This window comes from Schistocerca cancellata, chromosome 1 (assembly GCF_023864275.1).
Source record: "Schistocerca cancellata isolate TAMUIC-IGC-003103 chromosome 1, iqSchCanc2.1, whole genome shotgun sequence".
Lineage (NCBI taxonomy): Eukaryota > Metazoa > Arthropoda > Insecta > Orthoptera > Acrididae > Schistocerca > Schistocerca cancellata.
In genome coordinates this window covers 1,123,874,880-1,123,946,968 of record NC_064626.1, presented here as the reverse complement: position 1 = coordinate 1,123,946,968, position 72,089 = coordinate 1,123,874,880, and the positions used below count along the sequence as shown (strand labels likewise).

General features: G+C 40.9%; 1 protein-coding gene across 1 annotated transcript; it reads right to left on the bottom strand.

Moving 5' to 3' along the window:
• Window positions 1-32,227: 32,227 nt before the first annotated feature.
• Window positions 32,228-39,726, bottom strand: LOC126133271 (autotransporter adhesin BpaC-like). Its single transcript, XM_049915186.1, has 3 exons — window positions 39,646-39,726; window positions 33,233-34,211; window positions 32,228-33,132 (listed from the first exon to the last, which is right to left on the bottom strand). Exons 1-3 carry the CDS (start codon window positions 39,724-39,726, stop codon window positions 32,228-32,230), a joined length of 1,965 nt encoding a protein of 654 aa, XP_049771143.1.
• Window positions 39,727-72,089: the final 32,363 nt, after the last annotated feature.

The following is a 72,089-nucleotide window of genomic DNA, read 5'->3' as shown; positions in this document are numbered from 1 at the left end:
TACAACAGTAGATGTGCTACTACTCCAAGTGAACAATTTTTTAGTAAAAGGCAACAAGAGGCAGAAATCCAAAAGATAAGCCTTGTAAAAGGTTTGAAAACCAATCACCATAGTGTTCAGTGTGTAAGCAATAAGAGGGTGGATCTTTAAATATGTTACCTTAACATTCAAGGACTGAAAGATAAAGAACTTATCATAAATGAGTTTGGTCTTGATAACCAGTTTGATATTTTTTTGTCTGTGTGAACACTGGGCTAATGAGAATAAACTTGCAGTTGCCAAATTTGACAATTTTAGTATAGTAAATAGCTACTGTAGGAAAGAGCACATTAGAGGCGGTGTGGAAATTTATTCCAACCAGTCACTCAATTGTACAATAACCAAACTAGACCTAAATTCCTTGTGTGATGAACAGCACTTTGAAGTTATGGGCGTAATCATTAATAGTCATAAGCTAATAGTAGTATCCATGTAAAGATCACCAAAAGGAAGCATTAACATATTTTTAGAAAAAATGGACATGCTACTGAGTGAATTAAGTAATATTAAATGGCTACACTATGGTATTGCAATAGGAGATGATTTGAATGCTGATTTTGATGTTACTACATGTAAGGGTAGTGTTGCAGATCTGGAAAACTTACTAAGACAATACCATTTTTATCATGTCAATAACAGGCCTACAAGAAACAAAGCGTGTTTAGATCACATCTTTGTAAACTTCAAGACCACTGAAAACGCAAGCGAAGTTGTAGTGTTCCCATTCTCTGACCATGACTCCGTATCTCTAAATTATGCAAGTAAAACTCCCCTCAATAGGAGCAATGCAAACAGAACTGTCCCAACAGTTGTGATTACCAGACCTGTAACTGAGGATAAAATTAACACATTTCATAATTCCCTTACTGACAGAGACTGGTTTGGCCATTGTAGTGTTGATGGACATTACACATCAAGTAATGACCTGCCAGGCAAAATAATATTTGATAGATTTTTTAATGCATTCTTGACCCTATTTAACCATAGTATCCCCATAAAGAAAATCAAAATAATGGACAACAGCCACAAATCCAGATCTGAAGACAGACAAAATATATGGTACACTAAACAGCTGACAGATCTAAAGAAACAAGTTACACATACAATAGTATGAATTCTGACTATGCCAAATCAGCCTATGTGGAATTAAGGAATGAATACAAAAAAGCCATCCTGCAAGCCAAAAAAACCTACAATGCCAACAGCATACATAATTCCACCAATAAATGCAAAACCGCTTGGAAAGAAATTAACAGTGCTGCCACAGATACTAAAAAAGACAAAATTAATATCCCATCTCAAACACTCAATGAGTTTTTTATTAATTCAGTGAAAGAAATAGGAGATGCAATTATCAAACCAGACATTAGTCCATCAGAGTTACTCTCCCAAAACTGGGGTAGACAGTCACTAAATACAAGCATGCTAACCTTCTCCGAAGTATCGCCTAGATTTGTACAAGGGGTCATAAAACAACTGAAATCATCTGATAGCTTAGATATATATGGCGTATCATGCAACCTGCTAAAAAAAGTGTGTGATTGCATTCTGTACCCTTTAACCCATTGCATAAAAAAGAGCTTACTTGAGGGATATTTTCCTGATGAGTTAAAACTGTCTAGGGTAGTCCCAGTATACAAAAAGGGAGATAAAGACTCTTCATCTAGTTACAGACCTATTTCAATAGTATCCACATTCTCCAAGGTAATAGAATGCATCATGTACCAACAATATCATCTCACTTTGAGAATCTAGGAATAATTAATGCTACACAATATGGGTTTAGGAAGAATCTGTCGACCATTGATGCAATCAACACGGTAGTCAGTTACATCCTCAAAGTTTTTGAGAACAAAGTCTTTGCTCAGGTCTCATTCTGTGACCTAAGCAAGGCCTTTGACTGTGCTGAGCACACGCCACTACCAGAGAAACTAGAGTTCTACAGCATCAAAGGAAACAGTCTCAGACTATTACAAGCTTATCTCAACAACCGTAAACAGGTTGTTTGTGTTGGTAAGGAAATGTCAAACATAGAAAATGTTAAAGTAGGTGTGCTTCAGGGATCTGTACTGGGCCCCTTCCTTTTTCTGATAATGATCAATGACCTTCCCTCGTTTATTAGATCCACCACTGTATTGTATGCAGATGATACGAATTTTCTTCATAGCAATAACAATCTTAATGATCTTAAAACCTGTGCTGAAAATACACTCACTCACGCAGCATATTGGTTCAGAGAAAATGGTTTCCTGCTAAATGAAAATAAAATGCAGCAGATAATCTTAACTCTAAGAGACAAGCCACTATCTGATGACCCTAGTTCTGTTAAATTCCTGGGAGTTTATTTAGACGAAAAGTTATCCTGGGGCCAAAATGTAAGCTATATTAGTAGTAAGCTATCTAGAGTAATTTATTTATTAAGACAACTCAGAAATTGTGTACCTGAGACATACATCAGATCATTTTACTTTGCATTTTTCCAAAGTATAATATCCTATGGCATTATCTTGTGGGGTAGCTGTAGTCATGTACATGACATCCCATTATTGCAGAAGAAAGCCATTAGGATAATTACAAATTCTTCACATAAGGCTCACTGCAAACCCTTATTTATTAAACAAAAAATTATGACAGTAATAAACCTCCATATATACAATGTCTTAATCTTTACAAAGAAGAACCTACAAGATGTGAAACGTAGAGAAAATGCACATTGTTACAACACAGGAAGCATCAAACACATGTACATGCCTTACCACAGATTATCAAAATCAATCAATAGCTATGAAGTCTCAGGGCACAAACTATTTAATAAGCTGCCACATGCTATACAGGATCTTCCTGAACATACATTCAAAGAAAGACTGCATGAATGGTTTATTGCCCACCCATTCTATGATATCAATGAATTTTTTAACTGTAAAATGCAGTAATCCAACAGCTGACCCACTGTACATTTATTGTAATATAAGGTAAAATATTTCAGTAGTCAATACCTTATCACACTGTATTATAAATTGTATCTTCATTTGACGTTGTCAATTGCTGTAATGGCTTAAAGACAATAAAATCTTTATTACTATTATTATTATTATTATTATTATTATTGAAAAGACAGCTGTTACAACACATTTCGACCCTTTCCAGAACTGGTTCATGTCCTTCGGCCTCCGCAATGCTGCACAAACTTGGCAGAGATTCATAAACAAGGTGTGGTTTCATCTGAATTTTTGTTTCGTTTACTTGGACGACATTCTTATTTTGAGTCCTACTTTGCAAAAGAACAAGGAACATTTGCAGATTTTTAAAGACACTCTTTCCACTGCCAGTGCTGAACTGAATAATAAGAAGCTCCAGTTACACCAGACTTTGGTAAGATTCTTAGGCTACATCATGTCAGCTAAGGGCCTCACTCCTCCTGAGGATAAAATCAAACCTGTTCTAGATTTGTCACACCCTCACTCATTTAAGGAGCTGTGCAGGCTCATCGAAACAGTTAGCTATTATAGCAAGCACTTCCCTGCCGCAGCCGAGATTCAGGCTCCCCTAACAGACACCCTTGCTGGCAAAAATACGACCGGTACCCACCCGGTCCCCTGGACCCCTGCCATGGAACAAGCTTTCGACAAACTGAAACAACTACTAGCAAATGCAGTGACTGTTGCCCACCCGCATCTGGACGCTACATTTTTTATTACCGCGGATCCCAGTGATACCGCAGTAGGTTCTGTCCTCAGCCAAACCGTCAAACATACTACCTCTCCTTTGCAGTTCTTTTCTAAGAAGCTAATTGGCACTCAAGAAAAGTACTCAGCCTTTGATAGGGAGCTCTTGGCAGTTTACAAGGCTGTGAAACACTTTCACGCTGAGGTTGAGAGTAGGGACTTCTATATTTTAACCGAACATAAACCTTTGGTTGCTGCTGTAAAGAACACCTCGAGTGACTCTCCACCTAGACGCTTCCGTCATTTGGACTTTGTATTGCAATTTACCTCTGACATACGATACATCAAGGGTGCAGATAATGTGGTTGCAGATTTTTTGGCTCGTGTCAGTGCTCTCACAACTCTGATAGATCTCTCTAACTTGCTTCAGCTGCAGTCTGCTGACATGGACACTATGGACCTTATTTCTCATCACAGCTCGTCACTCAAACCTGTGCGATCCACCTTTCCCGGTGTCATTGGCGAGGTTTGGTGTGACGAATCAACTGGTATGCTGTATCATTTCATACCCAAACCTCTACAGAGACAAGTGTTCGACAAATTACACAACCTAGCTCATCCAGGTGTGAGAGCCTCTACCAAACTTATTTCAGATCGCTTTGTCTGGCGTGACATGCATCATGACTGCCAAGCCTGGGCCTGTGCCTGCATTCTGTGCCAACAAAATAAAGTTTCGTGGCACACATTGCCCCCACTAGACAGCTTCACCGCTCCTCCCGGTCGCTTCCAGCACATTCACATCGACTTGGTGGGCCCCCTCACCCCCTCTGAGGGTTACAGATACTTGCTATCTATTATAGACAGAACCTTTCATTGGGTAGAAGCTGCCCCGCTACCCAATATTACATCTGAATCAGTGCCACGATCCTTCATAGACACTTAGATTTCATGCTTTGGCTGCCCTGTTTGCTTGACGACTGACCAAGACCGTCAATTTGAGTCTGCCTTGTTTTCTGAACTATGTAGGCATCAAGAAAATTCATTCAACAACATACCACCCCCAAAGCAATGGCCTTGTGGAATGTTGGCATATGACGCTTAAGACGGCCCTACATTGCCATGGCCTCCTTTGGACGGAAGCACTGCCATTCGTCTTACTCGGTTTGCGGACCACTTTCAAGGAAGACCTTAAAGGCTCAGTGGCCGAGTTCGTCTACGGCCAGTCCCTTACACTGCCAGGTGAACTTGTTGCTCCTACTCCAGTCGCCAAACCGTCCGAACTGCCGTCCTTGGTAGAATGGGTGAGGTTACACTGTAACAAGCTTCAACCCCTGCCCCCTTCCAGCCACACTCCGCTGTACACATATGTTCCCAAGGCGCTCAACACTTGCGAATTTGTGTTCCTTCGTGATGACACCGTAAAAGCCCCGTTACAGCCCCCTTACACAGGCCCGTACAGAGTTTTCAAATGAATCAGTTACACAATGGACATCGTAATTAAGGGCTCAGTAACTACTGTCTCCCTCAACAGGGTTAAACCCGCTCGCGTCGAGTTTTCCCCTACCTCACCCACCATTGAAGAGACCATGCTCTCTGGCCACCCTTGACCTTCTTCCTCTGCTCATGATTCAAGTAAACTCACGCCTACACTGTCCTCATCAACAAGCCCACACTCATTCTGGGGTTTTCCGCCTCCTGGCTCCCATAGCAGAGGCCCCAGCTCCCAGGGCTCTAATATAACAGTTCCATCTTTGTGCGACAGCACACCGTGCCGCTCTTCTAACTGGTGCAGCCTGCAGGTTCCTACCACGCCCACTTAGACCTCACCGTCTGACACTCACCTGTCTACTCGCAGCACACCGCCCTCACTGTGCTATGGTTTCCCACCCCACCAGCTCAGCATACCTCTCCATTAGCAGGCACCACTTAAGAGATCTCTATCCACATTCATCCTAATAACATTTGTGGTTTACCTGTCATCGTTAGTGGTGATACCACATTAGTGCTGCTTGCGTGTGACAATTTGTGTGACTCATTAGGTGGTGTGTCAGGGCGTGTAGTGAAGTGTTTCAAAATCTCTTGAAGTGCTACGTGTGGCAACATACATGCTTACGTTAGGCCAAGTGGAAAGGTGATCATTAGGTTCCCTGCCGACGACACCCTTCCACACCAGCGCTCCTGCACTGGCTGACAACTATGACCGCCGATGTCGCTTCAAGACTTCAGCATCAGCATTCCAGGATTTGCTCCGCATTCTCCTCCCACAAGGCCCACGCAGTTAGACACGGAGGAACTCATTGTAACCCACTTAAACTCTCGCCAACTCCCCCCCCCCCCCCCTCCACCTTCGGGTACGTACTCCATACTGCAGGAGGGGTGGGGGGGTGGGGGGGAAGCTATGTGGTGTCGATCCATGGATCGATAGACCAGAACATCATATGTGTATTATGTCTTCAAGTTGATCTTTGTTTGTATACTTCCAGGACCTGAGTTCCCACCTAGTCTTCGAGTCATCGAGCTGTACGTTTGTCATGTAATAAAAGTATTGACGATTAGAAGAGAGAACCGTAGTCATTACCTTACCACCTTGGCACTTCTTTCAGGCTGATGGACAGATAGTTGTTGAGAATGACTTTTTGGTGGAAATATCTGTTGCTCCTAATATACTCTGCATGAATATGAAAATAATAAATTTTCTTTGGTGTAGTTCTGTGTATCATTATTATTATTGTTGTTGTTGTTGTTGTTTTTGCTATAATGATATGTCAATGGCCTCCAACTGTAAGAAAAATACATGTGAGCAGAAGCTTGTTTCAGCATTTTATGATGTTGGGTCATATTGAACTGAACAGTACATATGTATAGTAAAAGTGAACAGACCAGCAGGTTAACTTTGGTGCTGGGTACACATTTTTCTTTGTCTAGATTACATTTCGTGCTTTGTTTATGATCTCTTCTTCACTGCTGTTTTGCAGTGAGTTCATCCCTACGTGGACGAAAACACCTTGATAGTTTTCATTGCGATTTACCAGTGGGAATGCATTTTCTTTTGTTGTCTGCAAGTGATTATTTAACTGATTTATACTTATCCCTGGGTGGATGTCAGTTTTAATAGTCAGTACTTTCTTTGTTACTTTCTTGATGCTTTCTTTCTTTGTTTTGTACATTTCTGCAATCCACCTATATTTATTTCTAGGTTCGACATATTTTGTATTTCTTTCTACATTACCTTTGTCATTAGTATTGCTTATTTGGATTGCATATCACTTTTAACACTTCGAATCTGACTGATTTTTTGCCCATTTTCCATAATTGATTCACTGTTTCCATGAATCCTTAAATGTTTTTCATTTAATAGTTTTGTGTTTTCTCTCTTCAAGATTACTAATTTTTTTAGTCTCAATGTCACTCTGCAGTAACTTGATAATTTCATCTTTTGAATGTATCGTATTGAGAAAATCTTCATGTTCATCACTAACACAGTTATGACATGACCATTTAATATCGTCATTTATAAACCTGAGATTCACATTCACACACTTTTCACGTAACCAGAAGTTACATTTCACACAGAGGGGGTAGTGAAGTGAAATGGAAAGAAGACAAGGATTCTGGTCAGATGACTAAAGGGTAATAACAGAAAATAGTATAATGGGAGTAGGTTTTGTTATGAATAGGAAGGTACGTCAGAGAGTGTGTTACTGTGAACATTGCAGTGGTAGGGTTGTTAACAGAATCAACAGCAAACCAACATTGACAATGATAGTTCAGGTATATATGTTGACATCGCAAGCTGAAGGTGAAGAGATAGATAAAGTATATGAGGATTCTGAAAGGGTAATACAGTACATAAAGAGAGATGAAACTCTTACAGTTGCAGGGGACTGGAATTCATTTGTAGGGAAAGGAGTACAAGAAACAGTTACTGCAGAATATGGGCTTGGGACAAAAAATGAGAGAGGAGGAAGACGAATTGATTTCTGTAATAAATTTCAGCTAGTGCTTGGATTAAAAAGGGTGTAAGACAAGGATGTATGGTAGTCTTTCACCTCTACTGTTCATCCTGTACATAAAAGAAGCAATGGTGGACATAAAAGAAAGATTCAGGAGTGGGATTAAACTTCAAAGTGAAAGTATATCAACGATACAATTCACTGATGACATTGCTATCCTGAGTGAAAGTGAAGAAGACTTACATGCTATACAGAATGGAATGAACAGTCTAATGAGTACGTAATATGGATTGAGAGTAAATCGAAGAAAGATGAAAGAAATGAGAAGTAATAGAAATGGGAACAGCAAGAAACTTAACATCAGAATTGGTGGATACACAGTAGATCAAGATAAGGAATCTGCTACCTAGGCAGCAAAGAAACCAATGATGGACAGAACAAGAAGGACTTCAAAAGCAGATTAGCACTGGTAAAAAGGACATTCCTGACAAAGATAAGTTTACCAATTTCAAACATATGTCTTAATTTGAGAGAGAAATTTCTGAGAATGTACATTTGGAGCACAGCATTGTATGGTAGTGAAACATGGACTGTGAGAAACCTGGAACAGAAGAGAATCAAAGCTTTTGAGTTGTGGTGCTACAGATGAATGTTGAATATTTGGTGGACTGATAAGGTAAGGAATCAGGAGGTACTGCACAGAATCAGAGAGAAAAGGAATACATGGAAAAAATTAACAAGAAGAATGGGCAGAACAATAGGACATCTGTTAAGACATCCAGGAATAACTGCCATGGTACTAGAGGGAGCCGTAGCGGGGTAAAAATGGTGTAGGAAGACAGAGATTGGATCACATCCAGCAAATAACTGAGAACCGAGGTTGCAAGTGCTACTCTGAGATGAAGAGGTAGGCACAGGAGAAGAATTCATGGTGGGCCACATCAAACCAGTCAGAAGACAAAAGACACAAAAAAAAGGTCAAGTGAGTTGTATGATTCCTGTTGGTTTTTGTGGATGGTGTGTTCTCTAAAACCCCTATTTTCCACAGCTGTCTCATTTGTTTCATTTTATTGTTGGAGTGAGAGGTTATTATGTTGTTTTTATTTTTGTTCATGTTTGCTGACATGTGTATGTAGTGAGACTATAGTCACCATTTTGCATACTTTGGAAGTAGGTGTTTCTGTCATATTGACAAGGTAATTGGGCCAAAGTAGACGGGTGGAATCAGATGGTTCCCTAATGCCACTAAACCTAAACGTTTCAGCAAATGATGAAGGTGTTTCTTCTGGTTCAATTTCTCAGGATGAGGCTATCGTTGCTACCATCCCTCATCGAAATGGTTTAATGTACAACTTGTGTGTTAACAAAGAGATAAGAAAAACAAATGCAAGAATAAAATTGTTATGTTCAACTTATGAAAAATGTTTAATTTTAGATATAGCCACATTACATAAGACCATGAACACTAAAAATGGACTATTTCTGAACTATGTGGATAAGAGTTTTCTGTTTGAAAACCTAAGAAAATTGATTAGAGGAAAGATCAAACTCAGACGCTTAATATAGGAAAACAGTTTGTTATAGAGTCAAACTGTCATCCCTTCTTTTAGTGCAAACAGACTTCATTGTGCAAGCATGAAGGCAAAGGACTTACTGATAGCATCAAGATACACAAAAAATGTTCCAAAATGTCCAGTACATCATTAACTAAATAGAACAAGTTGATGAAATTCTAGGAGAAAGTAAACCACATTTATATATTATGAATGAACTAGGATGCAAGAATGAAAAGGCTTGTAGTTTTAAGTTAAATAATTACAAAATTATGAGTGAATATTACAGAAAGATACACAAGGGTTGGTGTTTATGTTATAAATAAAATTCAATGTGAAGACACTGATTGGATTGATAATCTTGTAATGGAGATAGCCTTTGAAGTAGCAGCAGTTAAAATTAAGATAGGCAAAAACAGTGTAATAATTATTGGCCTGAATAGGTCTACAATAAAAAAACAGCTTATAGGAATAGGAGATGTAGATGTAGACTCTTTAAGCTGTAATATAAATTATCTCAGATATTCTGACCTCTTGCATTGCTATAAGCACATGAAAATAAATGAGGAACCAACCTGAATAACACATAACTTGCAATCCTGTACTGACCTTGTTTTACAAATCTAGATACACTACTGACCATTAAAATTGCTACACCAAGAAGAAATGCAGATGACAAACGGGTATTCATTGGACAAATATATTATACTAGAACTGTCATGTGATTACATTTTCATGCAATTTGGGTGCATAGATCCTGAGAAATAAGTACCCAGAACAACAACCCCTGGCCGTAACAATGGCCTTGATATGCCTGGGGATTGAGTCAAACAGAGCTTGGATGGCATGTACAGGTACAGCCACCCATGCAGCTTCAACACGATACCACAGTTCATCAAGAGTAGTGACTGGCGTATTGTGATGAGCCAGTTGCTCGGTCACCATTGACCAGACATTTTCAGTTGGTGAGAGATCTGGAGAATTTCCTGGCCAGGGCAGCAGACGAACATTTTCTGTATCCAGAAAGGCCCGTACAGGACCTGCAACATGCGATCGTGCATTATCCTGCTGAAATGTAGGGTTTCGCAGGGATCGAATGAAGGGTAGAGCCACGGATCATAACAAATCTGAAATGTAACGTACACTGTTCAAAGTGCCGTCAATGCAAACAAGAGGTGACAAGTAACCAATGGCACCCCACACCATCACGCCGGATGATATGCCAGTATGGCGATTATGAATACATGCATCCAGTGTGTGTTCACCGCGATGTCACCAAACATGGATGCGGCCATCATGATGCTGCAAACAGAACCTGGATTCATCCGAAAAAATGACGTTTTGTGATTCATGCCCCAGGTTCGTCATTGAGTACACCATCTCAGGCACTCCCGTCTGAGGATGCAGCATCAAGGGTAACCGCGGCCATGGTCTCTGAGCTGATAGTCCATGCTGCTGCAAACGTCATCGAACTGTTTGTGCAGATGGTTGTTGTCTTGCGAACGTCCCCATCTGTTGACTCAGGGATCGAGATGTGGCTGCACGCTCCATTACAGCCATGCGGATAAGATGCCTGTCATCTTGACTGCTAGTGATACGAGGCCATTGGGATCCAGTACGGCTTTCCTCATTACCCTCCTGAACCCACCGATTCCTTATTCTGCTAAGAGTCATTGGATCTCGACCAACGCGAGCAGTAAAGTCGTGATACGATAAATCGCAATCATGATAGGCTACAATCGGACCTTTATCAAAGTCGGAAACGTGATGGCACTCATTTCTCCTCCTTACATCAGACATCACAATGACATTTCTCCAGGCAACGCCAGTCAACTGCTGTTTGTGTATGAGAAATCGGTTGGAAACTTTCCTCATGGCAGCACGTTGTAGGTGTCGCCACTGGCGCCAACCTTGTGTGAATGCTCTGAAAAGCTGATCATTTGCATATCACAGAATCTTCTTCCTGTCCATTAAATTTCGTATCTGTAGCATGTCATCCTTGTGGTGTAGCAATTTTAATGGCCAGTTGTGTGTTAAGGATATGGTGGTAAGAACTATTGAAATGTATCTCTCAGAACATAGGGCTCTATCTATAGAGTTTAATACGGACCACAAGATAGTTCTGCACAGTGACCCACTCACTTATAAAAGGAAAATCAACTGTAATAAAGTTAAGAAGGAACCTGCACAAAGAGACAGGTGGAAGATATACAGACTGTATAATATTAATGGAAAGTGGGGCTTTTTCAATGAAATATTTAATCATAGTTTCAATTGGGTATCTCCAACATAAAAAAAAACTAAGAAATCAGATCACACAAAGAAACTTAAAATTCCACCAGAAATACACAAATCAAAAGAAAATATGAAAGACCTACATATGCTGTTCCAAGATACAAAACTGCAGTACTTCCTAACAAACAACAAAAGGAGCAGGAAAACATACAGAGAATCCCTGAAGAAACTAAAATCAAACCATTATGCTGAACAGATAAGTAAATCCAGTAATCTTAGCAAAACAGACTGGCACATTGTACACAATGAATGGGAACATAGAGAGAATTCAGACTGCACCAATACAGTACTAGGAGAAAATGGAATATTGTGGAATGAGCCAATGACAGTATGTGATGGCTTCATAAAACATTTTAGTAAGACATGCAGAGAAGAAACTGATGAACCAGCACTACAAATAACCTCAGTTAAAATCAGTAACAAATTTTTCCTAAGGAGTGTAACTGAATATGAAGTCATGGAAATAATATCAAAACTCTGATCATCTACATTACTTAAAAAATGCAAAAATGAATTAATAAAACCAATAACATATTTAATAAACAGCTTACTTGGCCAGTGACCTTTCCTGAACTTTTAAAAATTACTGAGATAAGACCAGTGTATAAAAAGTGTGCAACTACTGACATAAATACTTACAGGCCAATCTAATTGATTTCAGCACTTGGAAGGTTGCTTCAAAGAGTAATTCTACACTAAATGAAATCCTTCTTCTGTAAATGAAATGTTTTATACAACTTGCAGCATGGGTTCTCAAAAGGATGATTGACAATAACAGGAGTAGCAACTTTTTCCAGAGCAACTTTTTCCATAGCAAAATTTTTCCCTGAACTGCTGAAGAGACTGGATAAAGGAAAAAAAAGTTATTGGCAATTTTCTAGATTTGTCTAAGGCATCTGATTCTGTGTATAATGCAGTACTATTATCCAAGCTAGAAACTTACGGTATAGGCGAGGTAGCACTAAAATTCTTTAGTGCTTACCTCCAAGACAGAAGACAGTGCACTGACCTAAGTTATAACAATGAAATTAATATCCAAACAGTAAAATCAGCATACAGAACTCTGAAATGTGGAGTCCCACAGGGAAGAATACTTGGACCATTATTGTTTCTTGTGTATATATTTGTAGCAGTAATGATATTACGGCGAAATAATAACATTGAACACCACTTTATCATAGTTATATACTTTATTCGGTTTGTGATCACAAAACCTAACAACACAGAACAAAATTAGAAATGAAGTGAGTTCAAAGATCATCATGAATAGAGTTCACATGGATCATGGTATTGAACACCCACAGAGGCCCCCCCCCTCTCCCCCCTCCCCAGGGAGTGTGGAGCATGGTGTAGGAGCAAAAGGAGAAGGGAATTTCATTAGGGAGGCAAAGGAAGACACAACATAATCTCTCATCCACATCAGCTGACACAGGGGACAACCATGGGAGAGTGGGATCTGAATAGGATGGGAATTGAGGGACTGGGGATGGTCACATAGAATTACAATTGACAGTATGCCATCCTCATCGATAAAAGCTCAAAGGGAGCCATTGACAAAATCTTTGGGTAAGTGAATAGTTTGGATGAGTATGAGGTTAACATCCTTAAATTTATATACATGAGAAGGTGCATAAAAAACTAACAGATAGTGATGATGACATTGCACTGAAAGTCATCCACTGGGAATGCTGAGACGCCAACAGTAAATGTGATCATAGTTGAGTGCAATGTTGGCAGTGAGAAGAAGGGTACAGGAAGTTTATCACATGCATCACTGTCACTAGGAGAGACACAACCACTAACACTGGTTTCACAAGATGTAAAGGAGGATGGGAGGAAAGTGCCTGTTGAACACGCACTGGGAACTGGTTCAAAAATGGCTCTGAGCACTATGGGACTTAACATCTATGGTCATCAGTCACCTAGAACTTAGAACTACTTAAACCTAACTAACCTAAGGACAGCACACAACACCCAGCCATCACGAGGCAGAGAAAATCCCTGACCCCACCGGGAATCGAACCCGGGAACCCGGGTGTGGGAAGCGAGAACGCTACCGCACGACCACGAGATGCGGGCCGAACTGGATCACTTGTTGTGTTGACAGTTGGAGGAAGCTCTGAGGCCCTGTCATTTGAGATGTGTTCAGTGAGTGACTGTTTGTGGTGTGCCATTTAGCAAGATGGCCATAGAGTTTGCAGCGAGGTTGAGAACCCAGTGAGATCGTGAATAGAGTGGAGTAAGAACCAGACGAACAGTGTCATCTTCCAACATAATAAACTCACACTCTGCAATTTCCTTCTGGAAGAAGACTGGTGGACGAGTATGTGCTCTTGGTTGCGGTATGTGTATACACGAGATATGAGAGCAAACTTGCTCGGTTATGGAGGGTAGCTTCTCTTCATGAAGAGAAGTAGTGTCCTTGACAAATTCTGCTGGGAGCACTAGGGGTTTGCCTTAAGGGATCTCTGCCAGAGAGGCCTTTAAATCGTCTTTATATGCTGTGCGAATGCTTAGCAGTACTCCCGTAAGTGCATCTGACCAAGAGTTAGAGTGGCACATTAATACTGCCTTTAGTGTGCGGTGCCAGCCTCCACTAATCCATTACTTTGGGGGTGGTAGCATAGGACACACAATCATTTGAAGAGTATAGATTCGAATTGCCTGCCCTGATCTGTGGTGATGGATGCAGGGCAGCCCAAATGAGAGAGTCAGCAGGTAATGAATGCTTGACCCACAGTGTCCACCAAGATATCATTCAAAGGAACCATCTCTACTCACCAAGTCATACAGTCAATGACTGAGAAAATGTAACAGTGACCATTGGAAGGGGGTATAAGATCCATATGTACATGTTTGAAACCATCCCTTTGGTTTTCAATGTGTCCGAGGGGGATGTTCATGTCAATCAACTTCAGCCTGTTGGCAAGATATGCATGCTTATGCCCACTGATGACAATCATTCTTGATGTGTGGCCAAAAAAAATGTTCAGGTGTACTGTTGCTCTGATGCTCAGATGAGCTAGACCGTGCAGCGGAGAGAAAATGGCCTGTCGAAGGGGACAGGGTATGAGTGGTTGTGGTATGTTATTCAAAGTGTCACAAAGAATCAGTTGTATGACACCAGGGAAAGGGCGTGGTGGAATGTGGAGAGAGGTGGAGTTGTTAGTAACTAGCGACTGATCTCTGGATCAGTAGTTTGCAGTTGCACGAGCTCCATTGGATCGAGCAGGCTCGTAACAGTATTAATGAGTGACATGTAGTCTGCTACAGTGTTATCTGTGCCTCTGATAAAATGTATGTCTGTTGTACATTGGCTGGTGAAATCCATATCCATGGAGCGACGTGAAGGGAGATCACTAGCAGGATAATGCAGCGCATCAATTAGGGGATGGTGATCTGTGTCAGTAGTGATGTCATGTGCGTCAATATGCTCTCAGAAATAGGGTATGATTCATAAATGGCCTGTAGCTCCCTATCAAATGCCGACCACTTAATGTTGAGAGGTGGATAGTTTTTTTGAAAAGAAACATAGCGGTCAAGAGTCTTTGTGAAGGTGTTGCTGCAGCACGGCGCCTATCACAGTGTCACTGGCATCTGTAGTGATTGAGATAGGCGCATCGGCATTGGGATGGGGTTGTGTGACTGCATTAGCTAGGACCATTTTTAGGCCACTGAAGGCATGAAGTCATGTCCTGGGTCCACGTAACCTTGCGATCGCCTGAGGTATGTTTGACTTTCAAGGTATCAATTAGAGGAGACTGCAGGGAGGTGGCATGAGGGATGTGTTGCCTGAAAAAGTCGATCATGCCCAAGAAGCTACATAGGTCACAAAAAGTGACAGATGGCGGTAAGCATGGATTGTGAGCAACATGTTCAGATGTGGGGCTTATGCCTTCAGAGTTCACTGTATGGCCCAGGACTGTAACTTCTGGCTGGTGCAACTGGGATTTGTCCTTGTTTATCTCCATGCCATTATCTGAGAGCACACAGAGTACGTTCATTAGCAGAAGTGGAGAAAACTAATATGTCATGAAGGTAAGCATAACAAAATGGGAACTGGTGAAATAATGAGTCTATATAATGTCGCCATGTCTGAGCTGCATTTTTAAGTCTGTAAGGCATTTAGCAATGTTGGAACAACCCAAATGGGGTTACAACGGCTGTCTTAGGAATGTTGTCTTTGTGCATTTGAATGTGATGATATGCCTTATGACAGCCAATGATGCTAAAATGCCAAGCACCATGTAACTGCAACGCAAAATCTTGGATGTGGAGGGTGGGGAAGTTGCCTAAAACGGTGTGGGGATTGAGCCTACAGTAATTTATGTAAAGTCAGAAGGATGAGTACTTTTTGGGGACGAGATGAACAGGTGATGTCCAATTACTGTCAGAAGGTTGTAAGATTCCTGAATACATTCTTTTGCAGCACGAAGTTTCTTAACAGATAGACGGCGTGCTTTTGCGCGGACAGGGGGTTCTTCCATAGTATGTAGCCTATGACGTATATTGTTCTTAATAACTTTAATGGAGAACCTCGCTGGGCCTACATGAGCAGAAGGCACTCCAGAGCAGGGAACAACATCACACGCAGCACTGTGAAACAGAACTGACCTGTAGAATAGGTGGTGAAGGTGATGAAGGTTCTGTGCCATCAGGTACCATGTTGTATGCAGAGTCAGCACAGTGAGAAGGGCTTAGTCTGCATTGGCAGTGTGCAAGGTGCCACAAGGGTGTGCGGGCTTGACGTGAGCATTTGGGACAGTGTTGTTAGTAGTGGCTGTGTAGCTCATCGGTTTGACAGCTGTAGAGTGAGCATAGTCTGCCGATGTGGAGGAGATGGATTGCTTGCTGTGGGAGCAAGAAGACAGTTCACATTGAACTTGCCCGTAGAGAGCAAGAGCAGAGCAGTAGCTGGCGTTGTAGTGGTGGTAACTGCTAAAAGTGCTGCGATGGTCATTCATGCATGTGCCAGGTCCATGGAAGTGTTGGTGATTGGTGTCTGCAGTGATGCATTGGCCGCATGTAGGGTTGCAATGTCATGTCGTTGATTGAGTAGCTTGCCAATGAATCCACCAGGTCTGAAGTGAGGGATGTGAGTTCAGCCAACTGTCATGAAGGGGCAGCCATTGTTGCTCATGAATGTGTGGTGGTTGTGTTGAAGGAGACCTTGATGTGTGTTTCAGAAGAGTGATGGGGCAGCATTCCCAATGATAAATTTGGAGAGAGGCCATAGTGTCATAAAAAATCAATGCCCAACACTGTCTCATCAGTGTCAGCCACATTGAATGTTCATTGAAAACAAAATTTTGGTTTAAGTTTGAGGTGAAGGTTTGTGGAGCTATAGACGGTGACTGATGGCTTGTTTGCTACTCACAGTGTCATGACGGAAGGTGTCAGTGGTGAAGCTGACAACGCTGGAAATATGACGTTGGTATCTGCACCAGTTTTGATCAGGTAGAATGTGTCACTGATGAGGACACTACATACAGTCTGCCCAGAGGTAGTTGTTTATTGTGTGACAATTGGTGTTGCTGCAGGCACCCTGTAGAAAACAAATAAGATGATGCGCCTAACTCATCCGCAACAGAAGTTTGTGTGCAGGGCACATGCTGGACAACACTTCTGAGCTGCATCTCTGTGATGTGACTGGTACCAACACAGCAGATATACAGGATATGGCTGTAGTTGCAGCTGTAATTGCAGCACCAGAATCAGGTGAGGCAGAGAGGGTGCCTGGGTGAGGAGGTGTGGATGGGGTGGCCAGTTTACCGCTATGGTCACCAGGTAGTGCCTTGACTGAGGTTGTCAATTGGATGGCCTCGTGTGGCCTCGCATGAAAGTAGGTGCTGGGATGTGTGTAGTATTGCCAACTGTCAGTGAAGAACCCTGCAGTGTGGTGATTTGTTCACATCTGATGATTTTATAGGCATCGTCTGCTCTCTGTAGGTGCATCTCTAATGGGTCGATGGCATGTGATAAAAGTTGCAGCTGGAGAGCTTCTGGTATTTTCACTATCCATAGCGACCACAAAGCAGCGTCAGACAGGAAGGAGGGATTGATTGATGCTCAGATCTTTGCCCACAACTGCGATGGCATGAGCTCACTAAGCAATACTTCCTGCAGTATGTGATTAATTGCTTCTTGTGGAGTTCTTAACAAGCACTTGAGAATAATAGATTTTTTGTGTTTAAAGCGGTCTCTCATTGGTGCTGTGAGGATGAGATCAGATGTCAAATCCGTGTGCTTGTGCAGAGCTGCAATCAAAGATACGAACAGCATTTCATTGAATAAGACTCCATGGATGTTGAAGATGCTGTCCACAAGAGCAAACCATGTCTTTGGGCTATCCTAGTTAAGTGGAGACAGTTGTGGTAGACGTCCTGAAAGAACATGCAGGACCAGAGCAGTGAACACAGACGGTGTTGCAGCAGCCTGCAGAATATCTGGACATTCGAATTTACACTATTCTTGATGCTTGTACATATAAACCAATGTGGTAGGTGTGGTTGCAGGGATGACTGGTGGGGTAGAAATGGCCATGGCTGCCAGAGATTTGCTACACATGACACAGTACACTGTGGAGGTTTGTTTACTAGTTCTGATGCACTGGGAATGCTTGCTCTAGGAGCAGTAGAGTCACTTTATTAATAAAAGGTCACTGTTCAAGTACCATTCCTGTTGCACTGAATTGAATACTTATCGTTTATTGTTGTATTCAATGATGTTATGCGAATCTGCCAGTAGTGTGGCACCATGGTGCAGAGCCGACGGCATCATTTGTAGGTTAGAATTTGAAAGGGTAACAAATGGATTTTGTGACACAGCAGCATTATCATGCACTCAGAAACCTGTCGACTGAATGGTGTATTGAGTAAGTTGTCCTTGAAAATGTTTACCGGACATAAGAGAATGTGCAGTGATGCCCATTGTCTGTGAACTTTGTTAAGGAAGTTGTGACGATGCTACTGAAAATTGGTCAAAGTCCTCTATTTTTGCATCATTTAAAGCACTTCTTTTTGAGTTAAAAAAAACCCACATCTTTTTGAGGAAAATTCATTTATACATACTTATGAAACAAGGCACAAACAAGATTACATGTTAACTTGCCACAGGCTAATGTTATTTGAAAATACTCCATATTACATGGCTTTGAAGTTTAGCAATAAAATCTGTTCAAAGTTGAAGAACTGCTAGCTAGAATCCACCTGCACAAACATTGAAAAATATTTAAAAAACAAATGCTACTACAGTGTGGATGATTTTATAAACAAGGAAGACAAGTAGGAGATATTACATTTGTTTTGTTTTCCTGTCTTTTCTACATTACGTTCTATGTGTATGCTTATGTTCCCTTTTAATGGAGGTATATGTTCTTTTTATGTGTGTCCATACTTGCAAACTATGTATCATGAGAACTATGTATTTAAATATTTGGATGTAAACATATATCCTACTTTTATGAAAGTATGTGGTCTTTGAGGTATGTACATATTTATAAACTACAGAAACAAAAATACTTTAAAAGAATGATTTCAAACCATCGTGGAAATTTTAAGAAAACGGAAAGAATCCAACATGTAATTATCTTTTTATTTTGTAATGTGCTTCTGGGAGCATCCTTGTTGTTGTTGCTGTGGTCTTCAGTCCTGAGACTGGTTTGATGCAGCTCTCCATGCTACTCTATCCTGTGCAAGCTTCTTCATCTCCCAGTCCCTACTGCAAGCTACATCCTTTTGAATCTGTTTAGTGTATTCATCTCTTGGTCTCCCTCTATGATTTTTACCCTCCACGCTGCCCTCCAATACTAAATTGGTGATCCCTTGATGCCTCAGAACATGTCCTACCAACCGATTCTTTCTTCTAGTTAAGTTGTGCCACAAACTTCTGTTCTCCCCAAACCTATTCAATACCTCCTCATTAGTTATATGATTTACCCATCTAATCTTCAACGTTCTTCTGTAGCACCACATTTCGAAAGCTTCTATTCTCTTCTTGCCCAAGCTAGTTATTGTCCACGTTTCACTTCCATACATGGCTATGCTCCATATAAATACTTTCAGAAACGACTTCCTGACACTTAAATCAATACTCTTTATGTTAACAAATTTCTCTTCTTCAGAAATGCTTTCCTTGCCATTGCCAGTCTACATTTTATATCCTCTCTACTTCGACCATCATCAGTTATTTTGCTCCCCAAATAGCAAAACTCTTTTACTACTTTAAGTGTCTCATTTCCTAATCTAATTCCCTCAGCATCATCTGACTTAATTCGACTACATTCCATTATCCTCGTTTTGCTTTTGTTGATGTTAATCTTATACCCACCTTTCATGACACTGTCCATTCTGTTCAGGTGTTCTTCCAAGTCCTTTGCTGTCTCTGACAGAATTACAATGTCATCAGCGAACCTCAAAGTTTTTATTTCTTCTCCATGGATTTTAATACCTACTCCAAATTTTTCCTTTGTTTCCTTTACTGCTTGCTCAATATACAGCTTGAATAACATCGGTGAGAGGCTACAACCCTGTCTCACTCCCTTCCCAACCACTGGTTCCCTTTCATGCCCCTCAACTATTATAACTGCCATCTGGTTTCTGTACAAATTGTAAATAGCCTTTTGCTCCCTGCATTTTACCCCTGCCACCTTCAGTATTTGAAAGACAGTATTCCGGTCAACATTGTCAAAAGCTTTCTCTACGTCTACAAATGCCTTTTCTAAATCTAGCTTTTAAGATAAGTCGTAGGGTCAGTATTGCCTCACATTTTCCAACATTTCTATGGAATCCAAACTGATCTTCCCCGAGGTCAGCTTCTACCAGTTTTTCCATTCGTCTGTAAAGAATTCGCGTTAGTATTTTGCAGCTATGACTTATTAAACTGATAGTTCAGTAATTTTCACATCTGTCAACACCTGCTTTCTTTGGGATTGGAATTATTATATTCTTCTTGAAGTCTGAGGGTATTTCGCCTGTCTCATACATCTTGCTCACCAGATGGTAGAGTTTTGTCAGGACTGGCTCTTCCAAGACTGTCAGTAGTTCTAATGGAATGTTGTCTACTCCCGGGGCCTTGTTTTGACTCAGGTCTTTCAGTGCTCTGTCAAACTCTTCACGCAGTATCGTATCTCCCATTTCATCTTCATCTACATCCTCTTCCATTTCCATAATACTGTTCTCAAGTACAGCACCCTCGTATAGACTCTCTATATACTCCTTCCACCTTTCTGCTATCTCCTCTTTGCTTAGAACTGGGTTTCCACCTGAGCTCTTGATATTCATACAAGTGGTTCTCTTTTCTCCAAAGTTCTATTTAATTTTCCTGTAGGCAGTATCTATCTTACCCCTAGTGAGATAAGCCTCTACATCCTTACATTTGTCCTCTAGCCATCCCTGCTTATCCATTTTGCACTTCCTGTTGATCTCATTTTTGAGACGTTTGTATTCCTTTTTGCCTGCTTCATTTACTGCATTTTTATATTTTCTCCTTTCATCAATTAACTTCAATATTTCTTCTGTTACCCAAGGAGTTCTATTAGCCCTCGTCTTTTTACCTACTTGATCCTCTGCTGCCTTCACTGCTTCATCCCTCAGAGCTACCCATTTTCCTTCTACTGTACTTCTTTCCCCCATTCCTTTCAATTGTTCCCTTATGCTCTCCCTGAAACTCTGTACAACCTCTTGTTCTTTCAGTTTATCCAGGTCCCATCTCCTTAAATTCCCACCTTTTTGCAGTTTCTTCAGTTTTAATCTACAGTTCATAACCAATAGATTGTGGTCAGAGTCCACATCTGCCCCTGGAAATGTCTTACAATTTAAAACCTGGTTCCTAAATCTCTGTTTTACCATTATATAATCTATTTGATACCTTCTAGTATCTCCAGGATTCTTCCATGTATACAACCTTCTTTCATGATTCTTGAACCAAGTGTTAGCTATGATTAAGTTATGCTCTGTGCAAAACTCTACCAGGCAGCTTCCTCTTTCATTTCTTAGCCCCAATCCATATTCACCTACTATGTTTCCTTCTTTCCCTTTTCCACTTTCGAATTCCAGTCACCCATGACTATTAAATTTTCGTATCCCTTCACTACGTGAATAATTTCTTTTATCTCATCATACATTTCATCAATTTCTTCATCATCTGCAGCGGTAGTTGGCATATAAACTTGTACTACTGTAGTAAGCGTGGGCTTTGTGTCTATCTTGGCCACAATAATGTGTTCACTATGCTGTTTGCAGTGGCTTACCCGTACTCCTATTTTTTTTGTTCATTATTAAACCTACTTCTGCATTACCCCTATTTGATTTTGTGTTTATAACCCTGTGTTCACCTGACCAAAAGTCTTGTTCCTCCTGCCACCGAACTTCACTAATTCCCACTATATCTAACTTTAACCTATCCATTTCCCTTTTTAAATTTTCTAATCTACCTGCCCGGTTAAGGGATCTGACATTCCACACTCCGATCCGTAGAATGCCAGCTTTCTTTTTCCTGATAACGACATCCTCCTGAGTAGTCCCCGCTCGGAGATCTGAATGGGGGACTATTTTACCTCTGGAATATTTTGCCCAAGAGGATGCCATCATCATTTATCCATACAGTAAAGCTGCATGCCCTCGGAAAAAATTACGGCCGTAGTTTCCCCTTGCTTGCTTGCTCTCTATATCAATCATCTTTTCAGTGGAATGAGATCTGCAGTTGATCAGTAGAGTCTTTGACCAGTATAAAAAATTCCTGGGTCCTGGGTTCAAACCCAACAACTGCTTAAATTTAGAACAAAAATCACCAGTAATGGCGTGCAACCAAAGCCTTCCAGCATGAAGCGTCATCCTCATTCTGCCAACGGCCTTGTCAAAGGGGGCAGAGAAGTAGACAGAGTATGAGGGCACTCTCTTGCCCTTCAGACGGAAAACTGCCCCTAAAATGTGGAAGAATCAGCAATAATCAGTGCCATGAGGATGCAAGAAGACTGAGTTAAAGACATACAACCTGTATCCTCAGGACATGTGGCTTGTAATTGAAAAAGTGTCATGATGATCTCTCCATTGGCAAAAGACTCCACATTAATCCCTCACTCAGATCTCTAGGAAGGGATTGCCAAGGATGAGGTGCCCATGAGGAAAATATGTCATAACCAATGACAAGATAACATTCTATGGTCTGGAGCTTGGAATCTCAGACATTGGAACATAGTTGGAAATCTATAATATCTAAAAAAAGGAAAATGCAAAGGCTACATCTAGTGGGGATCAGTAAAGCAAAATAAAAAGACAGTAAGGATTACTGGTCAGATGAATATAGAGTAATATCAACAGCAGCAGAAATAGCGTTATTTTCATCAAATTCTACAGCAATCCAATACTGAAAACAGTAGTTCGGGTATACATACCAATGTTGCAAGCAGAAGAGGAAGAGACAGAGAAATTACATGAGCATACTGAACAGAAAATTCAGTGTGTAAAGGGGGAATTGAAACATGATTGTAGGGAAAGGAATAGGAGAAAGGGTTAAAGAATAATACGGGCTTGGCACTAGGAATGAGAGAGAAGAAAGACTGAGTTCTGCAATAAATTTGAGATGGTAATAGCGAATACTCTGACCAAGAATCACACCTGTAGACACAGGAAGATCACAACTTAATTACATTATGGTCAGAGGTTATAAAATCAGATACTGTATTGCAAGTTATACCCAGGTACAGATATAGACTAGGATCACAATTTAGTAATGATGAAGAGTAGACTGAAGTTTATAAGAATCATACAGGAGAATAAGTATGGAAGGAAGTGGGATACTGAAGTAGTGAGAAAGAATGAGGCATTTTAAGTTCACATGTGGATACTGTTCTAAGGAATACCAGAGCAGGCAGTTTGGTTGGAGATGAGTGAACATGTCCAAAAATGGCAATCATAGATGCTGGACAAACAAACATAGGCACATGGAGGACTACTGCAAAGAAACCTTGGATGACAGAAGAAATTGATGAGAGAAGAAATAAACAGAAAAGAGAGGGCAGCCAATGAGAAATGGGTACAGGAAAGATGTGAAGAAATTAAAAAATAAATGATCATCAAGAGGACTGAAGCATCATAAAAAAGTCAAATAAAGCTATGGTGAAATTAAAAGCAAGTGTGGTAACATCGAGAGTGCAATGGAAATTCTGCTATCAAATGCAGAGGAGAGGGTGGATGAGTGAAAAGAATACATTGAGAGAACTTATCTGAAGACACGATAGAAGAAGAAATTGTTGTTGATAGTGAAGACATGTGAGATCCAGTATTAGAGCCAGAACTTAAAGGAATTATGGATAAGTTGAGATCGAATAAGGTAGAAGAAACATATAACATTCCATTGGAATTTCTAAAAATCATTGAAGGAAGTGGCAACCAAACAAATGTTCAAGTTAGTGTGTGAATCTATGAGACTGGCAATGTATCATAAGATTTTTAGAAAAAAAAAAAAGAATCATCCACACAATTCCAAAGATAACAAGGGCAGAGAAGTGTGAGAACTATCGCACAGTCAACCCAACAGCTCATGTATCCAAGCTGCTGACAAGAATAATATACTGAAGAACGGAAAATAAAACTGTGCATGTGTTAGATGATGATCAGTTTGGCTTTATAAAAAGCAAAGGCACCAAGGAGGCAATTCTGACATTGCAGTTGATAATGGAATCTCAAGTGAAGAAAAATTAAGACGTGCTGTAACCATGCAGGTGGATCTTTTCCAGCTGTTGTGTTTTTCTTCTCGCCAAAAATTATTACTATTATTTCTTTCTTTTCTCAGACATTACGTCTGGTCAAAAATGGAAAGTGACCTTGATCAAGTGTGACTTCCTTTTAACTGTACGGTATATGTTACATTGCATTTAGGAACTTTCGGGTAATTGAACATGTATCAATAATTACAGATTTCTGTAGTTGTATATATAGGTTTGGATGTAGCTGTATTGCGTTGATGTACTGGTGGATATTGCGTAGTATGACTCCTGTGGTTGATAGTACAATTGGTATAATGTCAACTTTATCCTGATGCCACATGTCCTTGACTTCCTCAGCCAGTTGGATGTATTTTTCAATTTTTTCTCCTGTTTTCTTCTGTATATTTGTTGTATTGGGCATGGATATTTCGATTAGTTGTGTTAATTTCTTCTTTTTATTGTTGAGTATGATGTCAGGTTTGTTATGTGATGTTGTTTTATCTGTTATAATGGTTTTGTTCCAGTATAATTTGTATTCATCATTCTCCAGTACATTTTGTGGTGTATACTTGTATGTGGGAACGTGTTGTTTTATAAGTTTATGTTGTATGGCAAGTTGCTGATGTATTATTTTTGCTACATTGTCATGTCTTGTGGTGTATTCTGTATTTGCTAGTATTGTACACCTGCTTGTTTGTGATCTACTGTTTCTGTTTGTTGTTTGCAAAGTCTGCATTTATCTTTTGTGGTATTGGGATCTTTAATAATATGCTTGCTGTAATATCTGGTGTTTATTGTTTGATCCTGTATTGCAATCATGAATCCTTCCGTCTCACTGTATATATTGCCTTTTCTTAGCCATGTGTTGGATGTGTCTTGATTGATGTGTGGCTGTGTTAGATGATACGGATGCTTGCCATGTAGTGTTTTCTTTTTACAATTTACTTGCTTTGTATTTGTTGATGTTATGTGATCTAAAGGGTTGTAGAGGTGGTTATGAAACTGTAGTGGTGTAGCCGATGTATTTATATGAGTGATTGCTTTGTGTATTTTGCTAGTTTCTGCTTGTTCTATAAAGAATTTTCTTAAATTGTCTACCTGTCCATAATGTAGGTTTTTTATGTCGATAAATCCCCTTCCTCCTTCCTTTCTGCTTAATGTGAATCTTTTTGTTGCTGAATGTATGTGATGTATTCTATATTTGTGGCATTATTAAGTGCTTCTAGGTCTGTGTTACTCCATTTCACTACTCCAAATGAGTAGGTCAATATTGGTATAGCATAAGTATTTATAGCTTTTGTCTTGTTTCTTGCTGTCAATTCTGTTTTCAGTATTTTTGTTAGTCTTTGTCTATATTTTTCTTTTAGTTCTTCTTTAATATTTGTATTATCCATTCCTATTTTTGTTCTGTATCCTAAATATTTATAGGCATCTGTTTTTTCCATCGCTTCTATGCAGTCGCTGTGGTTATCCAATAAGTAATCTTCTTGTTTAGTGTGTTTTCCCTTGACTATGCTATTTTTCTCACATTTGTCTGTTCTGAAAGCCATATTTATATAATTGCTGAATACTTCTGTTACCTTTAGTAATTGGTTGAGTTGTTGCTGCCAGTAGTTTTAGATCATCCATGTATAGCAAATGTGTGATTTTGTGTTGGTATCTTCCATTAATATTATATCCATAATTTGTATTATTTAGCATGTTGGATAGTGGGTTCAGAGCAAGGCAGAACCAGAAAGGACTTAATGAGTCTCCTTGGTATATTCCACACTTAATCTGTATTGTCTATGATGTGATATTATTTGAATTTGTTTGGATATTAATTGTGGTTTTCCAATTTTTCATTACTATGTTTAGGAACTGTATCAATTTAGGATCTGCTTTGTATATTTCCAATATTTGTATTAACCATGAGTGGGGTACACTATCAAAAGCTTTTTGGTAATCAATGTACGCGTAATGTAGCGACCTTTGTTTAGTTTTAGCTTGATATGTCACCTCTGCATCTATTATCAGTTGCTCTTTACATCCTCGTGCTCCTTTGCAGTAGCCTTTTTGTTCTTCATTTATAATTTTGTTCTGTGTTGTACGTGTTATTAATTTCTGTGTAATGACTGAAGTTAATATTTTGTATATTGTTGGTAGGCATGTTATGGGGCGATATTTTGCTGGGTTTGCTGTGTCTGCTTGATCTTTAGGTTTCAGATAAGTTATTCCATGTGTGAGTGTATAAAGGAATGTGTATGGTTCTGCAATGTAACTGTTAAATAATTTAGTTAGATGTGAATGTGTTGAGGTGAACTTCTTTAACCAGAAATTTGCTATTTTATCTTTTCCAGGGGCTTTCCAATTGTGCGTAGAATTAATTGCTCAGGTGACTTCATGTTGCAAAGTTATCACTTCAGCCATTTGTGGTATCATCTTGTATGTGTCTGTTTCTGCTTGTATCCACCGTGCAAGTCTGTTATGTTGTACCGGGTTTGACCATATGTTGCTCCAGAAGTGTTCCATGTCTGTTATGTTTGGTGGATTGTCTATTTTAATATGTGTGTTGTCTACTGTATGGTAAAATTTCTTTTGGTTTGTGTTGAATGTTTGGTTTTGTTTCCTTCTATTTTCACTTTTTTCGTATCTTCTAAGTCATTTGGTCAATGCTTGTAATTTCTGCTTCTTTTCATCTAATTGCTCTATCGCTTCTTGTTGAGAGATTTCGCCTAACCTTTTTCGTTTTTTGTCTGATATTTCATTTCTTATAAATTGTGTTAGCTGTCCGATGTCTTTTCTCAGTTTTTCTATTCTAATCTGTAGCCTGTGTTGCCATGCTGGTTTTGTGGGTTTCTTCTGTGTATTGGTTGGTTCTGATCTCTGCCTAGTGTGTATATTTAGTGTAGTGAGTGCTCCTATATAAACCAGTAGTTGTAACTCTTCCATAGTTGTATTTTCATTTATTTTGTTGTGTATGATTGTGTTGATAGTTGTTATATTTGTTTCAACTTGTGGGTTATTAGGTGGTCTATGCAAGAATGGTCTAATGTCTGTATTTGTGTCTTTGTATTCTATATATGTCAGCTGAAATTTTTCTTCTATATCTAACATGTGTGTCACTTCGTGTTCTATTTGTGCTTGTTCTGGTGGCTGTCTTAAGATTTTGTTTTCCTCTGACTGTTTAATTGATGCATGTTGTTCTTTGTTGCTGTATATGCTGCATATGTCTGCTTGTGTCTGTATATGTGTGGATGGATATGTGTGTGTGTGCGAGTGTATACCCGTCCTTTTTTCCCCCTAAGGTAAGTCTTTCCGCTCCTGGGATTGGAATGACTCCTTACCCTCTCCCTTAAAACCCAAATCCTTTCGTCTTTCCCTCTCCTTCCCTCTTTCCTGACGAGGCAACCGTTGGTTGCGAAAGCTAGAATTTTGTGTGTATGTTTGTGTTTGTTTGTGTGTCTATCGACGTGCCAGCGCTTTCGTTTGGTAAGTCACATCATCTTTGTTTTTAGATATGACTGAATATTTATATAGATTCTCTCAGATATTCATTGTAGATAACTGCATTGTCTCCAAAAAGCTTGATTTTACTATTAGTACTGTCTGCAAGGTCATTAATATACAACATGAATAGCAAGAGTCCCAGCACACTTCCCTGAGGCACACCCGAAGTTACTTCTACATCTGATGATGACTCTCTATCCGAGATAACATGCGGTGTCCTTCCTACCGAAACGTCCTCAGTCCAGTCACAAATTTCACTTGAAAACCCACATGAATGTACTTTTGGCTACAAGAATAGGTGTGGTGCTGAGTCAAATGCTTTTTGGTAGGAAACATTGCATCTACATGGTTACCTTGATCCAAAGCTCTCAGTATGTCATGTGAGAAAAATGTGAGTTGTGTTTCACATTACTGATGTTTTCAAAAACTGTTCTGGTTGGCATTGCGGAGGTCATTGTATTCAAGATATCTCATGATGTTCGAGCTCAGAATATGTTCTAAGATTATACAACAAATCAGCATCAAGGATACTGGACAGTAGTTTTGTACATCACTTCTACCACCCTTCTTGTAGATGGATGTGACCTGTGTCTTTTTCCAAGGACTGGGCACCATCTTTTGTTCAAGGGATCTATGATAGATTATAGTGAGAAGATGGGCTAAGTCAGCCGCAAGTTCAGTGTAGAATTTGACAGTGATTTTATCCAGCTCTGGAGCTTTGTTCAGTTTTAATGATTTCATCTGTTTCCCAACACCACTGATACTAAAACTGATTTTATTCATCTTTTCAGTGGTATGAGGATAAATTGGGCACTTCTCCTTGGCTTTCCTTTGTAAAGGAACATTTGAAAATGGAGTTCAGCATTTCAGCTTTTGCTTTGCTACCTGCAATTTCAGTTCCTGTTTCATTCATTAGGGACTGTATACTAACTTTGGTGCCAATAACAGCCTTTTTACATATGACCAGAATTTCTTCGGATTTTGTGAAATGTCATTTGACAATATTCTGCTATGGCAGTCACTGAAGGCATTACTCATTGTTTTCTTGACAGCCAAATGTGTTTCATTCAGCATCTCTCTATGTACAATAGCCTTACACTTTATTTTACACCTATTATATATAATCTGTAAGTTTCTTTATAGTGACTGTATACCATGCAGGTTCCCTTCCATTGTGAACTGTTTTAGTGGGTATATATCTATCCATAGTTCCTCTACATGCTCCTGGCTCCTGACCTGTGCTGAAAGTTTTAAGTTCCTCATTGAGATAACACATTACTGATTTTTTTATCTAGTTCACAGAAAAAAATTATCTTTCTACTTATTTTAGTTTACTTTTGTATTTTGATAAGCATTGGTTCCACAACCTCATCGTGGTCACTGACACCAGTTTCAATGTGGACATCCTCAAAGAGGTCAGATCTATTTGCTGCCATTAGATCCAATATATTTCCATCAAGAATGGGGTTCCTAACTATATGTTCTAGATAGTTATCATGGAAGGTATTTAGTAAAATTTCACAGGATGTCTTATCACACCCACCACTAACAAAATTGTAATTTTCCCAATTCATGTCTCCACCAAAGATTACAGTGTGATTGGGGAACTTACAATTGAACTGAGGTTTTCTCTGAAGTTTTTGACTACATCAGGAGATGAGCTTGGTGGACAATAGGCTACCTTTATCATTTTATGCCCACCCCTGATGATGGGTCTTGCCCAAACAATCTCACATGCAGATTCAGTTTCTATCTAAGTGGATTTGAGTTTTTTGTCTATTGTGACAAATATGCCACCTCCATTTCCCATTTGCCTATTCTTCAATAAACATTTAATTTTCCCCCAAAAACCTCACTGCTATCAATTTCAGGTTTTAACCAACTTTCTGTACCTAGGATGTGAGCTTCAGTGCTTTCAGGAATGCTTCTAACTCTGGTACTTTCTTATGAATACTTCAGCAGTTTACCATTAGGATTTTAATACTCTCACCTGTGAGAGGCATTTCTTTTACTCTGATACTTCAGGGTTTCCTGTAGCCATTGTTATCTGGATTAGATGGAGAGCTACTTAATCTGAAAAACCCTTGCGTGCACTGCACACACAGTTAGCTACCTTAGTAGCAGCCTCTGAGGCGTAGTGCGCACCTGACCTATTTAGGGGACCCTATACTTCTCACCCTATTATGCCAGTCCAGGAAGTCACAGCCTAGTTTGTCACAGAACATTCGAAGTCTCTGGTTCAGTTCTTCCCCTCGACTCACTATCAAAGGGATGATTAGTTCTGGGACAATGCTGCAAATGGTGAGCTTTGTTGAAACTCCACACATAAAGCTAGTCTTTTCAACCTTCTCTGCCAGTCACTGGAATGACCCAAGAATGACTTCGGAGCCGAGATGATAGGCATCATTTGTTCTAATATGTGCCACAATGTGCAGTTTGTTGCACACTGTTCCCTCAATGGCTCCTGGAATAGGCTCTTCAACATACTGAATGAGGTTGTCAGGCATACACAGTGAGTGCACCTTGTGTCCTTTCCTGTCCCTAATTGCCATTTCCCTAAGGGATACCATCATTCATCATATTTATGAACTACAGATGATAACAGCAAAGTTACAGAAAGACAATAAAAGGTAAACTGACTGACTGGCAAAATGAACAATGTAAAAGTAAAAGACAGTGTGTCTGGGAGTAGAGAGCACAAAGTGACAGAAAATGATGGCTTTCCACCTGAAATGCTAAAAGTTAATGAAAGTACTGAGTTCAAAAATGGACAAAATTAATAATGACATTGGTAGTTTAAATTAAGATATACACAATATGTGCAACAAATTAGGTATTGGAATTCAGAATATGCAACTAAATGAAGATGTAAGAGAAAATTCATGTTTGAATTTAGAAATTTTTGTCACTGATGGGCTGTCAAAGTGAAAATCTAATAGATAACAAATGTAATAATGAGATGCAAGTTGTAGATTTCTCTCATACTACTTTAAGTGAAGGAGTACAAACGTGTTCTTTTGATGATAGTATTGAAATAGTATCGAAATGATGGTAAAAGTGCACTTACAGTGTCACCAGCTTTTGTTTTGCATACTGCAGTTGGTAACTGTTTGTACAGTCAGTGATGTGAATATGGCAAAATCAATGAGAAGTTAGGATCTGATAAAAAGTCATGATGTGAAGTGTGTGAAGGTACCTGTTGACATAATGGAATATATTGTGTTGTCTTATAAAACAGAATATTCTGTAATATTTAAAATCTATTCTTAGGTTCCCATGTAACCACAACCTCAGAAGTCAGGACATTTTGAAAATACTCCAAAAGGTTTTTGAAAAGCATTGGGCTGCACTACAGATCAGTCCATCCCCACAGCCAATTTTCCTCCAGTCACATTCATTGTCTTCACCAACTCACAATTGAGCCACATTATTTCAATCTAACCTATGACAATCCCAACACCACAGAGTGGTCTGCCAGTACAACCAGTTTTCTTACACTCTCATTTGGTTGCTTTACAAACTCACATCCAAGCTGTTACATCTGAACCTAACCTAGACCTTGGGCTACACTACAGATTAGTCCATTATCACAACCAGTTTTCCAGCAACCACATTTGTTGGCATCATCAACTCACCATCAAACTGGAATACAAAACAATGTCAGAGGACACCTAGTCATATACTGAAAAACTGGCCATAAGGAAAAAATGATCACCATGTCAGCCCATGGCGTCATTTGAGTATGGTATGGTGTGAGTCGAAATCAGAACACTGACCTCTCCTGGCCTTACAAATTTTGCACCTGCTACTTCTCATTCAAGTAGCTCCTCAACTGGTATCACGAGACTTTGTGGATTGCAGTCCAGTATTACCATCAATGCAAAATCCGTAGCAGTGTCGGAAATAAAAACTCGGTTACTACTTATGGCACTCAGCCGCACTGACTACTCAGTTATACAGGCAGACTTACACTGTGTGGCAGAACATTCAATTCATTCATTCCACCTGATACAAGGCTAATTTATTCACTTCACAAATGGCATCCAAAAAGATATCATTGTCAGTGACATACAAATATTATCTAGGAGAAGCTAGGTTAAATAAAGCAATCAAAGCAGTCAAAGAGTAAAACTTCTGAAGAAGATTTGTTGCAATATTAAGATTTTCAAGGTATATATTAGAGAAGGCTAACAAAACTATATACCTTTGTAAATATCTCAGAATACCTAAAAACATTATCACCCTATCACCCTGTATGTATAAAAAATGGTGACCCACTTCAGCCCACCTGCCACTTATTTCTGAAGCAATATCTTCCACATATAAACAGGTGGAGAAAGGATCACCTACAATGAATCAGTAAGTAAAATATATGTGGATTTAAATTTATGTGTGCAGAATGTTACTACCAGAACAGAAAGATATAGTAAACTCATAATAATGGAACATAAAATGAAAATTTTTATTCAAAATACATGGAGCAAAGACAAATAATTTAGATTCAAAACAAAACACATTATTTCAGTTTCACTTTTTTGTAAATGCACATTTAGCTGGGGCTCCAGTTAGCGAAAAAGATGCAGCAAAAGGTGGAGGGTCTGCGAAATTGATTACTTGTCCCTCTGAAGGAAAAGCTGTTTCTTCAAACAACACCTCTGTGGAGGCATGAGAGACAACCACATCAACATCTCTAGAAAGGTCAACACCTACTACATCATCAACTGCATCCTGATTACCTCCTGCGGCATCACCATTTTTGTCATCACCAATGCATTCCAAATCATGCCCACTATTGCAGATGACATCTGCTGCATCGTTTGCTCCATCGTAGATCTCACCTGCAAAAAGACCACTTTCACTAAAGCCATTAGTTTTCAGATCAAACTCTACATTGCAGCTGACACCTTCCACATGATTGACATCATCAATGGTGTTGCCTGCATTATCATTAATTTGATAAGAGCTGTTGGCTTCCGAATCATGCTTTTCATTGTGGCTGACAGCTGCCTTATCATTGTCTCCATCAGTGCTGTCACCTGCAGCATGTTCACTTTGATAAGTGGCTTTTTCTTTCAAATCATGGACTTGATTCTGTGTGGCACCTGCCTTATTATTGTCTCCATCAGTGCTGTCACCTGCAGCACGTTCACTTTGATAAGTGGCTTTTTCTTTCAAATCATGGACTTGATTCTGTGTGGCACCTGCCGTATTATTGTCTCCATCAGTGCTGTCACCTGCAGCACGTTCACTTTGATAAGTGGCTTTTTCTTTCAAATCATGGACTTGATTCTGTGTGGCACCTGCCTTATCATTGTCTCCATCAGTGCTGTCACCTGCAGCATGTTCACTTTGATAAGTGGCTTTTTCTTTCAAATCATGGACTTGATTCTGTGTGGCACCTGCCTTATCATTGTCTCCATCAGTGCTGTCACCTGCAGCATGTTCACTTTGATAAGTGGCTTTTTCTTTCAAATCATGGACTTGATTCTGTCTGGCACCTGCCTTATTATTGTCTCCCATCAGTGCTTTCACCTGCAGCACGTTCACTTTGATAAGTGGCTTTTTCTTTCAAATCACGGACTTGATTCTGTGTGGCACCTGACTTATTATTGTCTCCATCAGTGCTGTCACCTGCAGCACGTTCACTTTGATAAGTGGCTTTTTCTTTCAAATCATGGACTTGATTCTGTGTGGCATCTGCCTTATCATTGTCTCCATCAGTGCTGTCACCTGTAGCACGTTCACTTTGATAAGTGGCTTTTTCTTTCAAATCATGGTCTTGATTCTGTGTGGCACCTGCCTTATCATTGTCTCCATCAGTGCTGTCACCTGCAGCATGTTCACTTTGATAAGTGGCTTTTTCTTTCAAATCATGGACTTGATTCTGTGTGGCACCTGCCTTATCATTGTCTCCATCAGTGCTGTCATCTGCAGCATGTTCACTTTGATAAGTGGCTTTTTCTTTCAAATCATGGACTTGATTCTGTCTGGCACCTGCCTTATCATTGTCTCCATCAGTGCTGTCACCTGCAGCATGTTCACTTTGATAAGTGGCTTTTTCTTTCAAATCATGGCCTTGGTTCTGTCTGACAGCTGCCTTGTCATTGTCTCCATCTCCGCTGTCACCTGCATCATTACTAGCTTTGTAACGTTCACTGGCTTTATAATATTTCCCCCCACTTATGTTGGCAGATGCTGCTTCTGTATCTCTGTAACCTTCAGTAGCATTAAGTGCATTGTGGCCATTGCTATTTGAGACACCATCTTTAACCAAAGTGCCCCATGCCACATCATAAATACTATTGCACCTGACATGTTCTGTGTCATGATATTGAGTTTGGTCATTGCCCTTCGCATCTTTACTTCCATCATGGAGATCTCTTGCCACGGAATAAGCTCCTCCATAGCTGTTACCTTGAGTTTGATCACCCCCAGCCTGGCTGTCACCTTCCGCGTCCTCAGCTCGACGTCGGTCACTGTGTGCCACAGCTCTTTCGGCCTTCGTTTCATCCTGTTAAATGAAATACACGTTACATTAAAAAGATGTCTTTGTATTATACTACACATGCTTGCAGAGAAATACAATAAATTAACATGTTGTTTCTAATATTAGTGTTTGGGAAGACTTAAGAATTGATATGTGTAAATGGTGGGAAGAAAGTTTGTTTTTGTAGTTTTTGATCTGAAACCTTTTCATTTGCTACAAAGACAGTGTTCCCAACAACATTCACCAAAAAGTGAGTTACATTGTGCACCGCACTGCAAGACGTGTTAACATTGTTTAGGAGACAGTTCCTGCATATATTTCATTTAACTGTCAGACATTATGCCCTGAGTGAGCTATGTGGAGATCCTCCATAATTTTGAATATAGTCTAGCCACTGAGTCTATTACTGTCAGAGGAAGCTTGCAAGACTAAACGCTAGAAAAACGAAGGATTTTTTTTATATATAGGCTGGTCTCCACTTTAGGGTTTTATGTGTTCCCTTCTGCCCTTGCAGACACCATTCAGCAGCAGGTGACAATCTATCAGGAGCTTATCAATAAATAGAATCTACATACAATATCAGCCACACAGAACAATGGTGCATTTGAAACAACACCGAAGAATGTGACACAGATGAGTGCCTTTACCTATATATTCACCTCCTCCTGCAACATAAGACCCAGATTCCAATAATGATGGAAGTACAGGGCAAATATCAGAATGGACACTCATTCTAGTCTCAGAACTGTATAACAGCTTCTTCTCTATGTTGAATCTACAACCTGCACTGTCTGCTCTACACAAAACACTTCGTCAGTCAGTCAGAGTACACCGTGGTGTGTGATGCTCACTAAGCACTGAGACAAAAGGACCTTTTATATGTACTTCTGACAAATTTTGAACAGGGGTTTACTGTCTGGATTTATGGTCGTAAACAGCTATGACAGTGTTCCAGCACCAAAGTAAGACCTCCAGTGTGGATTCACGAAATCAGATGGTTAATATTCCATTTTCGGTCTCTGTTTTAGAACTACCAGTCCACATTTGACAGTGTTAAGGGAGTGATATAAGAGTCTTCCCTTCGTTACATCACTTTGAATCTTCCTCAATCTGAAAAATTAAATGATACCAACTGGTACCAGCTGGGGACTTCATGAGCATCTGCCTATATTGTTGCGTTCGCCTTTGTCTGAATGGTATATCAGATACCAAGTTGACTCTCACCAACTTCCATGATAGAGCGTTACTTCCCACAGTAGCGTTGTGAGTACAACGCTCTTTATTACAGCCTTACATACACACATCAAAAAACGTTTTGCATCACCCTGGTTTCCCAGAACTCCTGAAGATAGACGTTGACTGTAGATATTGTATCACAGACATAGTCCCTTTGACTGTTCAGAGATGTCACTAAACCCGCCCAAAGACATAAACAACCGTGCATGAGCAGCGCCTATTAGATGGAGGGGGTTCGACAGCCGATCAGTTCCAGTCATTCCACCAGGAAGGAGATACATGGCTCGTGTTGCCTTTACTTCAACCATGCCCAGTCTATACCGCAGTTCGATCGCGTCCGCATTGTTACTTTATGCCAGGAGGGCCTTTCAACAAGGGAAATGTCTAGGCCTCTCCGTGTGAACCAAAGAGATGCTGTTCAGACATGGAGGAGATACAGAGAGACAGGATCTGTCGATGACATGCCTCGCTCAGGTCGGCCAAGGGCTACTATTGCAGTGGATGACCGCTAGCTACGGATTATGGCTTGGAGGAACCCTGACACCAATGCCACCATGTTGAATAATGCTTTTCCTGCAGCCACAGGACGTAGTGTTACGACTAAAACTGTGTGCAATAGGCTACAGGATGTATAACTTCACTCTCGACGTCCATGGCGAAGTCCATCTTTGCAATCACGACACCATGCAGCGTGGTACAAAAGGGTCCAACAACATGCCAAATGGACTGCTCAGGATTAGCATCACGTTCTCTTCACCTGGTCAGGCTGAACGCCTTAAACACACTGTCCAGCGAGTGCAGCAAGGTGGAGGTTGCCTGCTGTTTTGGGGTGACATTATGTGGGGCCGAGGTACGCCGCTGGTGGTCATGGAAGGTGCCGTGGCGGCTGTACAATACGTGAAAGCCATCCTCCGACTGATGGTGCAACCATATCGGCAGCATATTGGCGAGGCATTCGTCTTCATGGACAACAATTCGCGCCCCCATCGTGCACATTTTGTGAATGACTTCCTTGAGGATAACGAGATCGTTCGACTAGAGTGGCCAGCATATTTTCCAGACATCAACCCTATCGAACATGCCTGGGATAGATTGAAAGGGGCTGTTTATGGAAGACGTAACCCACCAACCACTCTGAGAGATTCACGCCGAATCGCCGTTGAGGAGTGGGACAATCTGGACCAACAGTGCATTGATGAACTTGTGGATAGTATGCCACGACGAATACAGGCATGCATCAATGCAAGAGTACGTGCTACTGGGCATTAGAGTTACCGGTGTGTACAGCAGTGTGGACCACCATCTCTGAATGTCTCGCTGTATGGTGGTACAACATGCAAGGTGTGGTTTTCATGAGCAATAAAGAGGGCAGAAATGATATTTATGTTGATCTCTATTCAAATTTTCTTTACACGTTCTGGAACTCTCGGAAGCGAGGTGATGCAAAACGTCTTTTGATGTGTGTATGTTTGTTGCACATTAAGAAGCAAAGTTCAATGATCGTTGTCTACGAAAAACTTGTATGAGTTCAACTCTTTATCCAGACTAACAAAAACGTTTTACCGATAATTTTAATCAATCATATTGTTGAGAGATGGATGTGATAGCTGGCCTGACTCATGGCACAAATGTTCGCTCAGTCGAGCTGCTCTTACGTCATGACCTGAAATGTCTTAATGTAGCTATCAGATGGAATGATGCGGTGTTAGAAATGGTGGTGATGCCAGCTGACTTCGTGCATGTGCTTCTGCTATTCGGGACTGTCGATGTAAGGAGCTTTGCTAGCCTTTTTCTACGAGACTTAACAGTTCTTCATCAAAATATGCAAGTGATAAAAAATAAAATATACGAGAAGTTGACCCTCAATCCTACAAATGCGACGTATTGCATCAGTGAGAACTGACGTAGATGCAAAGAAATAAAACATATATTAGTATCATTGTATGAAAGAACAGACTCTTAAGTGTAGAACTTCGTCAAACGGTAGAGGAATATCCATTTAAGTCAGAAAGGAACAAAGCTGATAAAGACAATCACATTGAATTAGCAGATAATGAAATAATCAGGCTCAGAAATATAAAGAAATTAATAATTTTCTTTCTGTGTAGATCACCTAATGGTAGTGAGTGTATTTTTTAAAATCATGTAATGGAAGTTGTAGATAAAATATCAACCACGAAACAAAGATCAACCACAAAATAAACTTAATTCTGCACAGAAATTGCGAACATTAACACCAATGTCACGGATGAAATGAGTTGCATTTTCAAACATCCATCACAACTTTGGTTTGTCACTATTGGTGAACAGTGAAAGGACAGGATTATTAATCTCGTGCAACAAATAAGGCAGGAAAAAGATTACGTAGCTGTAGAAATACTTAAGATTCTCACAGCTGATTATTATTAAATCAAGAGTGGAAAAAAATTCCACGCACTAAAGGCGTATAAAAGACTTTCATCTGAACACAAAGTGCAAGTTTTGTTAAGAGAACTAGGAATCTGAAACTAAGATGAAATGTACAGAGAAATCAACATTACCACAAAATATTATTTACACTGAACTCTGAAAAGACACCTTCAAAAGTACCCACATGTGGCAGAAAAACGAGTGGATAACGGAGGGCATTAGGAAGTCCTCAGTTCCAGGAAAAAAGAGTCGTAATGAGGCAGAGTATGCAAATTTTTACAGCAGCTACGAAATGATTTGTAGGATGTTCCTGAATACTGTAAAATACATATCTAGCTTAAGGCCCAAGAGACAAAAGTGGTTGCTTGGGGTCGCAAGATGAGGGCAGCATCTGAGGCATCAATGTGTAAAATGCGTCATAATTAGCTCCGAAAACTGGCTTTGGTTAATGTTTACAAGGGAGGGTGGCAGGGGCCACCAAACGATACGTCGCTTTTGTGAATAAATGTTCTTTAATCGGCATTGCACCCTTAAAATCCAGCTACAGGAACTAGAATCTAAATAGTCAAATGAGTGTGAATTCCTAAGAGACCAAACTGCTGAGATCATCGGTCCCTAGGCTAATACACTACTTAAACTAAACATTTAGCTACAATATAGCAGGTCAGCAACTGGAATTCCATAAATTATCTGGGACTAGGCATTAGGACTGATTTAAAATGGAATGACCATATAAAATTAATCGTCGGTAAAGCAGATGCCAGACTGAGATTCACTGGAAGAATCCTAAGGAAACGCAGTCCGAAAACAAAGCAAGTAGATTACAGTACACTTGTTCGCCCACTCCTTGAATACTGCTCACCGGCGTGGGATCCGTACCAGATAGGGTTGATAGAAGAGATAGAGAAGATCCAACGGAGAGCTGCGTGCTTAGATACAGGATCATTTAGAAAACGCGAAAGCGTTACGGAGATGATAGATAAACTCCAGTGGAAGACTCTGCAAGAGAAACGCTCAGTAGCTCGGTACGGGCTTTTGTTGAAATTTCGAGAACATACCTTCACCGAAGACTGAAGCAGTATATTGCCCCCTCCTATGTATATCTCGAGAAGAGACCATGAGGATAAAATCAGAGAGATTAGAGCCCACACAGAGGCATACCGACAATCTTTCTTTCCACGAACAATACGAGACTGGAATAGAAGGGAGAACCGATAGAAGTACTCAAGGTACCCTCCGCCACACACCGTCAGGTGGCTTGTGGAGTATGGATGTAGATGTAGATGTTAAGAAGAACACGCTCACCCATGCCCGAGGGAGTACTCGAACCTCCGGCGGTAATGGCCCCGTAATCCGTGACGTGGCGCCTCGAACCGCGCTGCCACACCGCGCGGGTGACCTTTCTAATAGCGTTAGTCATGAAGAAAAAATACTCTCTGACGATGACAGCAACATTATAGCCAAAGAGAAAACAAGTGGTTCCTAATACAGTAGAAATTTTGACACCTGCTGATGGATACGAAGGACGAACTAAGCTAACGTACAGGCAATTGGATACGTGTCTCGGTCAACATGTTCTTTGCTTACTGTTAAGAGGTACATCGGTAGGAAGATTCAGAGGGTAGACGGTAAAGGGGAAGCAGCAAATCGAAGACTTGTTGTTACTAAATGCCACTCATCAAGGAAGCTTTACAACCTGCACTATGTGTTGTACCAAATTACATTGTGATGTGATAGCCAGTGGTAGCAATAAATGAAATTTGTGTGCTCCTAGGCATTACCGTTGAGTTTTACGTTCCTAGGCATCGCTTACCTGTTGATGATCACTTCCTTCATCTTCGTCTGCCTCACATTCTCGGCAAGGACACAATATCCTCTTCCAAAGAGGAGCCATCTGCAAAGAGAAGACATCACCTCAGGTGTTGTTCTGAATCTTTTGCATATTATGTTGTTTTGAGGTCGTTTTCCCTTTCAGATGTCACATTCCCAATGGAGCATCGGAGAAATATACTGTCAGTAAGCAAAAATGGCTCTGAGCACTATGGGACTTAACTTCTGTGGTCATCAGTCCCCTAGAACTTAGAACTACTTAAACCTAACTAACCTAAGGACATCACACACATCCATGCCCGAGGCAGGATTCGAACCTGCGACCGTAGCAGTCGCGCGGTTCCGGACTGCGACTGTCAGTAAGCCTCAAAAACAATTCGTCTGCAGCTCGTGGTCTAGTGGCGCCGACACTGTAGCTCAGTGTGTTCGGTCAGAGGGTTAGTTACCCTCAGTATTAAAAAACTGAGTGAACGGGTCAATGATCACTTGATCATGTGTCATAGGACGTCCGCCCCCACAAATTCAACGAACAATAACGAACAAAATGAGATCAGAAAAAAAGTGGCTTGCGCTACTGCCCCTGGATCACGTGGTCCTGGGTTCGATTCCCGGCCGGTTCGGGGATTTTTTTTTTCCGCCCGGGGACTGGGTGTTTGTGTTGTCATGAAAGTGGCGAGATTGGACTGAGAAAAGATTGGGAATTTGTATGGGTGCTGTTAACCATGCAGTTGAGCGCCCCACAATATAATCATCGAGAACAAAACAGATTTCTCTGGTTTTCCTGTCTTTGTGACTGTATGTGCCAGTATTTGGAAGGAAACGTGTCACTTGAACTTTCTGAGGCGTACGCTCATGTAATCTATGTAGTGGTGCACACCGTGAAGCAGACTGCTTCCCTCGTGGCGCCTACTGCTGAATCTTGATGAGCATAGTCATGAAGCTCTTGTGGTCACTAAACGAAACCGTGACGAAATGTGCCGTGCTTCTTTCGATCTTATCGACTGCCTTTAATATCCTACCTAGTAAGGGTCCCACAATGACGAAAAATACTCATAAATGGGCCCAACGGCTGTCGCCTGAGCTACCTCCGTCATGTATGAATGAAGTCACCACAGGATACTTACAATAAACCCCAGTGTGGCACGTACTGTTGTTAGAAAAATTTCATATCGGTTTCCACGTTAGGCCGCTACTCACGAATACTCCTACCTACTTTTCGGTTTATGCTGTTCACAGTGGGTTATATCCAGCAATAAGAATTGAGCTGTCACGCCCATTTGTGTACAGTAACAAACAGTGGTTTACGCTAAAGTTCAACTGGAAGTCCCTGTACCAAGAGTCGACCCTGGGCAGATCTTGCCGCATTTCTCTAAAATTTTCTTTCATTGCATCTTCTCTGTTTATAACAGTACCACCCGCGGACAGCGCCGAGTAACTTCTGGCGACATACAGGAGACCATTTATCTGTCCCCTAAACTGAAATGGACTTCCAGCACTGTCCTGGGGCACGTCTCAAGATGATTTTACACTTGACCGATACGCCCCATCGCGCGACTGCTACGGTCGCAGGTTCGAATCCTGCCTCGGGCGTGGATGTGTGTGATGTCCTTAGGTTAGTTAAGTTTAAGTAGTTCTAAGTTCTAGGGGACTGATGACCACAGATGTTAAGTCCCATAGTGCTCAGAGCCATTTGAACCATTTTGATACGCCCCATTAATAGCGACGTGTTGATTTCTGTCTGCCAGGAGGCCCTCCGTCCAGTCAGGAGTCTGGCCAAATATACTGGAAACTTGTTATTTCTTCTCTAGATGGCAGTGCGGAATTGTATCGAACGACGTCCGCAAGTCATGGAACACGGCGTTAACTTGGGTGCCGTCAGCTGCTGTCATCTCGATCTCATGAAGGAACAGAGCGAGCTGGGATTTGCAAGACCTCTGTTTTCACAGTCCATCGTGATAACTACAGAGGACATATTTATTCTCCGGAATGGTTGCCCTTCGGGGAAACAAGACAGGCCTAAAGGCAGAAGAATCAGCAATGATCAACGGCATGAGGATGCGTAAGGCAATGAAAACCACTGCATTACACACACATATTGTGTAATCGCCAAGACGTGGGTCTGTAATTGAAGAAGTATAATGACGATTGTAACCTCCCCCTCACTTATCGACCTCAATGACAGTGAAAAATTAAACCGCGTGAACTTAATGGAAATTTGGGAAAAGCAATCGTTACCGAAGTTAATCTGTCGGTAAAGAGGGAGGAAAGGGTTACATCTAAATTGAAAGGAAAAATGCAAATGAAATTGGTGGAAATTAATTTTGAGGAAAGGGTAAAATTAATAAAGAAAGTAATTGTGCGGTCGTTACGTTAACAATTAATTGGCGTTAATTAGATATTTGAGATTTGGGGGAAATTACGGTCGCCAGTTCTATGGACAACTACTATAATAACTGAAAATGAAAGATTAATGCACATATAATTAGCACTAAAAGCGTGGCAGTTGAAGGTTGATATGTGTTGTGTGAAAACTGAATGTTTGTCAGAAGTAATAAATTTTGCTACACTCTGAGTTAATTTAGCAAAAGAATTAATAAAACCGGAAAATTGAAATTTAATTTGGTGACTGAAATTAATAGTGAACTTTGTTTCTGAAGCACTACGAAATTCAATAAAATAAGGTTAGTCTTGGGCTACCTCAACAGTCATTTCAAAAGCTACTTGAATCTACGCAATTTAGAAATAAGAGATTTAACTTTGAACTTGAATTAAATGATTTTGAACATTTAACAATAGTAAAATTTAGTACATACCAAGCTGAGCTGCAGTCACAGGTAAGCTAAAATATGGTAACAAAACTCGCACTCTTAATTTCTGCTTGTGAAATCTAAATATTGTAGCCAGCTATGAATACTTTAACTGAACTTTGAAATTAAAGCAGTGAAATGGAATGATATTACTTTAATGCTGGCGTATGAATTTCAACGACACTCGGGTTCATTCTAGAGAAGGAAGGGACCCTACTTGGTAATGCAATTGGGACAATGAGCAACAAAGGTTCATGCTAAGTAGCTGTAATTTTGTGATGCAACAATTTTAAAAGTTGGAAAAGCTGAGGTCTGCCATACAGTTCTAAAACTTTACGTGCTTCCAGTCTTCCTTGTTAGTTGATTGAAGGATTGCAGTCGTCGATCGAGGAGGTGGCGACAGTCACTCAGTGTCGGCCGTCGCTGTTGTAGAAGCTGGATGTTGGTGCGCCTTCTTCTCGACACGGTCACCAGGCGAAACGGGCTCTTGATGTGCGCCAGATAATGCTTCCCGTCCGCGACACCGTGTCAGAAACTATCGTAGCAAGTCGAGCGCAATTACATGCTGCCAAACCCCGAAAGCGCGGCAACTCGCGGGAGCGTCATACAACACTCCTGCTCCAGCGCCCTACTCCAGCCAGACTCTCCTCTGCCCGCGCTCCACGCGGCAGAGTTAACACTACCAAAGATCCTAAATACTTTGGTACTTTGGTTCTCCACACGACCTATCGATGTAGTCGTTCGATAGCATAGTTTTCCCTAGGCAAGACCCAGCGTAAAAATACAAATAATATTTACAAAACAAACCAATTATACATCGATATATATATATATATATATATATATATATATATATATATATATATATATATATATATAAGCGAAACAATTACAATATAAAAGAGACAGAAATGTCATATCTTCAGGTAGCAAAATAAGGGAAACATTTATAGTACAATAGATGGAAATGGGAGGATATGCGTTTCCGGCGTTACACGATCTCTATGTTGGCAAAATATTTCGGAATGATTGCCATTCGGATCTCTGGGAGGGGCTGCCAAGGGGAGGTGGCCATGAAAAAGAGACTGAATAATCGATGAAAGGATAACGTGCTACGAGTCGGGGCGTGGAATGTCAAAAGTTTGAACGTGGGGGGAGGGGGGGGGGGGAAGCTATAAAATCTGAAAATGGAATGAAAAGGTTCAATGTGGATGTCAGTGAAATGAAATGGAATAACGTCAAATATTTCCTGTGAAATGAATATAGGGTAATATCAACAGCAGCAGAAAATGAAATAACGAGAGAAGGGTTTCGTTATGAATAGAAAAGTAGGACAGAGAATGAGTTGCTGTGAACAGTTCAGTGACAGGTTGTCCTCATCGGAAGAGAACAGCAAATTAACACCGACGTCGCACCCTGGAGATGAAAAGATATAAAAAGTGTGTGAGGATACTGAACGGGTGATTCAGTACATAAAAGGAGATGAAAATGTAGCAGTCATTTGTGACTGGAACGCGGTTTTATGGGAAGAAGTAGAAGAACGAGTTACTTGAGAATATGGGTTTGGTACTAGAAATGAGGGAGGAGAAAGACGAATTGAGTACTGCAGTATATTTCAGCTAGTACTAGCCAATCCTATGTTCAAGACTCACAAGAGGAGGAGGTGCGCTTGAAAAATGCCGGGAGGATTTCAATTACCTTACCTCGTGGTCAGGCACAGATTCCGGAGTCAGATACTGGATTGTAGTCGAACACAGGAGCAGATATAGATTCATATCACATTTTAATAATGATGAAGACTATGCTGAAGTTTAAGATAAATGCGCAAAAAGTAGGTTACGGAAGTACTAAGGAATAAAGGGAAGTTCGTTAAGGCTATACTACTGCGATAAGTAATAGTTCTAACATTCCTGCAAATAATCGAAGACATTGAAAAATCAAGACAAACTCATGGGATCTGTCGACCAGGAAAAAGCATTCGAGAATGTCAAACTGTGCAAAATGTTGGAAATTCTGAGAAAAATAGGGTAAGCTATAGGGAGAGACTGGTAATACACAACATGTACAAGAACCAAGAGGGAACAATAAAATTGGAAGACAGAGAACGAAGTTCTCGGATTAAAACGTTTGTACGACAGGGTTGTGCACTTCGCCCCTACTGGTAATTTATACGTCTAAGAGGCAGTGACAGAAATAAATGAAAGGTCGAAGAGTGGAATTAAAATTCTGAATGAAGGATATCAATGATAAGATTCGCCGATGACACTGCTATCTTCAGCGAAAGGGAGGAAGACTTACAGGAGATGTTGAATTAAACGAAAATCGAAGAAAGACGAAAGTAAGGAGAAGCTATACAGTTTGAAAAGCTGAGGTCTGCCATACAGTTCTAAAACTTTACGTTACTTGAGAAACTTAACATCAGGACTGGTGATGATGAAGTAGATGAAGTTAAGGAATTCTGCTACCTTGGAAGCAAAATAGCCCATGACCCACAAAGCAATGGGGATATAAAAGGCAGACCAGCCCAGGGGAGAGGGACTGAAAAAAGCCTGCTGATCAAACATCGATCTTAATTTGAGAAAGAAGTTTCTGAGAATGTATGTCTGAATCACAGCATTGTATGGTAGTGAATCAGGGACAGTGGGAAAACGGGAACAGAAAAAGAATCGAAGAATTTGAGATGTGGTTTTTCGGAACAATGTCGTAAATTAGGACTGACAAGATAAGGAACTAGGAGGTTCTCTACAGAATAGGCAAAGAAAGAAACGTAGGGAAAACACTGACAAAAAGAAGGAACAGAATGATACACACCGGTTAAGACATGGCGGCATAACTTCCATGATACTAGAGAGAGCTGTAGAGGTAGAAACTGTAGAGAAAGCCAAAGATTGGAATACATCCAGCAAATAATTGAGGATGTTGGTTGCAAGTGCTACTCTGAGATTAATAGATTGGCAATGGAGAGGAATACGCGGCGGGCAGTATGAAACCAATCAGAATACTAATGACTCAGAAAAATATACAGAAACCAAACATATTACAATTTTTGATTACGTTGGTAAGTAGAAACGCTTATTTCGAACTCATTGGACATTTCTCGCTGTGTCAAGCTTATATTTGTTTTGCCTTCATTGATTGTGATTAAGATTTTGATTTCCTGAAGTATACTTTCATAGTAACTTCGCGTCACCAGTATTGAAAAAGAGGTGCTTTCGGATTTTGCTTGGTACTGAACGATATTTACGTTTCTCCAGCGTACTGTACAGTACTCTGACTTTTCTCTCTTGATAGTATACCTTGACAGCCATAGAAATGGATGTCTTTTATTGACTGTGCAGGTAATCTGCTGTCTGTTTATTGTCGCATTTGATAAAGGCAAATATTTTCCCAGCTATCGTAACAGTCCTAAATAAATGTAGTGTGACGAGGGCCTCCCGTCGGGTAGACCGTTCGCCTGGTGCAAGTCTTTCGATTTGACGCCACTTCGGCGACTTGCTCGTCGATGGGGATGAAATGATGATGATTAGGACAACACAACACCCAGTCCCTGAGCGGAGAAAAATCACCCACCCAGCCGGGAATCGAACCCGGGCCCTTAGAATTGACATTCTGTCGCGCTGACGACTCAGCTACCGGGGGGCGGAGGTAACAGTCCTTATAAAGCCTGTAGTAAATGATGACATAACACTGGACACAGATTTCCTGTATTAACTGAGCAGAAGATTTCGTGTTTGGTTGTCGGCGGAAGATGAAAGACGTAAAGCTAGTGAGTCGTTTTTGTAAACAAAGACCGAGAAAGGTGGCACAGTTGTTATGACACAGGAAGCGCCTTTTGGAGTTCGGCGGTTCAAGCCGGCCGGAGTGGCCGTGCGGTTCTAGGCGTTACAGTCTGGAACCGTGCGACCGCTACGGTCGCAGGTTCGAATCCTGCCTCGGGCATGGATGTGTGTGATGTCCTTAGGTTAGTTACGCTTAATTAGTTCTAAGTTCTAGGCGACTGATGACCTCAGAAGCTAAGTCGCATAGTGCTCAGAGCCATTTGAACCATTCGGTGGCTCAAGCACCGTCTTGCCATCCAGATTTACGTTGGCGTGGTTCGCCGCAATAGCTCGAGGGGAATGCTAGGATGGTATCTTTGAAAAGGATACGCTCGATTTTCTTCCTCACCCTTCTCCAGTCTGATCCTGTACTTCGTCTCTAACGACTTCGTCGTCCCTTTTTTACATGCTTGGTGTAATTTTCGATAAAGCTATCATTCCACATAAAACTCTGTAGTTGGCACCGGTTTTGGTCACCTGAGTGTCTCAGTGAATATCCGGTAGATTGAAATTCCCCCGCTTTACCATATTATGATCTGGAAATTTATGACCGGGACTCTACAAATTTTAAAGCTTTTTCTACTGAATGAATGGGTTTTTAGTGAGAGAATGGGTCTTACATTCCAGATCGCCTCCTAATTCGAAATCCATTAGTGTATGCAGGTATCAAGACGGAATGGAAAGTGAAAAGTTGAGCGGTCACTGCAAATGATGGCCATGTTTATTCCAGATCAAAAAATTCAGCTCTCTGCGTAGGAAATCCATATTACCTGCTTGGACAAACTGTCTGATGAACCCAGAATGCCTCAGTCGTGTCTGTACTTTTGTCGTCAACACAATGCGTCCTATTGACAGAGTTCATAACGTAATACCGTGAAGATGTCATCTGTTACTAGAATTTTAGGATGCCCCGAACCAGCTGAGACACAAGTCACGGTCTCAGCAGCGTTGGATGTACTACGTCGTGCCTATTTTTGCTGCTTTAAATGGTTTCGGACCGTGGCCCATACAAACAAACACGAAGTTACGCAAGTGTGAGACGAGATTAACTTGAAGGGTTTTCGTATATAAGACGTAGAACACAGAGAAAAAAATTAGCATGATAATTGCACAGATTGATAGCGTGGATATAAATAAAACGAGTGTTGCATCGTTTACAATGATTATTATTCCGCACACGAACTGAAATTACAGAATCAAACAGGGAAGAAGTAAAAACTTAAAATTAGTGTTGAAGTATCTTTTTAAAAAGACTAAAGAACTAAAAAATACGATTTCAGGCTCGAATGTTCGTACAATTTCTCACTAATGGGGTGAGAGGTCATCAATACAAGTGCTCCCTTTTCGAAAATGTTTTTGTTGTTCTTGCAAAAGTGATTCTACAATTGGCTTTAACCAGTATTTTAATATATCGGTGCACAATTTACAGATAGAATTTAAAATAATTATAACTCTATAGTTTGTGGGTTTATCGGTTTCCCCATCGTAAACATAGAAGAGATAGTGGCCGTTAACCTTGCATCGGGGATCCACATTGTAAGCCAGTAGGTCTTTAGTAGAAGAAGAAGAAGAAGAAGACGGAGTTTGAATAAAAATACACCATTCTTTACGAGTTTTATATTTATGCCCTCTGTTTTTATTATTTTGATTTTTTATTAATGTCTCTTACTCTCCTAAATTAAGGTAGTCAATATTTTTTACTAATTCTCCAGTCCTAATTTCAGGATTAGTACAAACATCTGCCTCAGAGTTAAACAAAATACTTTTATAATGCTCAGTTCATCCATATGTGTTATCACATCCATTCGGGAGTTGTCTCTTTCTGTTTTATTTATATTGATTAATAATTTATGGGCGAAGTGTTGACTCCCATACACATCATGTTTCACCTCATTTACGAATTTTTACCAAATGTCACCCTTTGCTGTTATTATTAGGGGTTTTGCAATATTTCTATCAGCTATACAGTGTTGTCTAGCTGGATCCGTCTTTAGCTTTTCAGTTTCGTTGTACCATGTTCTCAGATCTTTCTTTCGCTTCTAGGTGATTTGTTTGCCCATTACCTCGTTTACTGCTTCTTTCATACAGTTATTTATATCCTGACTTTCCTCATTAGTATCCTTCTTTTTGTCATTCTCTACCAAATATCTGTTTAATCTTTGTTGATAGAGGTCTGTAATTTCCTTCATTTTCTATTCTAGCTGTAAACTGTTTCTTGGGTTTTGACCATATACTTCTTAGAAGTATTTTAAACATCAGCAGATAATGATTGCTCTCTCTCTCTCTCTAATATATATATATATATATATATATATATATATATATATATATATATATATCACAACCTCTAGGCCTATATGCTGTAACATTGTCCACTAGAATTTCCCCTTTTCTATCATCTACCACATAGACTATGACTGATCTAGAACCTCTGCCAGGCCACGTGTACTTTGAATATCCCTTATCCATATAGGTATTAGTTACCTTAAAGACGTTATACGTGCAAAATTCTCACATCTTCTCACCTTTAATGTTAACTGCGGCTTCCCTAAACTTTCCTACAGTACTCTGGAGATGGCTGTTCACAACTCGAGCATTCGAGTCTCCATACAAGTATAGTATATCAGTTTTATTAACCTCTTTGATAACAGATTGTGATTTCTGGTAGAATATTTCCATCTCTCCTTTTCTGCCTTCTTCTGAACTATAAATCCCTACTATCGTCATATGTTCTCTGGCTATTTTAAAACGGACTGACATAATGTTATGCTGTCATTCTTTATTTTTCATTTCTGGTCTACCATTATTGCAATTCCTGCTTTCGCCCTTATATTTTGTGACACTACTCGTACAGTGGATGACACTTTCTGCACAGTTTCGGCAGTTTAGCTAGCGCGACTTCACTCTTTATGCCGATGTTGCCCATTATCCACTGGAGACAGATCGAGTTTTGAAGGTCTTTCGGTGTAGCAAAATAGCTCGCGACGTACAGCGGTGGACAGTTTGCAGTTATTCTCGAAGTGGTCTCGAAAGGGATAACTGAGCAACCAAGGAGTTTGTCGAATTGCAGCTCTGTTGCATATAGTACGGCCTGTAACTGAGAAATAACTCAGCTGTTAGCACGGGCGTTCATTTCGCACCAAGAAGTGTTGCCTTTGCCTTACCGCCTCATCAAATATTTCAGCTGCTTTAGAGATGCCTAGTATTTCCTAGTCATCGACTGTCATTTCCAGGCTTTGGCGACGTTTCCGACAAACAAATCAAATAATATGTAATGTTATTAATCACATGCAGAACGCATCATTAAATCAGAGGGCTCGCTCAGCCTCACTAAAATACGCCACTGTTAGATATCTGTAAAAGGAAGCTGACTCCACAGATGTCAATAACTGCTGGTCAGTCTCACCCCTTATATCACTTTCGAAAACCTCCTACGAAGGTAACGTACTTAATGGCCATCACTCAACTGTGCTGAAGTACTAAATTTACTTAATTGCACTATGAAGTTCAAATGGGTTTCACTACTGTGGCATCGCTATACTTCTCTAAACGGACAATAAAAATTTTAGATGAGTTGTTGGATCCGTCAGTAACTTCACGGATGCATATGATTGCGTTAGTCAAAGCATTCTGCTAGCGAAATTATGTTTATCTTCGATGTTTCTCTTTCATTAAGTTTCTCTTCATACTTAGCAAACAAGACGCAGAATGTTGCACAGAAAAGTTCGAGTAAACGAAGGGGAACGCTATGTCATGTGCATGGGTAGAAAGCCACAATGGGCATTTTGCACTGTTCGAGCATAGACCCATTAATTTCTTTGCTCTGTGCTAATGATGTACCATTTTATTTGAATCAGGAGAGATCATTAGTACATTTAGAAGATTATAAAAACATTATTTTCGAGCTGAGTAAAGTCAGACAAACAGAGAAAATAGCAAGAGAAATGGGTTGTCTTTAAAGTGCGAGAAAACACAGTTCATCTACATTTGTAATTTCGAAAGGACCTCACCTCCTATTGGTAAAGTGAGACAACAAAAACTAATAAACAGGACAGAGAGTCCTAAGATCTTGTCTATACCTTTCGATAAAAATGTAAACTGAAAAAAAAAAAACATATGAAATCTTTACGTTCATCTGTTTTTTGCCCTAAGAATAATTACTAACTTTGTGAACACAGAAATCAGTGAGTTAATGTATTTTAAATATTTTCATTCACTTATTTCACAATCTGCCCATGGAAATAAAGTGTTTCGAAGACAGCAGAAATGTATTCCAGCGTAGAATAACATCGTTTCTCCTTAAAAACTCTCTTTTACGACAGAGGAATCCTTCAATACAAACAAGTAGTCAGTCATCAGCTACGGCAACACTACTAGATATATTTATCTTTCGGACTTTCCCATGCGTCTCAATACTCTACTTTTCCTATCCAAATTTGGCCTGCTTTTTTATATATGCCGTCAGTCCATCGTCCATTAAGTCATCCTCCAGCACAGTATCTGTTCTGGTCATAAGAGGATTCCATAAGTGGCTCCTATAATCGAGAAACTTTGACGTTAATTACTAACTAAACTTTTGACTGAGATAAAAAATGGAAGAGGAAATTTCATCTGCAGGTTATATGTACCCTTTGCAGGTGATATTTACGTACACACTGAAAACCGTGTGCATTCGGCAAACGGCCTGCAGTCACCAAGGTCTCTCCCGGCCCACCTCGGCAAATGTTTTGAATTTCAAAGCAACTCTTCTGCGGATTTCGTTTATCTTCCGAACTAAAATTTTTCACACGAAAAACGTGTCTACGCTCTTGCAGCCTGCTACATTACAGTTCCTGCTGTACTTCCAATAATATTCATAATAACATTTCGGCCTGTAAGATTTTGTTTCCTGTGTACGTGTGGTTTCTCTTTCGATAAGGAAACGTCTTTTGCTGTCTCCAATACTCGACAAATTCTCCCCTGCAGGAAGAGACCATCGAGAAATGTGGGCGCTTGTAATACCTCTGCGTTTATACCTAAAGGTTTCGGGATTACAGCCACATGATGTCGATATCTTGCCACGATAATTCGACTGACAACATTCGGCTATCTTTAGAAGACGGCTGAATGGTTGTAAGTCGATATTTTGAAACGTGGAAACCATGGTCATCCGGTTTCAATCCCAAAACTTCGTGGACATCCATTACGCTGGGAGAACGCCAAAAATCGCCTCTCCCTGATTCTTTATATTTCGTTATCATCACTCGTACATCTTCTTTGACTCTGTAGGGGACTTTTTCTATCGAATGCTAGCGCTGCTTTTTCGTATTGTCAACCTTTTTGTGATCATTGATCCGAGACTCCATTAATGCTTTGGCTAATGATTCCCGATCAGTAGGTAATAGCCCAGATTTTTTCTTAGTGCGGAAATACAGTTCGTTATTTATTTCGTTTGCTGCCACGTTGCAGGGCATTCTCCATATATCTTCACCAATTATTTCCAGTGATTCATCTCTTTTTCGTATTATTAATTGACACTCGGGTTATCCTGCTGCTTTCTGGTATGTTGTTCTAGCTAAACCCGCTTTCAGTTGTTCTTCCACTATATCAAAACCTGAATTTGGCGTTAGCATGCGAAGTGAAAACGCGTTTGCATCTACATCCAGATATTGCCCAAATCTTTAGACCTGCAAGGTAAGGCTGTATTTTCTGAGCGTACTGAAAGTACATGTTAGTCAACTAACAACAGCTCATTTCGTCCAAGATTAATCTTTAGCATTTCCGTCGCAAACTCTACATCTGTATACTGTGAAGGTATGGAATTTAGCTGCGTTAAATTCGGAATTCTTCCTTTCAGCGTTGGAGACGCGACGTTTCCTGTACCCTCATCATCCTTAAATGAGCATGCGGGTCTATAATCAGGTCCTAATAAAGTTTACGTGACAAAATGTCACACAAAAGCGTCTTTTTTACTTTTATCATATTTTGTATTAGTCAACTATTGGTTTCGAATATTATAATTTGTTTGAAATACTCCGTGGGCGGCGTGTGGCACTTGCAGTCCGTCAGCAAGCGTCCCTCCCTCACAGCAGGTGCTGACTGGAGCTATCAACATCACACCAAATTCCAAGTAGGGCATCGGAATACTAAACTACAAGAGTCACCAGTGAAGACTCAAGAAAGCAATGTCAACAACGTTGACTCGAAATTCTTTTAAAATTTGAAGTTAATGTGAGTCTAGCATCAGCTCAATATACATCATCTCTGTGCAAAAGAAAACACTAAATGTAGATTGTTATATCGTCGAAAATCATTCTGAAAAAGTAGAAACAGAAGAACAGTTATTAATTAAGGTTTTATGAGGATACCCTTATCGAGATTATATATGCTATTTCTACCACGAACCCTTTCAGAACACACTCCACAAAACACTGCAGAGTCACTCCACTTCCTATTCCATTTGCAAATCAGTCTGTATGCCCCTGTACGAGCTATAATCTCACTTATTTTGTCCATACGATCCTTATGCGAGATGGACTTGCAGTACTGTCCGTCGGTTTTGACCAGTGCCGTAGCGAACATGCGACTTACGTTGTAAAGGGCACGGTGACTATAGCGTCATAACATTCGCGATATTTTGAAATGTAAATGTCACAGGCAGTTTTGGTTACCACAGTTCACTACACTGGGAAAAATAGTTCGAATTGCAATTATTATAATCAATCACACATAAACAACATAAACATAATACGCATCTATAGTTGGAGTCACGAACGATAACGGTCGAGTTAGGTTCGTTCTGTGCACTTACGTCACACATTAGCCGAAAGCTAATGAACATTCAATAGTTTTGTGAGCGCTCTGCTGTTAATGCCATAGCTAATGCGAGCATTAAACGTGATCGTAGCGAGTTGTTTGGTGAATTTCTATTCCATTCGTCGCGTATTGTCATCGCTGATGGTGGTGGTTGGTTGGTTGGTTGGTTTGAGAGAGGAGACCAAACAGTGTGGTCTTCGGTCCCATCAAATTAGGGACGAGTGAAGAAGGAAATTGGCCGCGCCCTTTCAACTGAACCAGACCGGTATTTGCCTGAAGCGACGTAGCGAAATCAGGGAAAACCTAACTCTCGAATGCGAGTCCAGTATGTTAACTACTGGCCCACCTCATTCGGGGTGGTGGTGGTAAGTGACAAATTCTGCAGAAGCAAGCGAGAGACATAATTTGCAGGATATACACTCTCTTCAAACGGAAACCACGCCCATGCGCGGACCGCAACTGCCGTTTGGAATAGTGAACAACGCAATCCGGACCTGTGCCTCGACCATGGGCGAACTGCCATAGCTAGTGGATTGGACTATAGTATCGCTAAATATAGCACCACATCTGCAGTGGGGACCATAATACAGAAAAGGAATTAAAAACGTCTTTATCACAAAGAAAAAAAAGACTGACAAATCGACTAATATTTTGTTTCCCATAGTAAAGTCATCAGAACATGAAAAAAATTGTAAAATCATTTCGGAAAGATGTCTATATGGTACGATAAATGGGAATTGACCATACATAATGAAAAATATGAGATCATCCACATGAGTACTAAAATGAATCTCTTAAATTTGGGTTCCCCGATAAATCACACAAATCTGAAGGCTATCAAATGGTTCAAATGGCTCTGAGCACTATGGGACTTAACTTCTGAGGTCATCAGCCCCCTATAACTTAGAACTACTTAAACCCAACTCACCTAAGGACATCACACACATCCATTCACGAGGCAGGAATCGAACCTCCAATCGTAGCGGTAGTGCGATTCCAGACTGTAGCGCCTAGAACCAGTCGGCCACACCGGCTCTAAAGGCTATCAATTCGATTAAATACCTAGCAGTAAGAGTTCCGAACGACTTAATTAAGAATGATCACACGGATAATGTTGCTGGGAAGGTGAACCAAAGATTGCCTTTTATTGGTAGAATACACAGAAGATGCAAGAAATCGACGAAAGAGACAACACTAATGTTGTCCGTCCTCTTCTAGGGAATTGCTGTGTTGTACGGGATCCTTACCAATGGATTAACGGAGGACATCGAGCAAGCTCAGAGAAGGGCAGCTCGTTTTATATTATCAAGAGATTGGCGAGATACTGTCACAGGTATGAGATGCGAGTTGGGATGCCGGTTATTCAGTTTACTGACGAAATGTCAATCACCAACTTTTCCCACTGAATGTCAGGATATTTTATTGTTGGCAACCTACATAGAGAGAAATGACCATTGCAACAAAATAAGAGAAATCAAACCTCGTGTAGAAAGATTTAAGTGTTCATTTTTCCACACGCTATTCGTTAGTGGAACGGCAGCGAAACCGAGCTTTCGATGAAGCCTCTGCCATGCACTTGAGTGTGAACTGTAGAGCAGTCATGTAGATGCAGAAGTAGATACCCATCAGAAGTTTAAAAAATGTCGAAAGCAATGAAAATATGACATCAAATAGCGCTATAAAAGATGCAGTTGTAAATGCATCCCAAGAAGTGGCGTCACGTTAGATATTACCAGTACGTCACTGCTCAAAGCCGGTGGATAGTATCGAGAATTTCTCTTGACCCGACTCTAGAGCCAGCAGAATCAAACTGCAGTCTGCCGCAAACGCTGGTCATCTCTTCTCTCCAAGGATTCGTGCCTAAACTCACTTTCGTTCTTCGGATGCTCCATTCGGAAATACAACAGGAAACATACTGAATAATAGTGGTACTAGATGTACCCTCAGCCACATACCGTAAGTTGGCTTGCTTGGAATACACTCACCGTGTACATGTAGGCTCCATATACGAGATAGACTGTTTCCTGTCTTTTTCATATTTGTTACCGGTGCTCCCTCTCGCATCCCTCGCCTTCCTTATTCGCCTGTTCCACGTTTAACTACGCAGCCAGCCATAAGCTGTGAGCCGCTGTGCTGACTCACCGTCCCTGGTGTCCGGACAGCGTCTTCACCTCCTCCTGCGTTCCAGCAGAAGTCGTCGACAACAGTTAGCTTCTCGTAGTGAACACTGCCGTCACTGAGCAGTTCTCTGTCACCAGTACCGATCGTATACAGATGGTAACTTCTCACAAACTTAAGCTGTAGCTTCGTGAACGAGTCAGTGCAAGGGATCAAAGCAGCCAAGTGTTTCTATGCAACGACACGGGTCAAGTCGCGCGGTTTTCCATTGTTGAGACCGTCGATGGGACGGAGGCTACAAAGCGACGATCCATTTTGACTAAACCACTGCGACCCACTGATCTGACTGTACATAAATGGTTCGCTGTAATCATAGTTCTTTGGAATAATCACAGCATTCAAGACATTAATCAAACGACTGACAGGAGAATTCTTTTCCTAAAATGATGAACAAACTGATACATAGTTTAAAAGTGTACTTTCATATTCACCGTTTCTGTTTATTTTTGTAATAGAAGTTTCACTGCTCAAGGCTGTTGAAAGTGGTGCTGGTGTGCAGCTAAAAGTGAGCTTAGACCCAAGAGCGACAAAGAATGAAGGAATAAACCTTTTACCTTTGGGACAGTGTTCTTCCAGCTGCTCTGATGCGGCCATTACTCCTCTCCTACACTGACCTCTTCGTCTCAAATCAGCACTTACACGCAAAATATTTATTAACGTACATCTAGATCTACATCTGTTCTCTGTTAACTCTTCTGAAGTACATGAAAAAGCGTGTGCATCCCATTGTACCAGGTTTTAGGGCTTCTTCCCGTTCCATTGATGTGTAAACTGGACATCAGCTCTGGGAGATAGTTGAGGATGAGAAATAAGCAGTCAACAGTTAAACACTTTACAGCATTGTTTGTTGTGGAAAAACGATCTCAAAATGGAAACCTTAGAACATACAAGAATCAAAACATAATGCCAGTAATTTCAACTATCAGTATTGTCGTATTACACTAAAAACTAAACTCCTCCCGAACAGGCCAGGATGCCCAGAGGTACCGACCAGCCATCGTCTCATCCTCAGCCCACAGGCGTCACTGGATACTACGGATATGGAGGGGCATGTGGCCAGCACATCGCTCTCCCCGCCGTATGTCAGTTTCCGAGACCAGAGCCACTACTTCTCAATCAAGTAACTCCTCCGTTTGCTTCACAAGGGCTGAGTGCCAACACCGCTCGGCAGACCGGATGGTCACCCACCCACGTTCTAGCCCAGCCCGACAGTGGTCAACGTCGATTATCTGACGGGAACTGGTGTTACCACTGCAGCAAGGCCGTCGGCAGTGTTATCATATACAGGACATTAAATAAGTTGACCATATACAGGAAGGAAAAAGTTTTGCATGGTTTTCATATGAAAAGCCACATCTTTAAGATAACATTCTGAACATATTATTTTTCATTTCCCTTGCCACACTGTGATAATCTACCATTCAGAGATGGTTTCAGCTTCAATATCATCATCATGAAGTTAAGCTTTCATCATTGCAATACCCGTGAATACCCTCTGTGTGATGAACACATCCTCTTTTGCTGTCATTTTTTCACATCCTGACTTTTTACCTTGTGAATTAGCAGCTGACTTATAAGACGGCCAACACCATATTGAATTTCAGTATTACCAATGGAGGGCGCCACGGACTTACAAGTCATTTTCAGCCAGGTGTCTGGATGCTTTTGATCACATAGTGTAGCTCCATTTTGCAGTGGACGGTATGCTTTAACGACGAGAACACGCGAAAAGTTTACGAACTTAACCATTTCGGAAACGCGTCCGCCGTTGACCCCAAGTCAATGATCATGCCGTTCTGAACATTAGATAAATCACTCGGTTTCCGCATTACGACATTGGCTGCACTGTTTTCCGCATCCGCTCGACACGCTTTATGTACCCTCCTCCGAGAGAGGTTTCGGAGTCTTTAGCACACTGGACTCGCATCCGGGAGGACGACGGTTGAAAAGCGCATCCGGCCATCTTCATTTAGGTTTCCCGTGATTTACCTAAGTCGCTTCAGGTAAATGCCGAGATGGTTCCTTTGAAAGGGTGCGACCGACTTCCTTCCCCATCTCTCCCTAATCTGATGGGACTATGACCTCTGCCATACACTTTAGTGTGTACTGTAGAGCAGTTATGTAGCTGCAGAAGTAGATACCCAGCAGAAGTTTACAAAATTTCGAAAGCAATGAAAATATGACATCAAATAGCGCTATAAAAGATGCAGTTGAAAAAGCAGCCCAAGAAATGACGTCACGGTAGACATTACCAGTACGTCACTGCTCAAAGCCGGTGGATAGTATCGAGAATTTCTCTTGACCCGACTCTAGAGCCAGCAGAATCAAACTGCAGTCTGCCGCAAACGCTGGTCATCTCTTGTCTCCAAGGATTCGTGCCTAAACTCACTTTCGTTCTTCGGATGCTCCTTTCGGAAATACAACAGGAAACACACTGAATAATAGTGGTGTTAGGTGTACCCTCATCCACATACCGTAAGTTGGCTTGCTAGGAATACATTCACCGTGTACATGTAGGCTCCCTGTCCGAGCTAGACTGTTTGCTATCTTTTTCATGTTTGTTGCCGGTGCTCCCTCTCGCATCCCTCGCCTTCCTTATTCGCCCGTTCCACGTTTAACTACGCAGCCAGCCATTAGCTGTGAGCCGCTGTGCTGACTCACCGTCCCCGGTGTCCGGACAGCGCCTCCGCCTCCTCCTGCGTCCCAGCAGAAGTCGTCGACAACAGTTAGCTTCTCGTAGTGAACACTGCCGTCACTGAGCAGTTCGCTGTCACCAGTGCCCCTCGTATACAGATGGTAACTTCTCGCAAATTTGAGTGATAGCTTCGAGAGCGAATCACTGCAAAGAATCAAAGCAGCGAAGTGTTTCTATGCAACGACACGGGTCAAGTTGCGCGGTTTTCCATTGTTGAGACCGTCGACTGGGATGGAGGCTACGAAGCAGCAATCCATTTTGACTAAACCATTGCGATCCACTGATCTGACTGCACATAAATCGTTCGCTGTAATCATAGTTCTTTGGTATAACTGTTGTGGCGTAGCAAGACAGCCACGCCACTAGGAAATAGCCGAAAGGCACGCGTACACACACGCCGGCTGGCGTGAGTTCTGGAACAGGATACTTGGTGAATGCTATAGAGAAAAATATGCAGTTCCTCGGATACTTAACTTTATTGCATCCTTGTGGTACATCGCTCTTGACTATACAAATTAGACTATCTTCAGATACGGTTAATGGCGCCTTGCTAGGTCGTAGTCATGGACTGAGCTGAAGGCTATTCTAACTGTCTCTCGGCAAATGAGAGTAAGGCTTCGTCAGTGTAGTCGCTAGCAAAGTCGTCGTACAACTGGGGCGAGTGCTAGTCCGTCTTTCTAGACCTGCCATGTGGTGGCGCTAGCTCTGCAAGTACTGACAGTGGCGACACGCGGGTCCGACATGTACTAATGGACCGCGGCCGATTTAAAGCTACCACCTAGCAAGTGTGGTGTCTGGCGGTGACACCACAATAACCACAGTATTAAAGACATCAATCAAACAACTGACAAGAGATTTTTTTCCCTAAAATAGTGAACAAACTTACACATAATTTAAAAGTGTACCTTCATATTCACCGTTTCTGTTTATTTTCGTAATGGAAGTTTCACCGCTGAAGGCTGTTGAAAGTGATGCTTATGTGCAGGTAAAAGTGGGCTTTGATCCAAGAGCGACAAAGAATGAAGATTGGGTTGGGTTGTTTAGGGGAAGAGACCAAACAGAGAGGTGATCGGCCTCATCAGATTAGGGAAGGACGGGGAAGGAAGTCGGCTGTGCCCTTTCAGAGAAACCATCCCAGTATCTGCCTGGAGCGATTTAGGGAAAAAAGAATGAAGGAATAAACCTTTTTCCTTGGGGACAGTAATATTCCAGCTGCTCTGATGCGGCCATTACTCCTCTCCTACACTGACCCCTTCGTCTCAAATTAGCACTTACACTTAAAATATTTATCGACGTACATCTAGATCTACACATGTTCTCTGTAAACCATTGTGAAGTACATGAAAAAGCGTGTGCATCCCATTGTACCAGATTTTAGGGCTTCTTCCCGTTCCATTGACGTCTAAACTGGACATCAGCTCCGGGAGATAGTTGAGGATGAGAAATAAGAAGTCGATAGTTAAACATTTTATAGCATTGTTTGTTGTGGAAAAACGATCTCAAAATGGAAATCTTACAACATACAAGGATCAATACATAATACCAGTAACTTCAACTACTAGTATTACCATATACAGGACAATAAATAAGTTGAGCATATACAGGAATGAAAAAGTTTTGCATGTATTTCGTATGAAAAGCCACATCCTTAAGGGGGGTAGGACGTCAAACGGGCCAACTTGAAGCAGGAGAGGCACCACAGGACATTTCAATTTCCGTTGTCTATACTTTTACAAACAAATTCATAAAACTTTGTCAGCACGACCAGGAAGGATTCAGAATTTACACTCATAGCAGTGGAAGTTCTAAAACATAACGAAGTAGTTTTATTTACGAGTGAAATTTCATCATTTTTTTCACTTACTAATGGCAGCATTTGTTGCTAAAGGTACACATTTCTTCATAACTAAGAGAGATTCTTCGATGAATTTTGCACAGAATACAAACCATACGTAAAGGTATATGAAACTCTAGAATTTTCCAAATCTATTAAAAACTGTGGTAAAAATTGAGGTAATTAATTATAAAATTTGTGTTTTTTGTAAAAACGAAGTTTAAAATATAACAGTTCATTCGTTTTTTCATAAATTAAGTAAATTCTAGAGTTTCATACACCTGTGAGTATGGTATGTATGCTGTGCAAAATTCATCGCAGAATCTCTCTAACTTACGAAGAAAAGCGTACCTATAGCAACAAATGCAGCCATTAGTAAGTGAAAAAATGATGAAATATCGCACGTAAAAAAATTATTTTGTTATGTTTTCGAACTTCCGCTTCAATGAGTGTGAATCCTGAATCCTTCCTGATGATGCTGACAAAGTTTTATGAATTTATTTATAAAACTGTAGGCACTGGAAATTAAGATGTCCTGAGATGCCTCTCCTGCTCCAAGTCGGTCCGTTTGACGTCCTACCCCCCTTAACACAACATTCAAAACATATTATTTTTAATTTCCCTTGACACACTGCGTTAATCTAACCTTCGGAGATGGTTTCAGCTTCAAGATCATCATCATGAAATTAAGCTTTCCTCATTGCAGCACCTGTGAATACCTTCTGTGTGATGATCACGTCCTCTTTTGCTGTCATTTTTTCACATCCCGACTTTTTACCTTGGTAATTAGTAGCTGGAATACTTTTAAAATTACCGTCATCGTATGACGTATCTGTATCGGAAACATATCGTTCTAACAAGTCCAGGATTTCCCTGACGTCATGGTGCAAGTAGCTCTAAGCACTATGGGACTTAACATCTGAGGTCATCAGTCCCCTAGACTTAGAATGACATCCATGCCCGAGGCAGGAGTCGCACCTGCGACCGTAGCAGCAGCGTGGTTCCGGACTGAAGCGCCTAGAACCGCTCGGCCACAACGCCCGACCCTTGACGTGATCTGGACTTGTTACATCATACAATTTTCTGTGATGTATTAACAAACATAATTTTATGAAACTGCCACTTGTATCACTAAATGAACATGACGTGAAATACATCAATAATTACAGGACGATCTCATTAAAATAATGTATGTTATGTTATCACTAAAATATTGTATGTTACGTTATGTATGTATGTTATTAAGCAAAAGAGAGATGACATGTCACCTGAATAAACGTAATGAGGAGATTTGTTAGTAGTCTCATGTCTACTACAACAAACTCAGTCTTCACAGATGGCTCTTTCTCAATATACTTTTTGCACCAGAAAGTGCGGAACTGCAGTAATAAGTACGTAAATACGACTTCCTGGAGCACTTTGCAGTGGGTCCACCATACTGACTGTTTTCAGATGTAGGACACCATTCTAGCGTCAGACGGCATCAAGAAGCATAAAACTAAAAGCGACAGATATCCATTGAACAGGTCACTGAGTATCAAAGATGAACGAAATTATTTAGTGTTACAAAATGTATAAAACGTCCATGTCCAATAAATTGAACGCCAGGTCTGAAAGGGTTAAACGCCTCCTTTCGCTGTAGTTAATACTGCCTTCACAAACGATACGGCAGTATATTCGAAGATTCATCACTTAAACTTGATTATAGAGACTTTTTACGTAGGTTTCCACGGTATGGTTTGTGTCTATCTTCAAGTGTCTGCCAGTTCATTTCTTTCAGCAGTTACGTGACACTCTCCCATGGGCCAAAGAAATCTGGGATCATTCGCGCTGCCTTCTTTGTATGAACCCAGTAACCCCTGTTCTACCTGATACTGGCCGACTCTCTTGAGAAAGATTCCATGATTGTTCGCAGGAGTGTTTTGTATCCTCAGTCTTCTTTATACATTGACTTGTAACTTGGAAAGTAATGTTATTTATTACTTATTATCTGAACAGCCAAGTAATTGTCATACCATAATTGTTAATTGAGTGTCTTCAGCATAAACTAAACATAGCTGGTTAATATTCTGTTACATATTACTATTCAACTGATCCAGTGAAATAACTGGAAAAGCCACAACGAATGCAATATGTTCGATTACTTACAAAGAATGTACGCAATGTTAATGTTATCTTGGTCAATGGATTTTTAGTGTCTTGGAACAGTAACCTGAAAGAGGTAAGATATTCATTTGCTTACTTTTTATTGTAAAGAACCACTTGTTCTGGCTGATGAACTTGTAATAGTTTGATTCATCTTGGTTTTCGAGAAAGTAAACTGTTCAAGGTTAATGCCAGGTTCAGTCAATGACGTTTCAGTCGCGATCCAAAAATAATTTGGCTATTCCGCTTCAGGACTGACGACGCTTTGTTTTCATCATTTAATATTTTTATAGAAATATTTTCGTAAGGTAAGACTGTACTTTAAAATAAGAGGTCGCCCCAGTTGTGAATACGGGCTCTGTTTTAGGGGATAATTAGAAGCTATCTAAAAGGTAAGCAAGTATGCTTTCATGAAAAGTGTTTTGACAGTGGCGTCGATAGTACCCAGTAGAAGCTTCATAAAATGAAGATAGCCTTTAAAATTGCTTCGACAGGTGTTAGAACATCGTTACGCTCTTAAAAATAGAGATCGTTAAAGTAATTCTTAAATCAGTAGTTGAATGATTTAAGGTTATCATCATTAGTGTTAAAGGTTCACTTTACCTGGCTATTCTTGTGCATAGCCTTCCTGTCTGTGACAATATAACACTGCAAGAAGGTAGCGAAAGTTAGCGATCATGGCTTAACACTCAATAGGTTACAGCTAGAAGCAAATGAAGAAAAACAAGTAAAAGGGATAGTTGAAAGGTGGAAAAAAATCTGATGTTGCCTATATAATTTCAGGTACAATTCTCTTAACAGCATCGCTTTTCAAGCATGGAGAAAAGCAGGAATCGATTGTGGAAATTTCAGACTAGAAAAGAATGAACATTTCAGATGTTAGAAGTGTTGTTGTTGTTGTCCTGAGACTCGTTTGATGCAGCTCTCCATGCTACTCTATCCTGTGCAAGCTTCTTCATCTCCCAGTACCTACTGCAACCTACATCCTTCTGAATCTGTTTAGTGTATTCATCTCTTGGTCTCCCTCTACGATTTTTACCCCCCACGCTGCCCTCCAATACCAAATTAGTGATCCTTTGATGCCTCAGAACATGTCCTACCAACCGATCCTTTCTTCTAGTCAAGTTGTGCCACAAACTTCTCATCTCCCAAATCCATTCAATACCTCCTCATTAGTTATATGATCTACCCACCTAATCTTCAGCATTCTTCTGTAGCACCACATTTCGAAAGCTTCTACTCTCTTCTTGTCCAGACTAGTTATCGTCCATACTTCACTTCCATACGTGGCTACGCTCCATACAAATACTTTCAGAAACGACTTCCTGACACTTAAATCTATGCTCGATGTTAACAAATTTCTCTTCTGCAGAAACGCTTTCCTTGCCATTGCCAGTCTACATTTTATATCCTCTCTACTTCGACCATCATCAGTTATTTTTCTCCCCAAATAGCAAAACTCCTTTACTACTTTAAGTGTCTCATTTCCTAATCTAATTCCCTCAGCATCACCCGACTTAATTCGACTACATTCCGTTATCCTCGTTTTGCTTTTGTTGATGTTCATCTTATACCCTCTTTTCATAACGCTGTCCATTCCGTTCAACTGTTCTTCCAAGTCCTTTACTGTCTCTAACAGAACTGCAATGTCGTCGGCGAACCTCAAAGCTTTTATTTCTTCTCCATGGATTTTAATACCTACTCCGAATTTTTCTTTTGTTTCGTTTACTGCTTCCTCAATATACAGATTGAATAACATCGGGGATAGGCTATAACCCTGTCTCACTCCCATCCCAACCACTGCTTCCCTTTCATGCCCCTCGACTCTTATAACTGCCATCTGATTTCTGTACAAATTGTAAATAGCCTTTCGCTCCCTGTATTTTACCCCTGCCACCTTCAGAATTTGAAAGAGAGTATTCCAGTCAGCATTGTCAAAAGCTTTCTCTAAGTCTACAAATGCTAGAAACATAGGTTTGCCTTTCCTTAATCTAGCTTCTAAGATAAGTCGTAGGGTCAATATTGCCTCACGTGTTCCCATATTTCTACGGAATCCAAACTGATCTTCCCCGAGGTCGGCTTCTACCAGTTTTTCCATTCGTCTGTAAAGAATTCGCGTTAGTATTTATTAAACTGATTGTTCGGTAATTTTCACATCTGTCAGCACCTGCTTTCTTTGGTATTGGAATTATTATATTCTTCCTGAAGTCTGAGGGTATTTCGCCTGTCTCATACATCTTGCTCACCAGATGGTAGAGTTTTGTCAGGACTGGCTCTCCCAAGGCCGTCAGTAGTTCTAATGGAATATTGTCTACTCCCGGGGCCTTGTTTCGACTCAGATCTTTAGAAGTGATCCATTGGTATACTTAGCCCACCAAGACAACCGGCAGGTTCAGCGGGTTGCAGAAGCGTTAGGTTGCAGGGAGCGCATCTTCAGGGACTACATACAAGATGCCCACACGACAACGACAACACATAGCTGTTTACGTGGGCAACTCCATCAGCCACAAGGACAAGCGGCGTCCGATTCGCCTACAGGCAGCGCATATATCGCCTGTTAAAGGTGCAGTGAAGACGGTCATAGTTGCTTTCGCCGTGTCAAGTGTCTGCAAGGAGGCCGTACCATTTCCATCCGCCCATGCTGTATTTAAGCAGCCGTACCGCCCCAGAGTGTTCCAGCCACCATAACAGTCAGGACACAATGTATTCGAAGCCACAACGAGCTGCCAGCTGTCAGCTGCGAACCTCTGCCTCTCAGACATTGGCATTAGGACCTGGTATCCGCGGTGTTTATCGGCTTCAGTGATTGTGGTTAAGGATAGCCATCCCCACAGTGGTCCGTCTGGTTTAGGATTGTAGTGTTTACACTCAGCGATGACTGAGGTCCACCGCGGCCATACTTACTTCAGAAATTTGTATCTTTGTTACGTTCTCCAAGATGATTATTCCGTTCCTTGTTTTGATCAAGAAGATCAATTCTTTATGTTGAATTTATCTTGCAATTCGCTTCAGCTGTGGACTGTAGTTGTGAATCATTTATTTAAAGCTTGGTAAAATAAAGTCTATTGGATTTTATTTCGATCAGGCAATCCCGTCTTGTGTTGTGAGCCCACATAACGTCACTAAAAGAGGAAAGTAGCGGGACTTTTTTAAAAACTAGCTGTTCCCGACCAGGCAATGCTATGGCTGACTCTGGTTAAATGGGAAAGAAAGAAAAGAAAAAGCACAGGCTTCTAATGCCTTTGAAAATTGGATATAGGGCCAGTTTCCTTCTATTGCGTTCTCTGTCCATCACTTACTTTCCCCTGGCTCTGTCCATTTTCTCCTCCCCCTCTCTCTCCACCTCTTTCTGCACCCTCTCTCTGCCCCGTCTCTCTATCTCCATCTTCTCATGCCCCCTTTTACTCTCCTCTTCCCGAAGAATAAAGCGTACTTCGAAGATACTATGGTTTCTTTTGTGTTTAGAGTACCTTACATGTGAAATAAATAACGTAGATTTCTGTAATTTTCGTAATTTATAGAAAATTTATTGACCTACTATCCGGTGTCCAGCCGGATGGTAAAATTGTGCCGAATAGGCGGGCATTGAATAGTTCTCGGATATCCGCTTCATCCCTACTACAAGATCTATAAACGCCGGTTTGTCTTTTTTCAGTTTTCCCTTTATTCTATCTTCTAAGATAAGTCGTAGGACCAGTAGTGCCTCGGGTGTTATTCGATTTCCCTGGTTCCCAAACTGTTATTTCCCGAGGTCGGAATCTTTAAGATTTTCCATTCTTCCTTATAGCATTCATGTTAGTATTTTGCAACCATGAATTATTAAACTAACACTGTGGTAATATTTACACTTTTAATTCTTATCGTTACTTCTCGGTTTTTATGCTGTTGTATATTACTTGTTTTTCCCTAATAGCTTATACCTTTACGAAAAAAGTGATAAAGCGGGCTGTTGCTGTATTTACTTTAATTGACGTTAAGACAATGTAATATGTAGACTGCTAAATGCGTATACGTCTGTGAATCATTAGCAAGACAACAACTTTTTATTTCTGTAGAACTATAACAGAAAGATTAGCTTTGGTTATTCGTTCCAACTGTTTCTGGACAGTATATTAGTTTTACAAACAGTATCCCAGCGTCAGTGTAATTTATTGTGGACTGATCGTTCCTTGTAATTTTTATGACGTCGTATAGGCACGTGTAAGTGGGAAAATAATCTTGTTTCTTACTTAATTTTTGGACAGTAGAGTAACTCGAGTGCAACATAATTCTTAACTGTTTGCATTCAACATGAAGTAAATACGGCTTGTTGACTTTCCGTTGCATATCACGGTTCCATTGATTCAGTGAAATAACTGAAAACCACAGCTGGCAGCACACTTACCAGATTTTCTTACTTACAAAGAATGGTCCCAGTGTTAGTGTTTTCTCGATTAAGTGTTTTTTAAATGGTGTAGTGACTTGAAACAATTAAAGCGTTTCACCTGCTTACATTTCATCATGAAGAGAATCAATAATTCTGACTGGATAAAGTGTTGACCCTCTGTTTGCTTGATACAACGTGGCTTTCACCAAAGTATACAGGTCAAGTGTCTCATGCCAATGACTCTTCAGTCGAGATTCAAAACTAATTTTCGTATGTCCCTTCAGGACTGACCGCTTTTTTTCGTTATTTAATCTTTTTACAGAGGAAATTTCGTAAGGGAAGGCTGTTAGTTGTCGCCCCAGTTGTGAATACCTGCTCTGTTCTTTATCTGAGATATAACTCAGGTGAGATGTGAAGTTTTAGTGGGAAGTATTTGACAGTGGCCTCTATAATACCCAGTAGAAACTTCAGAAAATGAATAGCTTTTCAGTAGCCTGTACAGGTCTTATAACACAGTTAAGCTCTTTCAAAATAAAAATCATTTAAGTAGTTCTTAAATCATTGGTAGCTTCATTTAGAGTTACCATCAGTAGTGTTAAAGGTCGCTTTGCTACACTATTCATCAGCATAGCTCACGTTTCTGTGGAAATACAACACTGTTGCAAGGTCACTAAACTTGGCTGAACTCTCGAGAGGTTATAGCTAAAAATGAATAATAAAAAAATAAGTGAGAGTGATTGTTAAAAGGTCTAAAAAACGTGATGTTGCCTACATCATTTCAGATACAACTCTTTTAACGGTATCTCTTTGCAAGCGACAAGAAAAGCACGAATGGTTCGTAGAGATTTCAGGCTATACAAGACTGGACATTTCAGACCTTAAAAGTGCTGTATTGGGACACTTAGTCCACCAAAATAACCAGAAGGTCCAGCGGGTTGCAGAAGCGCCGGCTTGCAGGCATCCCTTCATCAGGGATCATACACAAAGATAGCCATATGACAGTGACAGCACCTGGCCCTTTACGTGGGCAACTGCGAAGCCATCACTACGACAAATGGCGCCCGATTCATCTTTAGGAAGAGCCCATATACTCTATAGAAGCTCGGCCAAAGCAGCCACAGTTGCTTCCCCGGTGTCAAGTACCAGCAAGTAGGCCGTATCAAGTCCACCTGCCCAAGGAGAATTTAGGCAACCGAACTGCCCCAGAGATTTGATTTCCAGCCATCACACCAAACCGGACATGTCGCCTTTGCAGCCACAACGACCTGCCAGTCATCAGCTACGAGCCTCAGACCATCAGACATTACTCTGCGTGGACTCGTGGTATCAGGGCATCGTATCCGCTGGTGTTTATTGGCTTCAGTACTGTGATGGCGAACAGGCATCTTCATAGCAGCACATCTGGCTTTTATTTATTTATTTATCTATTTACTGAGTGATGTGTCTTCTGACTGGTTTGATTCAGCCCACCACGAATTCCTCTCTTGTGCCAACCTCTTCATCTCACAATAGCACTTGCAACCTACGTCCTGAGTTGTATTGGCTGTATTTCAATCTCTGTCTCCGTTTACAGTTTTTGCCCTCTACAACTCCCCTCTAGTACCATGGAAGTCATTCCCTGATGTCTTAACATATGTCCTATCATTCTGTCGCTTCTACTAGTGAGTCTTTTCCACAATTTCCTTTCCTCTCCGGTTATATGCAAAACCTCCTCATTCCTTACCATATCAGTCCACCTAATTTTCAACATACGCCTGTAGCACCACATCTCAAATGCTTCGATTCTCTTCTGTTCCGGTTTTCCCACAGTCCATTTTTCACTACCATACAATGCTGTGCTCCAAACGCATATTCTCAGAAATTTCTTCCTCAAATTAAGGCCTATGTTTGATACTTGTAGACTTCTCTTGGCCAGGAATGCCCTCTTTTGCTACTACTAATCTATTTTTGATGTCCTCCCTGCTCCGGCCGTCATGGGTTATTTTGCTGCCTAGGTAGCACAATTCCTTAACTTCGTGATCATCACCCCTGATGTTAAGTTTCCCGCTGTTCTCATTTCTGCTACTTCTCATTACTTTCGCCTTTCTTCGATTTACTCTGGATCCATATTCTGTACTCATTAGCTTGTTCATTCCATTTAGCAGATCATGTAATTCTTCTCCACTTTCACTCAAATTAGCAATGTCATCATTTTTCCTATCATTGAAATGTTTACAGTAACATATTCTCTGCCTATCTTCCTATTCATAACGAATCCTACCCTCATTATACCATTTTCTTCTGCTGTTGATATTATCCTATATTCACCAGACCAGAAATCCTTGTCTTTTTTGCATTTCACTTCAACTACTCCTACTATATCTAGATTGAGCCTCTGCATTTCCATTTTCAGATTTTCTAGCTTACCTACCACGTTCAAGCTTCTGACATTCCAAGTCCGCACTCGTAGAATGTTATCCTTTCGTTGATTATTCAATTCTTTTGCCATGCTCACTTCCTCCTTGGCAGTCCCTTCCTGGAGATCCGAATGGGGGACTATTCTGGAATCTTTTGCCAATGGAGAGATAATCATGACAATTTCTCGGTTACAGGCCACATGGCCTGGGGATACACGTTATATGTCTTTAATGCAGTGGTTTTAATTGCCTTCTGCATCTTCATATCGATGATCAGTGCTCATTCTTCCGCCTTCACGGACAGTTTCCCACCCAAGAACAAGAGAGAGTCCTGAATCTCTGTCCGCTCCTCCGCCCTCTTTGATAAGATCGTAGGCAAACCCCTAGACACGGGTACGCACCCGTCTGACTTGGATCTGTATAATCTACTCTGAACAGTGAGTGAGTGTACACCCAACATACACTACAGACCATTAAAATTGCTACACCACGAAGATGACATTCTAAATACGCAAAATTTAATCAACAGGAAGAAGATGCTGTGATACACAAATGATTAGCTTTTTCAGAGCACTCACACAAGGTTGTGTGGCGACACCTACATCGTGCTGACATGAGGAACGTTTCCAACAGATTTCTCATACACAAACAGCAGTTGACCGGCGTTGCCTGATGAAACGTTGTTCTGATGCCTCGTGTAACGAGGAGAAATGCGTACCATCACGTTTCCGACTTTGATAAAGATCGGATTGTAGCCTATCGCGATTGCGATTTACCGTATCGCGACATTGCTGCTCGCGTTGGTCGAGATCCGACGACTGCTAGCAGAATATGGAATCGGTGGTTGAGGAGGGTAATACGGAACGCCGTGCTGGATCCCAACGGCCTTGTATAACTAGCAGTCGAGATGACAGGCATCTTATGGCTGTAACGGATCGTGCAGCCACGTCTCGATCCCTGAGTCAATAGATGGGGACGTTTGCAAGACAACAACCATCTGCACGAACAGTTCGACGACGTTTGCAGCAGCATGGGCTATCAGCTCGGAGACCCTTTTCTGGAGCATGTCTAATTCCTTAAATGAAGGCTGATTAGTTTTAATGAGTGAAGTGGCTCTTCGGTAGAATACTTGTCTGTCACGTGGCCGGTCCAGGTTACATTCCCGGCCGACGCAAGTTTTTAAACAAAGGTCCATGTTCTAACGGTATTTCTAAAAACCGTAAAACACATAAAGATGAAAAATATAATTTTTAATTTTTTAAAATTTAAACCATCTTGTTAACAGTGTTTGATAATAGATTGGTAATTAACAATATACAGGATGATTACAATTTTAAGTTCTAGTTCCAAACAGCTGCTCACAACGGCGTTGAGTTTGATCGGAATATTATTGGAGGAGGAGAACACACTACGGAAACAGCTTTAACGAAAATCTTCCCACTAGAGGGCGCTGTAAGCGTCATATCGTAAATGGGTTACATTGCAAATGACAGATGAATTGAAATACGGTCGCTATGGAGAGAGTTGCGTATTAAACGAACCATACTGTACAATGTGCAAGACCACACAAGTTTGACATTCAACAGTCGTGCAGTGTCATCTAGGGTAGGTCATACCGCATTGGTTTGGAAAATTCACTTCTTAACTGTACTGAGGCCAAAAACTGCATAAAAAGCAACTACAATCGATTTCTAAATCTCCTGCGCCCAAAACCCACACAGCAAGCATCAATGAAATCGGTTTTTAATAATCGTGAGATTGGCGCAAGACGTGTTCAATATGTCGTCCATCGTTGTCTGGCACTAAGTAAAATCGAAGAACGCAATAGAGGCCACGTTCAGAACGCGTTGCGCAATGCGTGCTTCCAATTCAGCTACGTTTGTAACTGAATCACTGATGACAGCATCTTTCAGATAACCGCACAGCCCGAAGTCACGCGGATTATGATCAGGTGATCTGGACCGTCAAGCTGTAGGGAAACGACGGCTGATAATTCCAGCTTTTCCAAAATTCATCAGCAGCACCTGCTTTACTGGCTGTGCAATGTGCAGAGGAGCGCTATCTTGCATAAAAATGAATCTATTCCCACATCAACGCTGTTCAAGTTGAAATTAGAATGGTGCACAAAATACTCTCCCAGCGATCACCATTGAGAGTAAAGCTAACAGGACTCATCTCATCGAAAAAACACGGCCCTACGATGAACGATGCTGTCAACACACAGTTACGTTCGCCGAATGAAAAGGCACTTGTTGATATGCGAGCGGATTTTCCGTTGCCCACATTCTGCAATTCTGCGTATTGCAATTTACTTGGATATGAAAATGGGCTTCGTCTGCCCACAAAATGTTCCATGACTATTCTTTGTCCACTTCCAGTCTAGCAAGAAATTCTAGTGTAAAGTTTGTGTTACTTGCAGGTCAGCATGTAGCTAGTCCTGAACATGGGTAATTTAGTATCGATAGCGATGCAGGACGTTTCCTAGAATTTTATGCACCGTGCTTACAGGCATGTCCCAAGTGCGAACAATTCTCCGTGCACTGCATGTTTGCATACCGCTGTTCGACCACTCCTGCAATGCCGTGGCCACGTCTTCTACCGTCGGATCAATTGTTTTCCTCCCTCTGCCATAAAAACCTGTCTTTTCGAATTTCGTAATCATTTTCTCCAGACCCTTGACGGACATCGGATCAACGCCTTTTCTCATACCCTTGCGTGTCTGGAGCTTCTGCACAGCTACTGCGGTGAAGTCATAGTTCTTGTAAAAGTGCTTTACCAGCAACGCCCGAACCTGCATTGATACTGTCATTCTGAGCGTCTCAGACATAAAACGAGCAACAGCTGTGTACCCCGACCCTTTTATTTTGGATTTTCTGACGCATACGGCGCCATATAGTGGTAACAACTTCGTTATTTTACTTATTTATTTTCCCGTGACGTTACCCTCTTCTTCGACAATATTGCATGGGTAGCTCAAATGGTAGAGCACTTGCCCGCGAAAGGCAAAAGTTCCGAGTTCGAGTCTCGGTCCGGCACACAGTTTCAATCTGCCAGGAAGTTTCCTATCAGCGCACACTCCGCTGCAGAGTGAAAATCTCATTCTGGAAACATCCCCCAGGCTGTGGCTAAGCGATGACTCCACAGTATTCTTTCTTTCAGGAGAGCTAGTTCTGCAAGGTTCGCAGGTGAGCTTTTGTAATGTTTGGAAGGCAGGAGACGAGGTACTGGAAGAAGTAAAGCTGTGAGGACGGGGCCTGAGTCGTGTTTGGGTAGCTTAGTTGGTAGAACACTTGCCCACGAAAGGCAAAGGTCCCGAGTTCGAGTCTCGGTCCGGCACACAGTTTTAACCTGCAGGATGTTACAAATATGTAGCTGAAATCATACGCTAGAATC

Excerpts from the sequence above, each read along its gene's own strand:
- LOC126133271 (XM_049915186.1), bottom strand. The coding sequence starts at position 39,726 with ATGGCTCCTCTTTGGAAGAGGATATTGTGTCCTTGCCGAGAATGTGAG. Across the intron at positions 34,212-39,645 it reads AAGGAAGTGATCATCAACAG|GATGAAACGAAGGCCGAAAG; the intron begins GTAAGCGATGCC and ends TTCATTTAACAG. Across the intron at positions 33,133-33,232 it reads TCAAAGTGAACGTGCTGCAG|GTGACAGCACTGATGGAGAC; the intron begins GTGAAAGCACTG and ends AACATGCTGCAG.